This window comes from Phyllobates terribilis, unplaced genomic scaffold (genome assembly GCF_046119375.1).
Source record: "Phyllobates terribilis strain yellow unplaced genomic scaffold, ASM4611937v1 Scaffold_4__5_contigs__length_816908805, whole genome shotgun sequence".
Lineage (NCBI taxonomy): Eukaryota > Metazoa > Chordata > Amphibia > Anura > Dendrobatidae > Phyllobates > Phyllobates terribilis.
The window spans coordinates 11,127,549-11,188,496 of record NW_027362764.1 but is presented as its reverse complement, the minus strand read 5'-3'; the positions used below and the strand labels follow the sequence as shown (position 1 = coordinate 11,188,496).

The following is a 60,948-nucleotide window of genomic DNA, read 5'->3' as shown; positions in this document are numbered from 1 at the left end:
TCTTGACAGACACAATGACTTCACTCCATCTTCAGGGGTAAGTACACCCCCCCCCTTTCCCGTCCCCCCTCCTCTCTACTATGCGAAATCGTCACAGTGTACCCACAATACCCTCTTGAGCCACCTCCTATCAAACCTGATGCCACGTACCTGGTAATAACAGCAATGAGACCCTACCACCCAAACTATCTAAGCAGCCCCCGCATGGACACAGAGCAAACTGAAAAGAAGCCTACGTAGCAGCTGTCAGTACTGTATGTCTCCACCATGCCCGGCGTCCCTCATGCTGCCCATGCACCAACTTTCCGGCGAATTAGATCGACATCAGTCACCTTGGGTAGCCCTCAATCCGTTCTGTACTTCCAGCAGCTACACTGGCTCTAATGAAGCAGACCTCCCACGGTGCGTGCGCGCCGACCTACGAGCACCGTTTACAGTTGTTACCATGACTACCTGTCTCTACTATGTCTGGCTTCCCACTTACTGCCCATGCGCCAACCCCCCCCCCGGCGAGTCAGATGTACAGCTGTCACCATGACTACCTTTTAACCCTTACAGGGCGTTCTGCAGCTACACTGGCACTAACGTATCAGATCCCCCACACACTGCACAAGCGCCTACTGACCAGCTCCGATACCATGACTACTTACAAGCCGGCAGCTTCCCCTAACAGGGGCACACTAGCGCGGCGTCACGCCCCCTTCTGGTGACGCGCTTTCGGTTTGGCGCCTGCGCTCCCTGCAAAAAGCCCGCGCTCCATCTGCTATGCCACATCCCCCTCTAGTGAGGCGCGGGAGCGCCGCTACACCCTCCTCCAGTCAGGATACTGGCTCCAGTAGTGCGCACATACATGTAACACTGGATCCGCCGACTACCCAATCTACCTGCTGTCACATGTGCTCTCAAGCACTCCATTAGTAACCCTCCCTTAATATATTCCCTCCAGGCTTGTGGTCCTCAAGCACCTGGACCTTTACAAGGTGGCCTTAAGTAGTGCACTATTCCCCTTCCTCCAACTTTATGGATCTTTTCTAATGCATTATACCCCTACATTGCCTTTTAGGTCTCCAGCTCTGTGGTCCCATCACTCACTACAACTTAAACCCCAGGTTTTGCACAAACCAATACAAAGGATTTTTACGCTTATATCTCTATAGGAATATGGGATTGTATATACCAATACAATTGTGTATCCCCATGCTCTCATGTCCCTTCTCCGTACTCCCTTTTCCTCTTCACCCCTTTTCCCTCCACCTTTCCCTCTCTCCCCCCCTTTTCCGCTCTTCACCCTTTTCCCTCCACCTTTCCCTCTCCCCCCTTTCCTCTCTTCACCCCCTTTTCCCTCTCCCCCCTTTCCCTCCACCTTTCCCTCTCTCCCCCCCTTTTCCGCTCTTCACCCTTTTCCCTCCACCTTTCCCTCTCCCCCCTTTCCTCTCTTCACCCCCTTTTCCCTCCACCTTTCCCTCTCTCTCCCCTTCTCCGCTATTCACCCCCCTTTTCCCTCCACCTTTCCCTCCCCCGCTTTTCCTCTTTACCCCCCCTTTTCCCTCCACCTTTCCCTCTCCCCTTTCCTCTCTTCACCCCCCCTCTTCCCTCCACCTTTCCCTCTCTACCCCTTTTCCCTCCACCTTTCCTCTCTTCACCCCCCCTCTTCCCTCCACCTTTCCCTCTCTACCCCTTTTCTGCTCTTCACCCCCCCTTTCCCTCTCTTCACCCTCCCTTTTCCCTCCACCTTTCCCTCTCTACCCCTTTTCTGCTCTTCACCCCCCCTTTCCCTCTCTTCACCCTCCCTTTTCCCTCTCCCCCCTTTCCTCTTTTCACCCCCCCTTCCCTCCACCTTTCCCTCTCCCCCCCTTTTCTGCTCTTCACCCCCCTTTTCCCTCCACCTTTCCCTCTCCCCCCTTTTCCTCTCTTCACCCCCCTTTCCTCTCTTCAACCCCTTTTTCCTCTCCCCTCCTCCTCCCCCTTTCCCCACCCTCCCCTTTTCCTCTCTTCACCCCTTTTCCCTCCACCTTTCCCTCTCCCCTTTTCCTCTCTTCACCCCCCCTTCCCTCCACCTTTCCCTCTCCCCCCCCTTTTCCCTCCACCTTTCCCTCTCTCCCTTTTCCCTCCACCTCCCCCCCTTTTCCTCTCTTCACCCTTTTCCCTCCACCTTCCCCCCCCCCTTTTCCTCTCTTCACCCCCCTTTTCCCGCCACCTTTCCCTCTCCCCTCCTTTTCCTCTCTCCCCCCTCCCCTTTTCCCTCCACCTTTCCCTCTCTCCCCCCTCCCCTTTTCCTCTCCCCCTCCCCCTTTTCCTCTCTCCCCTCCTCCCCTTTCCCCCCCTTTTCCTCTCTTCACCCCCCTTTTCCCCCCTACTTCTACCACATGTTGTTTTTGCTACTCTGTTGTTTTACTATGATTGCAATCAATTGGATTTACCCTTATGATTTTATTTATTGTCTGAATTGACATAATGGGATTTACATACCTACTCTCCTCTTTTACAGTAGAGACAGAAATGAATAAGGCCACGTAAAAGGCCGAAACGTCTTCTCTTGAGTCGCCACTCACTATTGGTTTGATATTATTATTTTCTTTCTGGGTTTGTTGTACCAATAAATGAATTTTGCTTTTCTTCTCCTGAGAGGACGATGAATTAATTCACACTGTATCCCGGACTTCCCATGCCTATGGCATCTGCACCTTGCCTCTGACGGAGCGCACGCCGATTATCTCTACTGCTCACAGATGATTCAGCGGATGGAAGCGATCTGGTTGAAAACGTCTGGTTAACGGGATTGAGCTTACACTGACACGTATCTTCCTCAGCATTGAACACAGATCATAATGTGCCTTGATCTTTTATCAGCCCGAGTCCCACCCACACCCCTCCTTGATGACCTCACATGGGCCGAGTTGTGGACTGTTCTCCACCCTTCAGGATTTTATGAACTTCCCAACTTATGCGATAACTCCTCTCCGGATGATCGCAGAAGTTCGAGATCACAGTCATAATTTTTATCAGGATTTTACTGTTACCCACAGACCAAACATGACCTGGCTGCTGTCAGCGATTTGCACTTTATTGATTTGTGGCTTATAGGCAGGGGTTACAGTTAGGAAAAAATATGCATCTACTTCCCCTTTTAGCTCTGAAGCCGAAACGGTAAAGGATGATGGCCGTCTCCCCAGGACCGTGGCCGCCTCTCCGGGACTATAGCCGTCTCCCTGGGACCATAGCCGTCTCCACGGGACAGTGGCCGCCTCTCCGGGACTATAGCCATCTGCACGGGACCATAGCAGTCTTCCCGGGACCATAGCCGTCTCCACGGGACCATAGCCGTCTCCACGGGACCATAGCCGTCTCCACGGGACCGTGGCCGCCTCTCCGGGACTATAGCCATCTCCACGGGACTATAGCCGTCTCCCCGGGACCATAGCCGTCTCCACGGGACCATAGCCGTCTCCACGGGACCATAGCCGTCTCCACGGGACCATAGCCGTCTCCACGGGACCATAGCCGTCTCCAAGGGACCATAGCCGTCTCCAAGGGACCATAGCCGTCTCCACGGGACCATAGCCATCTCCACGGGACCATAGCCGCCTCCCCATGACCGTGACCGTCTCCACGGGACTATAGCCGTCTCCACGGGACTATAGCCGTCTCCACGGGACTATAGCCGTCTCCCCATGACCATGGCCGCCTCTCCGGGAGTATAGCCGTCTCCACAGGACTATATCCGTCTCCCCGGGACCATGGCTGCCTCTCCGGGACCATAGCCGTCTCCACGGGACTATAGCCGCCTCCACGGGACTATAGCCGCCTCCACGGGTCCATAGCCGTCTCCACGGGACTATAGCCGTCTCCACGGGTCCATAGCCGTCTCCACGGGACCATGGCCGTCTCCACGGGTCCATAGCCGTCTCCACGGGACCATGGCCGTCTCCACGGGACCATGGCCGTCTCCACGGGACCATAGCAGTCTCCTCAGGACTATAGCCGTCTCCCCATGACCGTGGCCGCCTCTCGGGGACTATAGCCATTTCCACGGGACCATGGCCGCCTCTCGGGGACTATAGCCATTTCCACGGGACTATAGCCGTCTCCACGGGACCATGGCCGCCTCTCGGGGACTATAGCCATTTCCACGGGACTATAGCCGTCTCCACGGGTCCATAGCCGTCTCCACGGGTCCATGGCCGTCTCCACGGGTCCATGGCCGTCTCCACGGGTCCATGGCCGTCTCCACGGGTCCATGGCCGTCTCCACGGGTCCATGGCCGTCTCCCCGGGACCATGGCCGTCTCCACGGGACCATGGCCGTCTCCACGGGACCATAGCCGTCTCCCCGGGACCATAGCCGTCTCCCCGGGACCATGGCCGTCTCCACGGGTCCATGGCCGTCTCCACGGGTCCATGGCCGTCTCCACGGGTCCATGGCCGTCTCCACGGGTCCATGGCCGTCTCCACGGGTCCATGGCCGTCTCCACGGGACCATGGCCGTCTCCACAGGACCATAGCCGTCTCCCCGGGACCATAGCCGTCTCCCCGGGACCATAGCCGTCTCCCCGGGACCATAGCCGTCTCCCCGGGACCATAGCCGTCTCCCCGGGGCCGTCAGACATGGGCTTCTTTCCTGGCGGACCTGCAGAGGCCTCTCTCACCTCGCTGGCCCCGGCATTGTAATCAGGATTCCTCACTCCACCATATGTCACCTGTGTGATGGTCACTGGCAGAGTGTCAGAGCCCGGGGAGGAGGGGGTTAATGCTACGATGTCACATGTTCTATCAGCGTTATCTCTCAGCCTCCCGGCCCAGCAGTAAGCGGCTCCGCTCCCTCCGGCGGCCGAGTGACCTCTGCTCCAGAGCAGGCCCCTGAGGAGGAGACGAGAGCACGGCCTCCGACCATCACGGCCTCCGCAACTCCCATCATGCCACTGACGGACGGCGCTTCTGACGTCACCACACGCACTGTGCCCACAGCTAACATGGCACCGGCTGACTTCCAGGTTAGGCCCCGCCTCTTCCGGTCATATGGCGGTGACGTCACGCCGCCGCTGGACCGCTCCAGTGCAGCATCAGTCAACGATATTATGGGAGACGATCCCGGAGCCCGGAGGGACAGCGATGGTGAGAGCGGCGCCCAGTGCACTGCGAGCATTCCGGGGAGCTGTGCCACCTATACTGGGGGGAGGGGAGGGAGAGCTGTGCCACCTATACGGGGAGGGGAGGGAGAGCTGTGCCACCTATAGGGGGGAGGGGAGGGAGAGCTGTGCCACCTATACTGGGGGGAGGGAGAGCAGAGCTGTGCCACCTATACTGGGGGGAGGGGAGGGAGAGCTGTGCCACCTATACTGGGGGGAGGGGAGGGAGAGCTGTGCCACCTATACTGGGGGGAGGGAGAGCAGAGCTGTGCCACCTATACTGGGGGGAGGGGAGGGAGAGCTGTGCCACCTATACGGGGAGGGGAGGGAGAGCTGTGCCACCTATACTGGGGGGAGGGAGAGCAGAGCTGTGCCACCTATACTGGGGGGAGGGGAGGGAGAGCTGTGCCACCTATACGGGGAGGGAAGGGAGAGCTGTGCCACCTATACTGGAGGGAGGGAGAGCAGAGCTGTGCCACCTATACTGGGGGGAGGGGAGGGAGAGCTGTGCCACCTATAGGGGGGAGGGGAGGGAGAGCTGTGCCACCTATAGGGGGGAGGGGAGGGAGAGCTGTGCCACCTATACTGGGGGGAGGGGAGGGAGAGCTGTGCCACCTATACTGGGGGGAGGGGAGGGAGAGCTGTGCCACCTATACTGGGGGGAGGGAGAGCAGAGCTGTGCCACCTATACTGGGGGGAGGGGAGGGAGAGCTGTGCCACCTATACGGGGAGGGGAGGGAGAGCTGTGCCACCTATAGGGGGGAGGGGAGGGAGAGCTGTGCCACCTATACTGGGGGGGAGGGAGAGCTGTGCCACCTATACTGGGGGGAGGGGAGGGAGAGCTGTGCCACCTATAGGGGGGAGGGGAGGGAGAGCTGTGCCACCTATACGGGGAGCGGGAGGGAGAGCTGTGCCACCTATACTGGGGGGAGGGGAGGGAGAGCTGTGCCACCTATATGGGGGAGGGCAGGGAGAGCTGTGCCATCTATAGGGGGGGAGCTGTGCCACCTATAGGGGGGAGGGAGAGCTGTGCCAGCTATAGGGGGAGGGGAGGGAGAGCTGTGCCACCTATAGGGGGGGGGAGAGTGTAGGGAGAGCTGTGTCACCTATATGGAGGGGAGGGAGAGCAGAGCTGTGCCACCTATACTGGGGGGGAGGGGAGTGAGAGCTGTGCCACCTATACTGAGGGGAGGGAGAGCTGTGCCATCTATACTGGGGGGAGAGAGGGAGAGCTGTGCCACCTATCCGGGGGGGAGGGGAGGGAGAGCTGTGCCACCTATCCGGGGGGGAGGGGAGGGAGAGCTGTGCCACCTATACGGGGGAGGGGGACTGTGCTCTGTACCTGGTGAGTGTGCAGTGCACTCAGTGCTGCGCTCCGCTCTCTGCAGATCTCGGTCCGGTTTGATGACGTGGCGGTTTTCTTCACTGAGGACGAGTGGCGCAGTCTGGAGGAATGGCAGAAGGAGCTGTACAAGGACGTCATGAAGGAGAATTACCAGACCCTGGTGTTTGTGGGTAAGTGCCACACGTGGGGCCCCTCCAAACCGTGGCCCCACGAGCCTCGCCCCGCCGTCCACCCACTCACCTGCTCGCCCTACCGCCTCTTGCCCCCTTCCCGCTCTCCTGCTCTTCCCGCTCCCTCGCTCGCCCCCCCTTGCTCGCCGCCCGCTGGCCCCTGCTGGTCGCTACTGGCCCCTTGCTCACCCCCTTCCCGCTCCCCTGCTGGCCTCCCGCTCCCCTCCTTGCTCCCCTCCTTGCTCACCCCCTCGCTCCCCTGCTCGCCCCGCTACCTTCCTCCCTCTCGCCCCATGTGACGTTTTCTGTTTCTTTCAGATCAGCCGGAGATCATGTCCAGGCTTGAGAGGGGAGAAGACCCCTGTATCAGGGCACAGGAGCAATGCTCAGAAAACCCCGCCCCCACAGGTGATGGGAGGAGCCACATGACATCATTGATTTAGTCTTTCTATATGGTGGGAGGAGTTTTAAGGTTTGGATTATGGGAGGGGTCAGTAAATAGTGGGTGGAGTCTTTGATTTCTGCATATTATTATGTTTTCTTGGTGAATAACATTCATCATCTACAGAAAGAAGCGAACGAGCGGAGGAGGAGCTGGACATGGAGCTGCAGATCGACTGCCCAGGTGCACACCGGAGTACACCCCCTCATCACCCCGCGTACACCCCCCCCCATAACCCCGAGTGCACCCTCCCCTCCCCGCGTACACCTTACCCCCCCTATCACCCCGAGTACACCCCCCCCTCATCACCCCGAGTGCACCCTCCCCTCCCCCATCACCCCAAGTGCACCCTCCCATCACCCCGCGTACACCCTCCCCCCCTCATCACCCCAAGTACACGCTCCCCTCCCCCCCATCACCCCGAGTACACCCTCCCATAACCCCATGCACACCCTCCCCCCCTCATCACCCCAAATACACCCTCCCCCCTCATCACCCCGAGTACACCCGCCCCCCCTCCCCTCATCACCCCGGGCTCGTCTACTGCCCCGCCCCACGAGCTCATCTGCCCGGCGTTGCAGGGGGTCTGTGTGTCTTGGCGACATGGGGGGGTCTGCCTGCTCTATCGGGGGGAGGCCGCTCGGCGTCATGGAGGGGTCTGCCTGCTCCGTATCAGGGGGCAGCCGCTCGCCGTCATGGAGGGGTCTGCCTGCTCCGTATCGGGGGAAGGCCGCGGCCGCTCGGCGTCATGGAGGGGTCTGCCTGCTCTGTATCGGGGGAAGGCCGCTCGGCATCATGGAGGGGTCTGCCTGCTCTGTATCGGGGGGCGGCCGCTCGGCGTCATGGAGGGGTCTGACTGCTCTGTATCGGGGGGCGGCCGCTCGGCGTCATGGAGGGGTCTGCCTGCTTTGTATCGGGGGGCGGCCGCTCGGCGTCATGGAGGGGTCTGCCTGCTCTGTATCGAGGGGCGGCCGCTCGGCGTCATGGAGGGGTCTGCCTGCTCCGTATCGGGGGGCGGCCGCTCGGCGTCATGGAGGGGTCTGCCTGCTTTGTATCGGGGGGCGGCCGCTCGGCGTCATGGAGGGGTCTGCCTGCTTTGTATCGGGGGGCGGCCGCTCGGCGTCATGGAGGGGTCTGCCTGCTCTGTATCGGGGGACGGCCGCTCGGCGTCATGGAGTGGTCTGCCTGCTCCGTATCCGGGGGCGGCCGCTCGGCGTCATGGAGGGGTCTGCCTGCTCCGTATCCGGGGGCGGCCGCTCGGCGTCATGGAGGGGTCTGCCTGCTCTGTATCGGGGGCGGCCGCTCGGCGTCATGGAGGGGTCTGCCTGCTCTGTATCGGGGGTGGCCGCTCGACGTCATGGAGGGGTCTGCCTGCTCTGTATTGGTGGGCGGCCGCTCGGTGTCATGGAGGGGTCTGCCTGCTCTGTATCGGGGGGAGGCCGCTCGGCGTCATGGAGGGGTCTGCCTGCTCCGTATCGGGGGGCGGCCGCTCGGCATCATGGAGGGGTCTTCCTGCTCTGCATCGGGGGGTGGCCGCTCGGTTTCATGCAGGGGTCTGCCTGCTCTCTCGCTGGTGAGTGGCGCTTTTCGGGCGGGTGCTGCCTCCGGGGTGACGGTCTTGTCTTTGTCTTGCAGAGGAGCTGCTGGAGGAGGAGGCGGAGGAGCAGCCGCAGTGGGATATGCTGGACATACTGATATTTCTGGACGAGCTCTTTGACCTGTAGGCGGCGCTGTCTGCGCAGTTTTTCTCTTTGCTTTTATTAAATGGTTTATTTTGTAGGTTGTCTCGTCTCTCTATGCCGTGGGGAAGGGGCCGCATCGCTCGCATGTCCTCTGCTGCTGTGGTTCCTTCCGTTCTCCTCTGAGGGGTTCAGAGGATTGGATCTCGGTCACCGGAGGAGCAGTGTCTGTCCTGTCATAAGACCCTGGTGTCCGCTGCTTGGATGGGACGCTGCTGACCGCGCTCCATGGAGCTCTGCCTCTGGGGTCCATTACAGGAGAGCTGGCGGAGACTGAGGAATTAATGGAGAACAGCAGGACCTTATGGTTGTGGAACTTTCCCTTTAAGAAGGTTCATGACGTTGTCTCCACTCCCTGTCAGCCCAGCCCTGTAGCCGGGGCTATACCTGCGCTGTCAAGAAGCAGCCCTCCGCTGCCTCCAATCGCCAGGACAGTACGCAATTTACCAATGATGATTGATGGACGCTATATTATTTATTATTATAGCGCCATTTATTCCGTGGCACTTTACATGTGAAAACGAGTCACTGTCTGGTCCAGGAGGAGCGAGGACCCTGCCCGTGAGGGCTCACAGTCTACAAGGGATGGGTGAGGATACAGTAGGTGAGGGTAGAGCTGATCGTGCAGCGGTATGGTGGAGCGAGGACCCTGCCCGCGAGGGCTCACAGTTTACAAGGGATGGGTGAGGATACAGTAGGTGAGGGTAGAGCTGGTCGTGCAGTGGTATGGTGAAGCGAGGACCCTGCCCGCGAGGGCTCACAGTCTACAGGGGATGGGTGAGGATACAGTAGGTGAGGGTAGAGCTGGTCGTGCAGCGGTATGGTGGAGCGAGGACCCTGCCCGCGAGGGCTCACAATCTACAAGGGATGGGTGAGGATACAGTAGGTGGTAGAGCTGGTCGTGCAGCGGTATGGTGAAGCGAGGACCCTGCCCGTGAGGGCTCACAATCTGCAAGGGATGGGTGAGGATACAGTAGGTGAGGGTAGAGCTGGTCGTGCAGCGGTATGGTGGGGCGAGGACCCTGCCCGCGAGGGCTCACAGTCTACAAGGGATGGGTGAGGATACAGTAGGTGAGGGTAGAGCTGGTCGTGCAGCGGTATGGTGGGGCGAGGACCCTGCCCGCGAGGGCTCACAGTCTACAGGGGATGGGTGAGGGTAGAGCTGGTCGTGCAGCGGTATGGTGGAGCGAGGACCCTGCCCGCGAGGGCTCACAGTCTAAAAGGGATGGGTGAGGATACAGTAGGTGAGGGTAGAGCTGGTCGTGCAGCGGTATGGTGGAGCGAGGACCCTGCCCACGAGGGCTCACAGTCTACAAGGGATGGGTGAGGATACAGTAGGTGAGGGTAGAGCTGGTCGTGCAGCGGTATGGTGGAGCGAGGACCCTGCCCGCGAGGGCTCACAATCTACAAGGGATGGGTGAGGATACAGAAGGTGAGGGTAGAGCTGGTCGTGCAGCGGTATGGTGGAGCGAGGACCCTGCCCACGAGGGCTCACAGTCTACAGGGGATGGGTGAGGATACAGTAGGTGAGGGTAGAGCTGATCGTGCAGCGGTATGGTGGAGTGAGGACCCTGCCCACGAGGACTCACAGTCTACAAGGGATGGGTGAGGATACATTAGGTGAGGGTAGAGCTGGTCATGCGGCGGTGGTTACTGCAGGTAGTAGGCTTGTCGAAACAGGTAGGTCTTCAGGTTCCTTTTGAAGGTTTCCACGGTCGATGACAGTCTGATGTGTTGGGGTAGAGAGTTCCAGAGTAGAGGGGAAGCACGGGAGAAATCTTGTATACGATTGTGGGAGGAGGAGATGAGAGGGGAGTAGAGAAGGAGATCTTGTGAGGATCGGAGGTTGCGTGTAGGTATGTATCGGAAGACTAGGTCACAGATGTATGGAGGAGACAGGTTGTGGATGGCTTTGTATGCCATGGTTAGGGTCTTGAACTGGAGTCTCTGAGCAATGGGGAGCCAGTGCAGGGATTGACAGAGAGGAGAGGCCGGGGAATAGCGGGGAGACAGGTGGATTAGTCGGGCAGCAGAGTTTAGGATAGATTGGAGGGGTGTGAGAGTGTTAGAAGGGAGGCCACAGAGCAGGAGGTTGCAGTAGTCGAGGTGGGAGATGATGAGGGCATGCACTGGTCTTTTTGCGGATTCATGGTTGAGGAATGTGCGGATCCGGGAGATATTTTTGAGTTGGAGTCGGCAGGAAGTGGAAAGGGCTTGGATATGAGGTGTGAAGGAGAGTTCAGAGTCCAGGGTTACCCCGAGGCAGCGAGCTTGAGGGACTGGGGAGAGTGGGCAGCCATTGACGTTGATAGATAGGTCAGGTGGGGGGGAGGTGAATGAGATGGCGGAAAGATGATGAATTCTGTTTTATCCATATTAAGTTTTAGAAATCTAGCAGAGAAGAAGGATGAGATACCGGACAGACATTGTAGGATTCTGGTTAGTAAGGAGGTGATATTGGGTCCAGAGAGGTAGATCTGTGTGTCATCGGCATAGAGGTGATAATGAAACCCATGAGACTCTATGAGCTGTCCCAGGCCGAAGGTGTAGATGGAGAAGAGCAGGGGTCCTAGAACTGAACCTTGCGGGACACTGACAGATAGGGGGCGAGATGAAGAGGTGGTGTGTGAGTGGGAGACACTGAATGTCCGTTCTGTTAGGTATGAGCTATGTATCTAATGTATGTTTTTCTCAATATCTGACATGAGATCAGAATAAACCTTTCCCGTTTTAGGACAATTAGGATTTTACCATAATGTTTAATATTTGCCAAATGCCAGAATAATGAGAGAGAGAAGGTTTTAAGGAATTTTTATTACTTAATTGAAAGTCAGAAGTTTCCATGCATCTCATTAGTATTTGGTGCCATTGCCCTTACACTGAATGACTTGGGTCAGACGTCTGGGATCTCCTTCCACAGCTTCTCACAATAGTTGGTTGGAATTTGGGCCGATTCCTCCTGACAGAACTGGTGTAACTGATCCAGGTTTGGAGGTTGCCTTGCTCTGGTGTACCTGATCCAGGTTTGGAGGTTGCCTTGCTCTGGTGTACCTGATCCAGGTCTGTAGGTCGCCTTGCTCTGGTGTACCTGATCCAGGTTTGGAGGTCGTCTTGCTCTGGTGTACCTGATCCAGGTTTGGAGGTTGCCTTGCTCTGGTGTACCTGATCCAGGTTTGGAGGTCGCCTTGCTCTGGTGTACCTGATCCAGGTTTGGAGGTCGCCTTGCTCTGGTGTACCTGATCCAGGTGTGTAGGTCGTCTTGCTCTGGTGTACCTGATCCAGGTCTGTAGGTCGTCTTGCTCTGCTGTACCTGATCCAGGTCTGTAGGTCGCCTTGCTCTGGTGTACCTGATCCAGGTCTGTAGGTCGTCTTGCTCTGGTGTACCTGATCCAGGTCTGTAGGTCATCTTGCTCTGGTGTACCTGATCCAGGTCTGTAGGTCGTCTTGCTCTGCTGTACCTGATCCAGGTTTGGAGGTCGTCTTGCTCTGGTGTACCTGATCCAGGTCTGTAGGTCGTCTTGCTCTGGTGTACCTGATCCAGGTCTGTAGGTCATCTTGCTCTGGTGTACCTGATCCAGGTCTGTAGGTCGTCTTGCTCTGCTGTACCTGATCCAGGTTTGGAGGTCGTCTTGCTCTGGTGTACCTGATCCAGGTCTGTAGGTCGTCTTGCTCTGCTGTACCTGATCCAGGTTTGGAGGTCGTCTTGCTCTGGTGTACCTGATCCAGGTTTGGAGGTCGTCTTGCTCGGCGCTCGCAGCCTTTTCAGCTTTGCCCATAAATTTTCAATAAGATTGAGATCAGGGCTGTATGATGGCCGCTCCAGAACATTGACTTTGTTATCCTTAAGCCACTTTGTTACCATTTTGGCAGTATGCTTCGGGTCATTGTCCATTTGGAAGACCCATATCTGCCCAAGCTTTAACTTTGTGACTGATGTCTTTAGATGTTGCCATCATCTTCACAAGGTCTTTTGCTTTTGTCCTTGGGTTGATGTGCACATGTCGGACCAAAGCACAGTCATCACTAGGACATAGAACCCATCTCCTTCCTGAGCGGTATGATGGCTGGACATTCCCATCTTGTTTGTACTTGCGTATAATTGTTTGTACAGATGAATGAGGCACCTTCAGCGATCTTCAAATTGTACCCAAGGATGAGCCAGACTTGTAGAAGACCACAATTCTCTTCCTGATATCTTGGCTGATTTCTTTAGACTTTCCCATGATGCTACACAAATAAGCAGTGTGTTTCAGGTGTGCATTAAAACACATCCACAGGTGTGTCTCTAATTAATTAACTCAGATGTTGCCAAAAAACATACCAGAATCCTCCAAACACATGACATCATCATATGGGCCGTCCAGAATTGTTTAAAGGCACAGTAATCTTAGTGTATGGAAACTTTTGACTTTGCAGTAAGTAATAAAAATGCCTTAAAACATTCTCTCATTATTCTGGCATTTGGCAAATATTAAAAATGATGGTAATTCCCTTATTTTTCGCCCCTTATTTTTAAGAAGATCCTTACGTTCTAGGCTAGATACTATTTTGTAGGCTTTTTTTTAAGATTCCCGTCAGGATAACCTCTCTTTGCCAGTCTGTCACAAACTTCACTGGCCTCCATATCAAACGCAGTATTATCCGTACAGTTTTGTTTCGTCCTAATTAATTCCCCATATGGAATATTGCGCTTGATACGCGGCGGTTGGCAAGAATTGGCCTGCAGAATACTATTACTAGCCGTCTCTTTTCTATAGGGTTATTTTTACTGTATTGAGAGATTTGTCACCGTTTAATTTAAAATCAAAAAAATTTATTTCTCTAGAATCAAAACAACGTGTAAATCTCAAATTGAAATCATTGTTGTTGAGATTTTCTACAAATTTCAACGCTTCCTCCTGTTTGCCTCCCTATACCAGGAGAAGGTCGTCGATAGATCGACCGTACCATGTGATTGTGGGGCTGTAAATATTGTTCTCATTGTAGATGTGTTGCTCCTCCCATTTGGCATTACTATGTTAACGTATGGCTTCAGGGGTGCAGTTTACAGAGTAAGATGAACAGAGCTATTCAATTTTATATATTTAATCCAGGAAGATAGGCAGTGTTTATAAAAAGATGATACAAAATGGGGACTAAACCATACAGCCTATACAGTTACATAAAATAAAAAGGATTAACAAAGAAACTTACTAAACCTGGGTTACGGAAATGGCTCAGATTTATGGAGGGAAGACCTTCAGTGAACGTGGATCAGTCCTTGCACAGCAATGTCTCTTCCTGGCATTGAACGAGGATCATAATTGGCATTGGCTTCTTAATCGCTCAAGTAACACCCACACACCTTCCTGCTGGGGACTGATAACAGGTAGGGACTTCAGAGGACTATAGGATGTGTATTAGGCTTTCCCACTATCAGTATTCGGTCAGTATCTTCACTCAAGTGGAAGCCAAAACCAGGTGAGGAACAATCAGAGAAAAGGTCTAATAGAAACAAGTCACCAATTCTGCATTTATCGCCCACTCCTGAGAACAAATACTGACCGAATACTGATAGTGGGGCCGTGGCCTTAGTCTTAGAAAATTATGAGATTCCCATCTTTTACAATATATTTGCCCCTGAAGGTCCCCAGCAGGAGATATTCCCTTCATCTTTCTTATCTATACATGGATAGCAGACATGGCATAGACATTGTCATCTATCTAGCTGATATCCATTTGGTGGACTCCGACCATCACCAACCATGCTTTGTGTTCGTCATTTCATCAGGTTTCCGAAAACATGACTTTCCTATCTATTATATCAACGCAGTTCATAAAACCTCACTTCATAATTTCTATAAAGTAGACAAAGGGTTTATGTTTTCTTTTTTAGCTGGGACTCTTATCTCTACCGGTCGTAAATCTGCCCTTCTCCACATTCTTGTGCATTTAAGCTAAGATTGGCCTCACATCTGCTAGCCATTAGGATTTTCCGTAATTACCTGTTTCCAAAGGAGGGTCAGCTGCAAAAGTGGTTGTGTAAAGGTAACTTGTTAAGATTGGAAGCTCTTGGTAAGTTGTGAGACTTCTTATAGATTAGCAATCATATCTATAACACTCTGCTTTTGGCAGGCACCTACAGAGAGGAGGCAACGACAAGCTTAGGAAGCTTACAGTCCATTGAGGCATGTGGCCAGGTGACCGATTGGTCCCAACCTAGCGACTCCGAACGTCTCCATGGAGCCACGTGACGGGAGGGTCACAGCCTGACTTCTCCAAACGTATCCATGGGGGTAAGGTTACCGGAGGGTCTCAACCTGGTTTCCCCAAACGTTTCCATGGAGCCATGTGACCGGATGGTCCCAACCTGGCTTCTCCGAACGTCTCCATTGGGCCATGTGACCGGTGAGTCCAAATTCAGGCTTCTCTAAATGTATCCATGGGGCCAGGTGACCGGAGGGTCCCAACCTGGCTTCTCCAAACGTCTCCATGGGGCCAGGTGACTGGATGCTCCCAACCTGGCTTCTCTGAACATCTCCCTGGAGGCCAGGTGACCGGATGATCCCAATCTGGCTTCTCCAAATGTATCCATGGATTTTGGAGCAAATCTGTATTATTCCAGCCAGGGTTGTGGTTCATGAAGCTGGCATCCTGTAGAATCCAAATCTGTGTCACTATGGGAGCGATGGTGCCCTGGCTGTGGTTTTGTCAAGTCACTCTTGATACACAGGTATAGCCACCTCATATAGTTCACAGCTGTCCGTCAAGCCATCATCCACAGGTCAAGGGGAAGGTGTGATCAGATTAACTCACATTGTTTGAGTATTGTCATAGAAAAGGCTGAAGATCGCTCTCTTCCCTCCCTTATATTGTTTGTCACAGTGAGTAGAGCTCACACTCTAACCAATTGCTTCTATGCAAATGGCAGTGCACACAAGAGGTGGCAAACTTAAATATCCAGGCCAATTGCCATACGAAATAGACGCCTTTGAACATGGGGGCTGGAGACTGAAGGAGTAATGTATCTGATTAAGTGGTAAGAAGTATGCCACCTGAGAGCGGTAGGAAACTCCTCATTAAAGCTTCAAAGGGAATCTACCATACTCCTCGCAATAGCCGGGTCATTCTCATTTGCACGTGTCGAATCTGCAGACTCGTAGGCACCAAAATAAAATATGGAATATCGGGAGTTCACAGCTACAGTGATGTGGTGGATGGGCTCAGGACCAACTTTGAGCAGTGGGTCCAAGGACTGTCAGTCACCACCTTCGAGGACCTGAAGGATCTGATGGTGAAGGACCAGTTTCTTCATCTTTGCCCCTTAGAAGTGCGACTGTTTGTACTGGACCAGGAGCTGAAGGAAGCCGCCAAAGCAGCCCAGATTGCAGATGCCTATGAGGCCAACCACATACCGGAGGTGCGGAAGTCCGCCGTCACCGGCTGGAAAAGGGGTAAGCAGACAACCACCCCTGATATTCCAGCCAGCCGACCCTCAGGAGGTCCTGCTCCATCTTACAGCACCCGGCCTGCATTTGACTTGTGACCAAACGGGTCACATCAGCCTTGTCTGTCCGGAGAGGCTGAAAATGAACCCCACACCTGAGACCACAGGGCCTACTGTAGCCATCTTTTTGTGGGTGGGGAGGTTGGCCGAGCCCGTGAGAACTTACAACCGGTTACTGTGGGCAACACCCTTACAGTTGGCCTTAAGGACACTGGCGCAGAACGCACCCTCATCCACCCTGAGTTTGTGTTACCAGAAGAACTCATTCCTGGGAAGACCCTGACTGTCACCGGGTTTGGGGGTGTTTGCTGTCCCATACTGATGGCCCGAGTTTTCCTGGACTGGGGTATGGGGAGGGGGTTAAGGGAAGTGGGGGTGTCGGAGAATCTCTCCACTAATGTGCTATTGGGAACTGATCTGGGACGGTTGGTTGCCCGATACATTCCTGACAACCCTCCCAGATCTGATATGTCATGTGATGCAATTGTCAATAATGTCAATGTGATACATAATAAAAATGTGTGTTGTGGTAAAGGGGAACTCAGCCACATCACGCCGCGGGGTGATGCTGCTGAGGATCCCCTAAAAGGAGCCAGTATCAGTGCTATGGGCAATGGGAGCAGGCACGGACACCAGGAAGCAGATCGTCCCGTGCAGGTGACCAGTGTCACGCGAGATGGTGACATGGTCGGTGGTAGCTGCCCCATGACTAGCACAGCTCCAGAGGTAACGGGAAAGGATGGGGAGAAACACGGGGAGCATAAGGAAAGTGGTCCCGTGCCGCCGACCAGTGTCACGACGGACTGTGACATGGCCGGTCGTAGCTGCCTCATAGTTAGCCCGGCTCCCCAGGTAACAATGAGGGATGGGAAGGTAGGTCCCACAACCGGGCAGGGTGAGGGAAATGTGTGCCCACTGTCTGTCAGGATTATGGGAGGAAGGTACCCATAGCCTGTCAGAGGGGTGGGAAAAATGTACCTTGAAGCGGTCAGGGTGATCGGAAAGCTGGATCCCCAGTCGGTCAGGGTGGTGGGCGAGTTGGGTCCACAGCTTGTCGGAATAGCAGAAAAGGGTGGTTATTCCCCAGAGAAGCCCATCTCTGAACCCCTGAAAGAGAGCGTATTATGGAATCCAGGAAGGGTGGGATGACAGGTAGGCTTAAGGGGCGATCTGAAAATCAGCCCCTACACTACCTCAGAAAGGGGGAGACGTCATAGAAAATGCTGAAGATCGCTCACTCCCTCCAAACCCCTCTTCCCCCCTCCCCTATATTATTTGTCACAGTGAGAAGAGCTTACTCTAACCAGTTGCTTCTATGCAAATGACAGTACACACAAGAGGTGGCAAACTCATTTATCCAGGCCAATTACCATACGAAATAGACGCCTTTGAACATATGGGCTGGAGACTGAAGGAGTAGGGTATCTGATTAAGTGGTAAGGAGTATGCCACCTGAGAGCGGTAGGAAACTCCTCATTAAAGCATCAAAGGGAATCTACCACACTCCTCACAATAGCCGGGTCATTCTCATTTGCACATGTGTCGAATCTGCAGACTCTTAGGCACCGAAATAAAATATGGAATATCGGGAGTTCTATAACTCCAACTGCGATGGGACACATATTTCAGCGGCAGTGTTAGCTAAGGAACAATACGCATATTTTTCTGTATCTGTGAGCCCTCCTGGTGAGCTATAACGCAAAAGTACAAGAATAATGGACGTCAGCCAGGTCATGTGTGGTCTCTAAAGAAAGGTAAATTAGCAATAAAAAAATATGGTATCACTTGCTAACTTCTGCGATCAACCAGCGAGAAGTTATCGCAGAAGTTAGAGTTTTAATAAAACTATGAAAGGCGGAGACCAGCCCACGTGAGGTCATCACAGGGGAGTGTGTGGGCAGGGTTCCCCTTTGACATAAAAGATCCAGTTGAATATGGATCTATACTCATGCCGGGAGATACATATTTGTGTAAGCAGGGGTCAAGTTCGATAATGGTCCATTGGTGTGCTTCCCTCCAACTAAACTGAATCGTTTCTAAGATCGGTCTAGTAAGTTCTTCTATTAATCCCTTTTTATTTTGTGTAACTGTATATGCTGAATTGTCTTGTCCCCCTTCGTAAAATCTTTGTATATTTTTTCATAAACACTGCCTCCCTTTTGGATTAAATATAAAATTTAATAGTTCTGTTTCTTCTGTTCTGTAATCGCTCCTCCCCCGAAGCCATATACGCTATCAGAACGCAGGCGTCCAATCAGGCAGGTAGTTGATTTTATATCTTTTAAACTGATTGGTGGTGGCAGCGAATAATCTTAATTGGGTTATCGTGAAGCTGGCAGTGATCATACAGGGGTATGTACACGTATTTGACGTGTTGGAATTCGGAGGTGTGTACGCCATACGCTCACTGCTCGCTTGCAGATGCGCAGAATCCCTGACAAGTATTAAATCAATCTTACTAGTTTCTCCTCCTTTGCTCTGCAGGTCAACAAGTCACACGGACCCACACAATGGTCAATCAACATATTAACAAGCATTAAAATTACACGAAGCTAAATTAACATAAACCCTGCTGTAAATAAATAAAAAGCAAGTGCATTTAAATAAAAGAGCGTTCTTAGTAACACAGTTTTTGATCAAAAATAGTATAAAAGCTTTCCCACCGTGACACTGCGGTGAACCCGCTCGGGAAAGTCCTACACTTTTATTTATAAGCAGGGTTTATGTTCATTTTGCTTCTTGTAGGTTTTTCGGATTCATGGCCGTTGTGAAACATGCACTTATGTGCTGCATGTATACCAACTTAAACCAAGCTCAAATTTTGTGTTTTTTCTTTGTATTTTTTGCATCCTGTGCAAACTAAGGTGTGGCCTCCCTTCCCAGAGCTGGATAATACATTTAAAAAGCTTTCCTTGGCTGGTGTCCACAGTTTTGGAACCCAGTCCTTTGTCTGCCCTTATTCACACAGAGGTCAACTTTGACACATGGTAAGGTTTTTAATATTAGACAGTGTAGGACTTTCCCGAACGAGTTCACCTTGTCGCGGTGGGAAAGTTTTTATACTAAGAGGAGGAGACCTAGGACTGAGGAATCCCAACAGTAAGAGGAGAGGACCTAGGACTGAACCCTGAGGAATTCCGACAGTAAGATGAGGGGGCCGAGAACTAAAACCTGAGGAACCCCGACAGTAAGAGGGGGCAGAAAACTGATCCTTGAGGAATCCCGTCAGTATGGGGAAGGGACCTAGGATTTAGGAATCCCAACAGTAAGAGGAGCGGGGCCTAGGACTGAGCACTAAGGAACCCGACAGTAAGTGGAGCGGGAAGTAGCTTAGCTCGAGTCGACTTCAGAGAGATTGCACACAGATCCTCTTAGCAAGGGGTCATGTGAATATCACCGGCGCCTCCCTATTGCAAAGTGAAGGTATTTATACACCCAGGCCAGGGTGTTAATTAGCAAGAGGAAGGTAACCACTGAGTCCTAGAGTGAGACATATCTAAGAAGGTGTCTGTAATGCCAAACAAAGAGATCTCCTGCAACCAACTGCAGGGCGATTGTCACATCTGACACACCCGTGACAGGGGCAGAGGACTGATCATTGAGGAACCCCAACAGTAAGAAGAGGAGACCTAGGACTGAGGAATCCCAACAGTAAGGGGAGGGGGCATAGGACTGAACCCTGAGGAATTCCGACAGTAAGATGAGGGGGCCGAGGACTGAAACCTGAGGAACCCCAACAGAAAGTGGAGGGGGCCTAGGAATGAGCCCTGAGGAACCCTGACAGTAAGAGGGGGCAGAAGACTGATCCTTGAGGAACCCTGTCAGTAAGGGGAGGAGACCTAGGATTTAGGAATCCCAACATTAAGAGGAGGGGGTCTAGTACTGAACCCTGAGGAATCCTGACAGTAATGGGAGAGGACCTAGGACTGAACCCTAACAGTAAGAAGGAGGGGACCTAGGACTGAGCCCTGAGGAACCCTGGCAGTAAGGGGAGGCAGTGAGGTTGCGGATGGTCTCCTGTGGGATCTCCTCCCAGACCAGGACTAAAGCATCCGCCAACTCCTGGACAGTCTGTGGTGCAACGTGACGTTGGTGGATGGAGCGAGACATGATGTCCCGGATGTGCTCAATCGGATTCAGGTCTGGGGAACGGGCGGGCCAGTCCATAGCTTCAATACCTTCATCTTGCAGGAACTGCTGACACACTCCAGCCACATGAGGTCTGGCATTGTCCTGCATTAGGAAGAACCCAGGGCCAACCGCACCAGCATATGGTCTCACAAGGGGTCTGAGGATCTCATCTCGGTACCTAATGGCAGTCAGGCTACCTCTGGGGAGCACATGGAGGGTTGTGCGGCCCTCCAAAGAAATGCCACCCCACACCATTACTGACCCACTGCCAAACCGGTCATGCTGAAGGATGTTGCAGGCAGCAGATCGCTCTCCACGGCGTCTCCAGACTCTTGTCACATGTGCTAAGTGTGAACCTGCTTTCATCTGTGAAGAGCACAGGGCGCCAGTGGTGACTTTGCCAATCCTGGTGTTCTGTGGCAAATGCAAAGCGTCCTGCACGGTGTTGGGCTGTGAGCACAACCCCCATCTGTGGACGTCGGGCCCTCATACCACCCTCATGGAGTCGGTTTCTAACCGTTTGTGCAGACACATGCACATTTATGGCCTGCTGGAGGTCATTTTGCAGGGCTCTGGCAGTGCTCCTCCTGTTCCTCCTTGCACAAAGGCGGAGGTAGCGGTTCTGCTGCTGGGTTGTTGCCCTCCTACGGCCCCCTCCACATCTCCTGGTGTACTGGCCTGTCTCCTGGTAGCGCCTCCAGCCTCTGGACACTACGCTGACAGACACAGCTACTCTTCTTGCCACAGCTCGCACTGATGTGCCATCCTGGATGAGCTGCACTACCTGAGCAACTTCTGTGGGTTGTACTGTAGACACCACCTCATGCTACTGTACCTCTAGGGGTGAGAGCAATGGCAAAATGAAAAAGTGACCAAAACAATAGCCAAAAAGGATGAGAACAGAGAAATGGTCTGTGGTCACCACCTGCAGAACTGCTCTTTTATAGGGGAGTATCTGGCTAATTGCCGATCATTTCTACCAGTTGTCTATTCCATTTGCACAACAGCAGGAGACATTGATTCACAATCAGTGTCGCTTCATAACTGGACAGGTGGATTTCACAGAAGTGTTATTGACTTGGAGTTACATTGTGTTGTTTAAGTATTCCCTTTATTTTTTTGAGCAGTGTATATCTCTTAAAAAGGGACGTGTCCCTCTCATATTGGGGGGGTTGACGCATGGCCTAATTATAACCTGGGAAGGGAAGAAGAGCTTGCACTTCATTCCACCTATTCAGCTATGACTTCCTGCTGTGAACAGGTAATTAAAATTGATTATCTGCTGAAGAGCAGGCAAGAAGTCTGTGCTCAATGTATACAAGAGGTTGGGATGTCTAACTTTTGTTGTCTAGGGAAATAAGTTCCCTCTCTTAAAAAGCCACATTTGGCCAAGAACATCATAGGGTACCGAAGTCCAGTTATGAATATTGGGGTTTTTGTGAACAGCGTAGGTCCTTTAGTTCTGGGAGACATATTGTGATGAGGTGACAAACATAACGCATTTACTTACATCACTGGGCAGCCTGTGCATCCAGTCCAATTTAATATCGGACAGATGGATATTGATATATATGCCATGTTTCCTAGATATAGAAAGCTAAAATCATGATTGGAAATATGGCATTGAGATCTCCCGCCTGGGACCTCCAGGTGAGGGGATATACTAAAAATCTGGGATCCCATAATTTTTTGGGACCTAGCCGCATCCCATTGACCATCCCCTATCTAAGGTCACCCCGGATAGGTATGTGGGCGTGACTTTTATCTAATAAAATCTAATTTTTTAATTATTGTCATTGCCAGTCCTGGAAGACACCGGTCGCTGTGGTTCTGTACCAATTCCCTAAAAGGAGCGCTTCCCTCCACTACTATCTGCACCATTTCTGTGACATCAGGTTTAGTACATTTCTTTTAATCTTATGTGACTGTATATACTGTATTGCCTTGTCCATTTTGTATCATCTTTGTATAAACACTGCCTATCTTTCTGGATAAATATATAAAATGTCATAGTTCAATTCCTCTTGCTCTGTAAACCGCTCCCCTATAAATTGGTGGTGGCGGCTAGTAGTTTTTCTTGGGTTATTGTGGAGCTGGCAGAGACCATACCGGGGGTATACATATACAGTGGGCGAATAAGTATTTGATCATCGACCAACCAGCAAGAATTCAGGCTCTCACAGACCTGTTCGTTTTTCTTTAAGAAGCCCTCCTACTCCGCACTCATTACCTGTATTAATTGCACCTGTTTGAACTTGTTGCCTGTTAAAAAGACACCTGTACACACAATCACACTCCAACCTCTCCACCATGGCCAAGACCAAAGAAATGTCTAAGGACACCAGGGACAAAATTGTAGACAGCTTGGTGAGACGGCAACAACTGTTGGCACAATTATTAGAGAATGGAAGATAACCGTCAATCTTCCTCGGTCTGGAGCTCCATGCAAGATCTCGCCTCGTGGGGGCAAGAAAGATTCTGAGAAAGGTCAGGAATCAGCCCAAAACTACACGGAAGTACCTGGTCAATGACCTGAAGAGAGCTGGGACCATAGTCTCAAACATTACCGTTAGTAACACGCTATGCTGTCATGGATTAAAATCCTGCAGGGCACGCAAGGTCCCCATGCTCACACCAGCACATGTCCAGGCCCGTTTGAAGTTCGCCAATGACCATCTGGATGATCCAGAGGAGGCATGGGAGGTCATAGGAGACTAAAATAGAACACCATCCCAACAGTGAAGCATGGTTGGGGAAACTTCATACTTTGGGGGTGCTTTTCTGCAAAGGGGACAGGAAGACTGCACTGTATTGAAGGGAGGATGGATGGGGTCAACAACCTCCTTCCCCCAGTAAGAACACTGAAGATGGGTTGTGGCTGGGTCTTCCAGAATGACAATGACCAGAAACACACAGCCAGGGTAACTAAGGAGTGGCTCTGTAAGAAGCATTTTAGGGTCCTGGAGCGGCCTAGCCAGTGTCCAGACCTGAACCCAATAGAAAATCTTTGGTGGTAGCTGAAACTCAATGTTGCCCAGCGGCAGTCCCGAAACCTGGAGATCTGTATGGAGGAGGGGGCCAAAATCCCTGCTGCAGTGTGTGCAAACCTGGTGAAGATCTGTATGGAGGAGGGGGCCAAAATCCCCGCTGCAGTGTGTGCAAACCTGGTCAAAAACTACAGGAAACGTCCGACCTCTGTAATTGTAAGAAAGGTTTCTGCACCAATATTAAGTTCAGTTTTTCTATTGTATCGAATACTTATTTCATGCAATAAAATGCAATTTAATTATGTACAAATCATACAATGTGATTTTCTCGCTTTTATTTTTAGATTCTGTCTCACAGGTGAAGTGCCCTACGATAAAAATTACCAACCTCTTCATTTTTTTGCAGGTGGGAAAACTTGCAAAATCGACAGTGGATCAAATACTCATTTTCCCCACTGTATATTCCATGTGTTGGAATCGGAGGTGTATATACCATTCACTCACTGTGAGTTCCTCAATAATCGGCCTAGTAGCGGAAGCAGCCGCGGCCTCTTCCATCACTCCTCAGTCAATTGTGTAATTGTCCTGACGATTGGATGCAGCAGAGGGTTGTTCGTGACAAATTGGTAACATCGGGTTTTATCATCAGAGTTTGGTCGGAGTTTCATCACTTTTTCTTGGATGATTTTGTGCAGAGAACGCGGTTCTCAAAACTACAGAGACATGTGAACAACCCCATAGACTGTCAAAGGTACGAAAACCACGGATAGATTTCTTAGGGCAGGGACACACTGCCGTATGACTAGTGCGATGATCCCATGGCACTGAATGGACTGGCCCAACACCTCTCCTGACCTGAGCATGACAGCATGATGGACTATTATGGTTGAGTCAACTTTCTATTTTTTTTCAACTGTTTCCTACTTTTGTACGAGAAGATGAAACCCATCTGTTTGTGTCGCGGCATTTTTCTTGCTCCTTGGGCAGAGGTGTGGGCTTCAGTTTTCACTGCTGCCATTTTGGGGTCCACCACACAACTTTTGAGCATTTTTATTACATATTCAAGATACGAATAAATAAAGAAGCAAACGTTGTGTCTTTGTTTTATTTCGAGGGCAGTCACAGCGCAGTAAAGTTCAGACACTTTTTATGCTTTGTTACACAATATTGATTTTTGCAATCTCCGTGGAGCGTGCATTCTCTCCGTGTTTGCGGGGGGTTTTCATTCGGGTTCTCCCGTTTCCTCCCACGCTCCAACGTAAAGAGGTTAAGTGACTTTCTACAAGTGACTGAAACAGGGAAGACTGCGCTTTCCTCTGTGGACAAAGACTAATGTGAATGGTGACAATGGCTGCGGAATATGGTGGCGCCACGGACGTAGCGGGAAATACAGAAATGATGCGACTTCTATCTACAGCACTGCGGAGGGCGCGGTGGTCTTCTGGAGCAAATGTAGTTCTCATTTGCAGCATTATTTTTTGATACAGTCTTCACCATGAGGGATAAATAATCTGATCGTTTTGTCGTACAGGTCAGTACGGACTCGGTGACGACAAATATTGGTTTGATTCCCCCTTACTATAAGCCCCCCTCGCTCTATAAAACACTGTAGATGCTGTGGTGACTACTGACTGTGGACACTAAGCAAGTAAAACTCCCGGGTCGGAGCTAGCTCTCATCCTGGGCATTGCAGTGTGAACATGGCTATATATTACAGAGCTAGATCTATAGGTTGTGGAAAGTTGCTTCAGACCTCGATGTGCAGTCATGTTAAGGGGACGCAAAGATGGTTTTATTGTCAGATATGTGATTTATGACTTTGCTACATTGGGGAAAAGGCGATTTCAGCAGATAAAGAGGAAAGGGTTCTTTACAGTTAGAGCCGTCAGACTGTAGATTGCCCGACCACAAGCGCAGACACCAGAGTGGCATTTGTAGAAGAGCCGGGGGGCTATTTTAATAAGCGATGCATTGCAGGTAATATATAATCTAGCGCTAGGTATATATGTATAAATCGGTGGAGAAAGGTTGAACTTGATGGACTGGTCTAACTCTGTAAACATGTCGCGACAGAAGTACGGGGAGTGTTAATAACTCCAGGGTTGTTGTAAGACCAAGTCCTGGGATCTCCAGTTCCAGATTTCACAATTATCCTATATATAAGTACAAAAATAGAGATTTCCATAAAATGCGGAGAAGCTCGGTGGTTCTATGTTACAACACAAGCTACAAGCAACGACGTTACTAGACGGGCGGACAGCGGGGGCCATGGTGGTGACCTAAAGTCCTGATGACGGGGGTTGGTTCTTGGGTCCTCACACTTTCCTTCGCGTATGGATAAGCTCATGCTTCCTCAGCTTTGTACGGTCGATAAACCTCTTCTCGCACATGCTGCACCCAAAGGGCCGCTCCCCCGTGTGCGTCTTCTCATGGCGCTTCACGTGCGCCTTCTGGGTGAATTTCTTTCCACAAAAGGAACACGCGAAGGGCTTCTCCCCGGTGTGAATCAGCTGGTGGTGACGGAAAGTGGAGCGATCGCTGAACCTCTTCAAGCATTCACCACACTTGAAGGGCTTCTCATCTGTGTGTATCCTCTGGTGCCTGATCAGCGCAGAGTTCTGACCAAAGCATTTACCACACTCAGAACAAGCGTAAGGTTTCTCCTTAGTGTGCAGCCTCATGTGAACTTTCAGGTATCCACCATCTCGGAAGGATTTACCACATTCTTTGCAGGAGTGGGGGCGCTCGCCGGTGTGTACGGAGCGGTGCTGGAGCAAGGTGAAGTGGCGGGTGAAGGTTTTCCTGCACTCTTTACACTGGAATGGCTCTATCTCTTCTAGCAGACTCTTGCGCTTCTTCAAACGTAAAACACATTTCTTCTCAGCGCCCTCTGCAGGATCCTCGGGACTCGACGTCCCGTGCTGCGCCAGACGCTTGCCGCATTTGGTGCAGTCTTTTACCGACGTGTGATTCTCAGCGGCCAAGCTACGTTTGGGGTCACTGATGTTCATATAGGTGGGATGCATGGTGATAGCAGCTTTAGGACAGCCCGGTGTCTTCTGGACAACGCCGAGGCTGCTTTTGGCTGGTTTCTCCTCCTGATCGGAGCTCAATGGATGGTTCCTTTGCTTTGGTATAAACCATTCACCACACTTTCTGCAGACCTTGTGCTCTTTGCTGTCCACATTCTTTCCCAGCTGCTCGGAAGAAGATTTGGAGGCCACTTTATTATCCTTTGAGCCGATTCTGCTCCAGGTAAGATCCAGAGCCGAAGTATCAGGAGAGGATGGGTGGTTGGCTGATGATCCGGTAAAAGGCTTTAGTTTAAGATCCAGTTTGAGTCTAGCACATTTGCTGCATACGTCCGTGTGGTGTTGAGCTGTGTCTGGAGGCTTCTTGAAGTGATCACCAGCAGTGATGAGACTTCCCAGATCTTCTGTGGTCTTCTCAGTTGTCTCATCTTTGTGTCGCCTTTCCTTCTTTTCAGTTGATGAGATTTCAGTATTTGGTTGTGCAAAAGAACACACCGAGATCTTCTGACTGAGATTCACTGTTGAAGACGACTCACCAGAGCCAGGAACAGTTGTGAGGGACAGCGGACAGAAGGCCTGGGCAGGAGCAGTTGTGAGGGACAACAGAGGGATGATGGGGGCAGGAGCGATTTTGAGGGACAACGGAGGGATGATGCGGGCAGGAGCGATTTTGAGGGACAGAGGAGGGATGGTCTGGGAAGGAGCGGATGTGGAGAGAGGAGGAATGGTCTGGGCAGGAGCAGTTGTGAGGGACAATGGAGGTATGATGTGGGCAGGAGCAGTTGTGCGGGACAACGGAGGGATGATGTGGGCAGGAGCAGTTGTGAGGGACAATGGAGGAATGGTCTGGGCAGGAGCAGTTGTGAGGGACAACGGAGGGATGATGTGGGCAGGAGCAGTTGTGAGGGACAACGGAGGGATGATGTGGGCAGGAGCAGTTGTGAGGGACAATGGAGGAATGGTCTGGGCAGGAGCAGTTGTGAGGGACAACGGAGGGATGATGTGGGCAGGAGCGATTTTGAGGGACAGAGGAGGGATGGTCTGGGAAGGAGTGGATGTGGAGAGAGGAGGAATGGTCTGGGCAGTAGCGGTTGTGAGGGACAGCGGATGGATGGCCTGGGCAGAAGGCGTGGCAGAGCTGCGGCTTGTGTGATGACCACACGTTCTGCATATGTGCGCGACAGACCTCTCTATGTTTTCCTTCTGATGGACGGTGAGCTTTGACCAGTGTGTGATTTTACCACACTTGGAACAGGAATAAGATTTAACGAACCTTGGCTCATGGCCGCTTGGGAGAGATTTTGGTTGTGCTGATGTCGAGCATGTGTCCATCTTGATGTCTTTGATCTTTGTGTTGAGGAGGCGTACGTTCACAACCTCATTTATCTCCATGCTGTGCACCTCATGTTTCTGCTTTATGGTTGAAGACAATGCTTTCAGCTCTGGAGCACGCTGAGATGTTCCTGATCCTTCCACAATCCCCTCTTTTTTGCGTTTCGCTGTGTCGGGATGGGAGCCCTTTGAAACTTGCTTCGTTTCTTCCGCAGTTTTGAGGAGGGCACGGTCACTTGCTATTTCATCTTCTCTGAAAACTGCAGAGCTGCATTTCTTCTTGTCCTTCTCATTCACAGAGTAGCATATGGGAAGAGGTGTGCGCCGGAGCTTCACTTCACCGCCCTGACTTTCCGCAGAGTGCTCTTCATGATGGTGGTCAATGAGAATCATGGTGACCACCTCACTGAACTTCACATGTCTGTCTTTCTTACGGTGGGACACTTTCTTCTTTGAGGGGGGAGACCCTTTTTCTTTCTTCACAGGTTCCTTTTTTGGGGTTGCCCTCTTGCTGGGGCTCTCGTTGTTGGCTTTCCATGGAACATCCGAGGTCTCAGATATAGTAAGGTCTTTGTAATCAGCAGCATCATTACCGAGTGCCGGATTTAAGTCATCTTCTTCATGGGAGCAACCCATGGTGGGTGGTCCATAAACTTCTGTAGCAGCTTTCACCATAGGAAGAGGAGATTGTGCTACAGCCCCATCTTCAGAACTGAGATCTTTGCCAGCAGCCTCATCAGGAGGGTCTCCTGCAGGGTCTGGAGGGTCTCCTGCAGGGTCTGGTGAGGAGCAGGTGGAGAGCTCATAGGTTGTTTTATCTGGGGAAGTTTGGACTTGATATTCTCTACTTTCCGTCATGTCCTCAGATCTCCTGGATATCTGGCGAAGGGAGCGACTAAGACGCCTCTTCTTTTTCTTGTCTTTCTTGATCCATCTGATGGGGTTCACTCGGGGATAACGTCTCTGCCTCCTCACCTCACCCCCACTGCTTGTGGTGTCACCACAGCCCTCCGGGAAACAAGATCCATCGTTCACATTCTTCTCTGGCCGGGAACCTTCAGAAAATGGAAGACAGAAGAGAATAAACGGAATGTGGACAACAGTCCTACCTACCATATATATCCACCAGCAGAATAGTGAGTGCAGCTCTGGAGTATATTGAGGCAGATAATTCGGCAGTGATAAGCAGGGGTACTTCTTGCCCCTGACTCTGGTACCTGTGCAGTCGCGCTCGCTCTTGCTCTGGACGTACGGCTCAAATCCTAGTTGAATGTTCAGGATGATGTCAGGACGATCTGCGAGGAATAAACATCGATCAGTGATGATCTGTTGCCCCCCTACACCAGCTCCGGCTCTGTTATCTGTGGGGGGCACTCACTCAGGGAGAGGATCATCTGGTAGTTGTCGTTCATCACCTCCTTGTAGAGCGTCTTCTGCTCCTCGTCCAGCGACTCCCATTCTCTCCTCGTGAAATAGATGGCGACGTCCTCAAATGTCACCGGATCCTGAAAGAAAAATCACGTCACCGGGGGCTGCAGACCCCGACTGCTGCGTCTACCCCAAAGACTACAACACATGCTACAGGGTATCACTGATGTGGGAGGTGTGAAGAGGAGGAGCAAGGACGGGGAGGGGGGGCGGTGTGAAGAGGAGCCAGGATGGGGAGGGGGGCAGTGTGAAGAGGAGGAGCCAGCACGGGGAGGGGGGCAGTGTGAAGAGGAGGGGCCAGCACGGGGAGGGGGGGCAGTGTGAAGAGGAGGAGCCAGCACGGGGAGGGGGGGGCAGTGTGAAGAGGAGGAGCCAGGACGGGGAGGGGGGCAGTGTGAAGAGGAGGAGCCAGGACGGGGAGGGGGGGCAGTGTGAAGAGGAGGGGCCAGCACGGGGAGGGGGGGCAGTGTGAAGAGGAGGAGCCAGCACGGGGAGGGGGGCAGAGTGAAGAGGAGGAGCCAGCATGGGGAGGGGGGGAGCAGTGTGAAGAGGAGGAGCCAGCATGGGGAGGGGGGGAGCAGTGTGAAGAGGAGGAGCCAGCACGGGGAGGGGGGCAGTGTGAAGAGGAGGAGCCAGCACGGGGAGGGGGGCAGTGTGAAGAGGAGGAGCCAGCACGGGAGGGCCAGAGTGAAGAGGAGGAGCCAGCACGGGGAGGGGGGGGGCAGTGTGAAGAGGAGGGGCCAGCATGGGGAGGGGGGGAGCAGTGTGAAGAGGAGCCAGCACGGGGAGGGGGGCAGTGTGAAGAGGAGGAGCCAGCACGGGGAGGGGGGCAGTGTGAAGAGGAGGAGCCAGCACGGGGAGGGGGGCAGTGTGAAGAGGAGGAGCCAGCACGGGAGGGCCAGAGTGAAGAGGAGGAGCCAGCACGGGGAGGGGGGGGCAGTGTGAAGAGGAGGAGCCAGCACGGGGTGGGGGGGCAGTGTGAAGAGGAGGAGCCAGCACGGGGAGGGGGGGCAGTGTGAAAAGGAGGAGCCAGCACGGGGAGGGGGCAGTGTGAAGAGGAGGAGCCAGCACGGGGAGGGGGGGCAGTGTGAAGAGGAGGGGCCAGCACGGGGAGGGGGGGGGCAGTGTGATGAGGAGGAGCCAGCACGGGGAGGGGGGGCAGTGTGAAGAGGAGGTGCCAGCACGGGGAGGGGGGGGCAGTGTTAAGAGGAGGTGCCAGCACGGGGAGGGGGGGGGGGCAGTGTGAAGAGGAGCCAGCACGGGGAGGGGGGGGGCAGTGTGAAGAGGAGGAGCCAGCACGAGGAGGGGGGGGCAGTGTGAAGAGGAGGGGCCAGCACGGGGAGGGGGGGGCAGTGTGAAGAGGAGGAGCCAGCACGGGGAGGGGGGGGGGGCAGTGTGAAGAGGAGGGGCCAGCACGGGGAGGGGGGGCAGTGTGAAGAGGAGCCAGCACGGGGAGGGGGGGGGGCAGTGTGAAGAGGAGCCAGCATGGGGAGGGGGGGCAGTGTGAAGAGGAGGGGCCAGCATGGGGAGGGGGGGAGCAGTGTGAAGAGGAGGAGCCAGCACGGGGAGGGGGGGGGGCAGTGTGAAGAGGAGGGGCCAGCACGGGGAGGGGGGGCAGTGTGAAGAGGAGCCAGCACGGGGAGGGGGGGGGGCAGTGTGAAGAGGAGGAGCCAGCATGGGGAGGGGGGGCAGTGTGAAGAGGAGGGGCCAGCATGGGGAGGGGGGGAGCAGTGTGAAGAGGAGGAGCCAGTACGGGGAGGGGGGGAGCAGTGTGAAGAGGAGGAGCCAGCACAGGGAGGGGGGGAGCAGTGTGAAGAGGAGGGGCCAGCACGGGGAGGGGGGGAGCAGTGTGAAGAGGAGGAGCCAGCACAGGGAGGGGGGGGCAGTGTGAAGAGGAGGAGCCAGCACGGGGAGGGGGGGGCAGTGTGAAGAGGAGGAGCCAGCACGGGGAGGGGGGGGCAGTGTGAAGAGGAGGAGCCAGCACGGGGGGGGCAGTGTGACGAGGAGGAGCCAGCATGGGGAGTGGGGGGCAGTGTGAAGAGGAGGAGCCACCATGGGGATGGGGGGTAGTGTGAAGAGGAGGAGCCAGCATGGGGATGGGGGGCAGTGTGAAGAGGAGGAGCCAGCATAGGGGGGGGCCAGTGTGAAGAGGAGGAGCCAGGATGGGGAGGGGGGGCAGTGTGAAGAGGAGGAGCCAGGATGGGGAGGGGGGGGCAGTGTGAAGAGGAGGAGCCAGGATGGGGAGGGGGGGGCAGTGTGAAGAGGAGGAGCCAGCATGGGGGGGGGCAGTGTGAAGAGGAGGAGCCAGCATGGGGAGGGGGGGGCAGTGTGAAGAGGAGGAGCCAGCATGGGGAGGGGGGGGCAGTGTGAAGAGGAGGAGCCAGCATGGGGAGGGGGGGGCAGTGTGAAGAGGAGGAGCCAGCACGGGGAGGGGGGGCAGTGTGAAGAGGAGGAGCCAGCACGGGGAGGGGGGGCAGTGTGAAGAGGAGGAGCCAGCACAGGGAGGGGGGCAGTGTGAAGAGGAGGAGCCAGCACGGGGAGGGGGGGCAGTGTGAAGAGGAGGAGCCAGCATAGGGGGGCCAGTGTGAAGAGGAGGGGCTAGCACGGAGAAGGGGGGCAGTGTGAAGAGGAGGAGCCAGCATAGGGGGGCCAGTGTGAAGAGGAGGGGCTAGCACGGGGAAGGGGGGCAGTGTGAAGAGGAGGGGCCAGCATGGGGGGGTTAGTGTGAAGAGGAGGAGCCAGAATGAGGGGCCAGTGTGAAGAGGAGGGGCCAGAATGGGGGGGTTAGTGTGAAGAGGAGGAGCCAGCATGGGGGGGTTAGTGTGAAGAGGAGTGGCCAGGATGGGGGTCAGTGTGAAGAGGAGGAGGCAGCATGAGGGGCCAGTGTGAAGAGGAGGGGCCAGGATGGGGGGGCAGTGTGAAGAGAAGGGGCTTATTTTATAGGAGAGACAGCGTGGAGGCCATGTACCATAAGACAGACAGTGCGTGGTCACTTTTTGTGCAGCACAGTGAGGGGCCATTATTTTTTCAGGGGCACAGGGTAGGGCTTATTTAAGGCACAGTATGGGGGTTACTTTTACTAAGGATCATTAAAATGACACGTATTATTATCCTGTGCTGGGATGTGCTGCAGTAGAAAGGAGAGGAGAGCAGTCTGCAGAGGAGCTGTGGCTGTGAAAAGTCACCCTGGACCAGATGAAGGAGAAAAGGATGATAAGGTCTCCAATCAGTGCAGAGGCCACCTCTGAGGTCCCTGGGTGTAAGGGAGCATTCACACGGGACAATCACAGCCTTTAAACCACCGCCATTATGTGAATCTGATCAGCAGTCGTTATACAGCCTGATGAGACCGGCCAACCGCATCGTCACATGCACAGAATGATCGCTGATATGATCGTCCTGTGCACACAGAACAGCACTGTTCTCGGCAGCACACTTACACAGGACGATCAAAATGTTTTGCTGGAACTTCAGGTGATTGACAGCCTGCTGCTCCTCGGTTCTCGATTATCGGCCGGTGAAAATGCACTTTAAAAGCGCAGCTGTCAGCAGGATTGTGCTCAGTAACCACATACACTGTCAGGAGGGCGCCGTTACACTGAGTAAAATGATACCTTTGTTGATGAAATCCGTCCTGTGTAATCTTTATTTTCAGTTCTGCCATAATGAGATGCTCGTGCTCTGGGGCGGGACTTTAGGGAGGGGCAGTAACTGGTGCTCTCATTATGTATTCGTATCTCTGGCCTCTGACAGGTCACTGTGCTTTCAGTCACCTGCCTACTATCTTAAATACTGCCTGTGTCATTTCTCTGCCAATGTGAAATTTACATCCCCCAAAATGGCCCCGCCGCCCGCACATGCAGTAGTGTTCCTGGCTATGTGCCCACGATGCAGAAATGCTCCGGATTTTTCGGCATCTCCCTGGCAGAAAAAACGCATGCGGATTGTACGTGCGGATTGTGAATGCGGATTGTACGTGCGGACTGTGCGTGAGGATTCTACGTGCGGATTCTACGTGCGGACTGTGCGTGCGGATTGTGCGTGCGGACTGTGCGTGCGGACTGTGCGTGCGGACTGTGCGTGCGGATTGTGCATGCGGATTGTACATGCGTTTTTCCTGCCAGGGACATGCGGATGTGAATCGTTCTTCACTTGCATTTCTGCATGCGGGTTATCAAGCGATTTTAGCATCACTTGGAAAGTGCTTGACAACTTGTTCAGACTATATAAATCCATGCAACCGGCAGCCGTCATATATAGTGTGACCAAGTTAGTTAAAAAATAAAGAATAAGAATGGTAAAAAATAAAAAATAAAGATTATACTCACCTTCCGATGTCTTCCCGGTGTTTTCTCTGCTCCTTCCGGTGTCTTGGGCGGCTCGCGGTGTTGTGAAGGACCTGCGGTGACGTCATTGAGTCATGTGTCAGGTCACATGACTCAATGACGTCATGGCAGGTCCTTCACAACACCGCGACCCATACAGAGGGGAGAAAACACCGGGAGGACATCGGAAGGTGAGTATAATGTATATTTTTTATTTTATTCTTTTTTTACAGGTTCTCTGGTACCCGGGTCTGGATGAGAGTCTCCTGTCCTCCACACCCGGGTACCATCCGCACATTGAATCACTTACTATCCGCATGTACATATACAGTGATGCGGATGTCACGCGGTCCAGTGCAAGTCAATGGCGGCGATTATGCTGCGTGTCTGCAAAATTAATGGACAGGCTGCGTATTTTTCCGCAGCGAAAATTTCCGCAGCATGTGCACAGAATGCGGATTATCATTGGGGACCATGGGGCGCGTATTACCAAGAGTTTTTTAAGTGTTTTCGCTGCGGAAATTCCACAGCAAAAACGCTTGAAAAACGCATAGTGGGCACACAGCCTCTTGGTTGCTGAGAGATGCTACTGCGCATGCGCGGCGCCATATGGCGGCACCCAAATTATTTTTTCGAAAGCAAAAGGGCGCCCACGAGGGTGCCATTTTGGGGGATGTAAATTTCACATTGGCAGAGAAATGACACAGGTAGTATTTAAAATATTTGGCAGGTGACTGAAAGCACAGTGACCTGTCAGAGGCCAGAGATACAAATACATAATGAGAGCACCAGATAGAGCGCCCCCCACAGGCCGCCCCAGAGAACGAGCACATCATTATGGCAGAACTGAAAATAAAGATTATAAAAGAACCACAGGACGGATTTCATCAACCAAGGTATCGTATTAATCAGTGTAACGGCGCCCTCCTGACAGTGTGTGTGGTTACTGAGCACAATCCTGCCGACGGCTGCTCTTGAAAAGGAACCTGTCAGTGATAGTCTCTCCTGAGTCGTCTACATGGCGCAGGTCATAGGAAGCTGAATAACATGACACCTGCTTGTTATCTGAGATCTGATGTCTTATTCCACAGAAATCCATGTGCTTCTCATATGTAGATGAGCTGTGGGCGGGGCATAGATCTACCTGAGACTCCGCCTCCAGAGCGTATTGTAAATAACAGAGTGCGTTACCAGTGTGAGACATGTAATAACACAGAGCAGCAGAACTGAACGTTGTCTCCTAACAAACACGTCAGCAGCTGCAGCTCTCACAGCTCTGCTGTACTGGACGGGCTCCTGTGAGACGGAAGCGGCAGGTGTGTTAGTGATAATCACACACAGTTCTGCAGTGAGATCAGGAGAGAGAGCAGCCATCACACAGGTAACTCATCCTATCATTTACAATAAGCTCTGGAGGCGGAGTCTCAGGGTGATCTACGCCCCGCCCATAGTCCTGAACAGCTCATTTACATATAAGAAATACATGAATTTCTCAAGAATAAGACATCGGATCGCAGATATCAAGGTGTCACTTTACTCGGCTTCCTATGACCTGCGCCCATGTAGACGGCTCAGGAGGGACGATCACTGACAGATTCCTTTTAAAGAGTAACCACTTTTTTTTTTAATATGTTTTAGGACCTTTAATTCTGAGCAGATTGGTGGGATCTCAAGACCCAGTGTCCCCCCAATCTGCTCAGAAATAAAGGGCCTAGAGATTAAAAGAGCTCTCCCAAATGTTAAGTTACTCTTTAAAGGTTTAATAGTGCTCCTCAGTCTCATCAGTCCTGTGGTTCCGGTATGGTCCAAGCTGATGATGGCTGACAGTAACATACCGGGAGCTGCAGTTTGAGGCGGTTCACCGGTCTACCGGCTGATCTGACATTACAACTGATCTCAGTACTAAGCTCAATGATGAAATACAATTGTATCCAGCTCACTCAAGATTAGGTAGTTATCCCAAAGCGACGCACGGGCCGAAAGCTGGTGCCGGCCACAAGAAGTGACGCAAATGGTGGAGAAAAAAAGTCCAGCATCCAATATGGGGAAAAAAATATATATTTTTTTTGTAGAAACAACCTTTAATGAAAAATCATTTGTAAAAAACATGAGAGGTTAAAAACTGGTCGCAGATGCAACCGCATGCATGCGTGAGACGACGCGTTTCAAACTGAAACTAGTTCTTCATCATAGTCTAAGCATGAGCACATGGCACCTCATGTAGCTTAAATAGAGAAAGGAAACAATGGGAGGCGCAAAGAACACAGAAATAGGGTTAATGCTGAACCTTTACATGATAATGTATGCAAAATAATACAGACTCAGTGCACATACATTAGATCAGAGCGAATGTTCATTAAATTGGGGACTTTGCTATTGAGTTTTAAGATCTATGCAGCTTCCTTACATTTTAACAAGCGTGTTCTGTCCCCACCTCTTTTTGGGGGAAGACCCCTCTCTATACCAGTTACTGACAAGCTGCTGACGTCGCCTTGATGCATATATAAGGAATGTTTAGACGCTCCTGACAAGCTGCTGACGTCGCCTTGATGCATATATAAGGAATGTTTAGACGCTCCTGACAAGCTGCTGACGTCGCCTTGATGCATATATAAGGAATGTTTAGACGCTCCTGACAAGCTGCTGACGTCGCCTTGATGCATATATAAGGAATGTTTAGACGCTCCTGACAAGCTGCTGACGTCGCCTTGATGCATACATAAGGAATGTTTAGACGCTCCTGACAAGCTGCTGACGTCGTCTTGATGCATATATAAGAAATGTTTAGACGCTCCTGACAAGCTGCTGATGTCGCCTTGCTGCATATATAACAAATGTTTAGACGCTCCTGACGTCGCCTTGCTGCATATATAACAAATGTTTAGACGCTCCTGACAAGCTGCTGACGTCGCCTTGATGCATATATAAGTAATGTTTAGACGCTCCTGACAAGCTGCTGACGTCGCCTTGATGCATATATAATAAATGTTTAGACGCTCCTGACAAGCTGCTGACGTCGCCTTGATGCATATATAAGTAATGTTTAGACGCTCCTGACAAGCTGCTGACGTCGCCTTGATGCATATATAAGAAATGTTTAGACGCTCCTGACAAGCTGCTGACGTCGCCTTGATGCATATAAGAAATGTTTAGACGCATGTCACTTGAGCACCCGCGATACTCAGTGCATACCCGAGCACCCGATGCAAACTCAAGTAGCGAGCGCTCAACACTAGTTGCCGTATCGTCATACTTTTGAAAAAAATCCAAATACTAACCCTAGAGTTTATTTTTTACGCCGTTCCTCGTGCGGTATAAGTGATCAGACGACTTTATTCTTCGGGTCGGTGCGATTACAGCGATACCAGAATCATATCGGGTTTTTATGATTGACAGCTGTCACACACTAAAAGACGTATTTTTTTGTAAAATCTAGTTTTTGCATCGCCATATTTTGAGAGCTATAATTTTTCCAGATTTTGGCCGACAGAGTCATGTGACGGCTTGTTGTTTGCGGGATGACTTGACGTTTTTATTGGTGCCATTTTCAGGCACGTGACATTTTTTGATCGCTTTCTATTCCGATTTTTGGGAGGCAGAGTAAACAAAAAACAATTCAGGAATTGTTTTTATGTTTTTTTTTTATTCTGTTCCGCGTGTGGTAAAATTGATAAGGCAGCTTTATTCTTTGGGTCAGTACGTTTACAGCGGTACCACATTATATCGCTTTTTTACGTTTTGGCGCATTTACACAATAAAAGCTATTTTATAGGAAAAAAAAATTTTTTGCATCGCTTTATTCTGAGAGCTATAACTTTTTATTTTTCGGCTGATGGAGCTGAATGGCGGCTTGTTTTTTGCGGGACAAGATGGCGTTTTCAGCGGTACCATTTTTATTTATATTCGTCTTTTCGATCGCGTTTTATTCCATTTTTTCCATCATTTTATTTTTTATTTTTTACCGTGTTCACTGAAGGGGTTAACTAGTGGGACAGTTTTACAGGTCAGGTCATTCCGGACGCGGCGATACCAAATATGTGTACTTTTATTTATTTATTTTTTTCATAATAATACTTATTGATGGGTACATTATATTTTGATTTTTGGTGGATTTTTTTTTTTTTTTATATTTTTTTTTTTTTTTTCATTTTTAAACACTTTTTTACTTTTATACTTTGTCCCACTCTGGGACTTTCACTTTTTTTACTCTGATCGCCTGTATAGCTCAGGAATGGAGCACCATCCCTGTGCTATACAGGCTGTCAGCGCTGCAGATGCAGAAGATACTTTGGTCATGCACTGCGCATGACCAAAATATCTTCCTGTAGTCTGGTGACCCGGATGTTGTCATGACGACATTGGGTCGTCATGGCAACATCCGGGAAGCGGCGGCAGACAGCGCTGGAGGCCGGGAGAGGAGGTGAGTATTGCGATCACCTCCCCTTGCCCCGCAATGCTGAAATCGACTTTGATCATTTGACATTGTTAATGTGCCGGGAGCGGTGTGGGACCGCTCCCTGCACATATCACCGGGTGTCAACTGACACCGGGCGGCGATCGCCCCGCACTGCTTGTGTGCGGGCGTGATCGCCATATGACCTAATAGTACGTCATTGGTCCAATCGGCCCATGGGACGAAGACGTACTATTAGGTCAAACGTTAGAAAAGGGTTAAAAAGATTTTTCATTAAAGGTTGCTTTTACAAAAAAAAAAGTTTCCCCATGTTGGATGCTGGACTTTTTTTCTCTACCATTTGCGAAGTTTAATTATGCATATATGTACCGATGGTGGGTCTGGTTATGTATTCATGTACTGATTGAGGTTCTGGTGCTGTATTCATGCACAGATGGTGGTTCTGCTGCTGTCTTCATGTACAGATGTTGATTCTGGTGTTGAGTTCATGTACTTATGATGGTTCTGGTGCTGTATTCATGCAAGGATGGTGGTTCTGGTGATTTATTCATGTAATAATCATGGTTCTGGTGTTGTATTCGTACAATGATGGTGGAACTTATGCTGTATGCATGCACAGATAATAGTGGTTCTGGTGCTGTATTCATGTACTGATGGTGGTTCTGGTGATGTATTCATGTACTGATGGTGGTTCTGGTAATACATTCATATATTGATGGTGGTTCTGGTAATGCATTCATGTACTGATGGTGGTTCTAGTGCTCTATTCCTGTATGGATGGTACTTCTGGTGCTGCACATATGTACTGATGGTGGTTCAGGTCCTATATTCATGTACTGATGGTGGTTCTGGTCCTATATTCATGTACTGATGGTGGTTCTGGTGCTGTATTCATGCTATGAAAGTGGATCTGGTGCTGTATTCATGCTCTGATGATGGATCTTTGGCCATTCGTTCCAACATATTTTGGTTGTCGGCTTTTATTTAAATTGTATTGAATAAACAAGTGAGCGGCTTCCAAGCCGAAGAAAGGACCGGTCAGTACCCGCACCCTGGAGCGGCTACAAGACGGCGGCTCGTATTTACATTGCAGGGAAAATGCCCATTTTTTAGCACTTATTTTGCACTTTTTCAGATGGGTACAGAGAGGACAAACCTGAAAAACACATTGTGGGCACAAACCCTCGTCTGATTTAAGAAGGGTTTTGAGAAGGCGGCGAAACCACCTTGTGGTGCCCGTCACAATGTCACCGGAGCGTCGTCTCTCGTCATAATGTCACCAGAGCATTGTCACCGGAGCGTCGTCCCCTCGTCACAATGTCACCGGAGCGTCGTCCCCTCGTCATAATGTCACCGGAGCATAGTCACCGGAACGTCGTCCCCTCGTCACGATGTCACCGGAGAGTCGTCTCTCGTCATAATGTCACCAGAGCATTGTCACCGGAGCGTCGTCCCCTCGTCACGATATCAACGGAGCGTCGTCCCCTCGTCATAATGTCACCGGAGCATTGTCACCGGAGCGTCGTCCCCTCGTCAAGATGTCACCGGAGCGTTGTCTCTCGTCATAATGTCACCGGAGCATTGTCACCGGAGCGTCGTCCCCTCGTCACGATGTCAACGGAGCGTCGTCCCCTCGTCATAATCTCACCGGAGCATTGTCACCGGAGCGTCGTCCCCTCGTCAAGATGTCACCGGAGCGTCGTCCCCTGGTCACGATGTCACCGGAGCGTCGTCCCCTCGTCATAATGTCACAGGAGCGTCGTCCCCTCGTCATAATGTCACCGGAGCATTGTCACCGGAGCGTCGTCCCCTCATCCCGATGTCACCGGAGCGTCGTCCCCTCGTCATAATGTCAACGGAGCGTCGTCTCTCGTCATGTCACCAGAGCATTGTCACCGGAGAGTCGTCCCCTTGTCACGTTGTCACCGGAGCGCCGTCTCTCGTCATAATGTCACCGGAACATAGTCACCGGAGCGTCGTCCCCTCATCCCGATGTCACCGGAGCGTCGTCCCCTCGTCATAATGTCACCGGAGCGTCGTCTCTCGTCATGTCACCAGAGCATTGTCACCGGAGCGTCGTCCCCTTGTCACGATGTCACCGGAGCGTCGTCTCTCGTCATAATGTCACCGGAGCGTCGTCCCCTCGTCATAATGTCAGCGGAGCGTCGTCTCTCGTCATGTCACCAGAGCATTGTCACCGGAGCGTCGTCCCCTTGTCACGATTTCACCGGAGCGTCGTCTCTCGTCATAATGTCACCGGAGCGTCGTCCCCTCGTCATAATGTCAGCGGAGCGTCGTCTCTCGTCATGTCACCAGAGCATTGTCACCGGAGCGTCGTCCCCTTGTCACGATTTCACCGGAGCGTCGCCCCCTCGTCACCGGAGCGTCGTCTCTCGTCATAATGTCACCGGAGCATTGTCACCGTAGCGTCATCCTCTTGTCACGATGTCACTGGAGCGTCGTCTCTAGTCATAATGTCACCGGAGCGTCACCCCCCTCGTCACGATGTCCCCTGAGCGTCGTCCCCTCGTCACAATGACAGCCGAGCGTCGTCCCCTCGTCATAATGTCACCGGAGCATTGTCACCGGAGCGTCGTCCCCTCATCACGATGTCAACGGAGCGTCGTCCCCTCGTCATAATGTCACCGGAGCGTCGTCCCCTCGTCAAGATGTCACCGGAGCGTCGTCTCTCGTCATAATGTCACCGGAGCATTGTCACCGGAGCGTCGTCGCCTCGTCACGATGTCAACGGAGCGTCGTCCCCTCGTCATAATGTCACCGGAGCGTCGTCCCCTCGTCAAGATGTCACCGGAGCGTCGTCCCCTGGTCACGATGTCACCGGAGCGTCGTCCCCTCGTCATAATGTCACCGGAGCGTCGTCCCCTCGTCATAATGTCACAGGAGCGTCGTCCCCTCGTCATAATGTCACAGGAGCGTCGTCCCCTCGTCATAATGTCACAGGAGCGTCGTCCCCTCGTCATAATGTCACCGGAGCATTGTCACCGGAGCGTCGTCCCCTCATCCCGATGTCACCGGAGCGTCGTCCCCTCGTCATAATGTCACCGGAGCGTCGTCTCTCGTCATGTCACCAGAGCATTGTCACCGGAGCGTCGTCCCCTTGTCACGATGTCACCGGAGCGTCGTCTCTCGTCATAATGTCACCGGAGCGTCGTCCCCTCGTCATAATGTCACCGGAGCGTCATCTCTCGTCATGTCACCAGAGCATTGTCACCGGAGCGTCGTCCCCTTGTCACGATGTCACCGGAGCGTCGTCTCTCGTCATAATGTCACCGGAGCGTCGTCCCCTCGTCATAATGTCACCGGAGCGTCGTCTCTCGTCATGTCACCAGAGCATTGTCACCGGAGCGTCGTCCCCTTGTCACGATTTCACCGGAGCGTCGTCTCTCGTCATAATGTCACCGGAGCGTCGCCCCCTCGTCACGATGTCACCGGAGCGTCGTCTCTCGTCATAATGTCACCGGAGCATTGTCACCATAGCGTCATCCTCTTGTCACGATGTCACTGGAGCGTCGTCTCTAGTCATAATGTCACCGGAGCGTCACCCCCCTCGTCACGATGTCCCCTGAGCGTCGTCCCCTCGTCACAATGACAGCCGAGCGTCGTCCCCTCGTCATAATGTCACCGGAGCATTGTCACCGGAGCGTCGTCCCCTCATCACGATGTCAACGGAGCGTCGTCCCCTCGTCATAATGTCACCGGAGCGTCGTCCCCTCGTCAAGATGTCACCGGAGCGTCGTCTCTCGTCATAATGTCACCGGAGCATTGTCACCGGAGCGTCGTCGCCTCGTCACGATGTCAACGGAGCGTCGTCCCCTCGTCATAATGTCACCGGAGCATTGTCACCGGAGCGTCGTCCCCTCGTCAAGATGTCACCGGAGCGTCGTCCCCTGGTCACGATGTCACCGGAGCGTCGTCCCCTCGTCATAATGTCACAGGAGCGTCGTCCCCTCGTCATAATGTCACCGGAGCATTGTCACCGGAGCGTCGTCCCCTCATCCCGATGTCACCGGAGCGTCGTCCCCTCGTCATAATGTCACCGGAGCGTCGTCTCTCGTCATGTCACCAGAGCATTGTCACCGGAGCGTCGTCCCCTTGTCACGATGTCACCGGAGCGTCGTCTCTCGTCATAATGTCACCGGAGCGTCGTCCCCTCGTCATAATGTCACCGGAGCGTCGTCTCTCGTCATGTCACCAGAGCATTGTCACCGGAGCGTCGTCCCCTTGTCACGATTTCACCGGAGCGTCGTCTCTCGTCATAATGTCACCGGAGCGTCGCCCCCTCGTCACGATGTCACCGGAGCGTCGTCTCTCGTCATAATGTCACCGGAGCATTGTCACCGTAGCGTCATCCTCTTGTCACGATGTCACTGGAGCGTCGTCTCTAGTCATAATGTCACCGGAGCGTCACCCCCCTCGTCACGATGTCCCCTGAGCGTCGTCCCCTCGTCACAATGACAGCCGAGCGTCGTCCCCTCGTCACGATGTCACCGGAGCGTCGTCTCTCGTCATAATGTCACCGGAGCATTGTCACCGTAGCGTCATCCTCTTGTCACGATGTCACTGGAGCGTCGTCTCTAGTCATAATGTCACCGGAGCGTCACCCCCCTCGTCACGATGTCCCCTGAGCGTCGTCCCCTCGTCACAATGACAGCCGAGCGTCGTCCCCTCGTCACGATGTCACCGAAGTGTTGTCCCCTTGTCATAACTTCACCGGAGCGTCGTCCCCTCGTAATAATGTCACTGGAGCATTGTCACTGGAGCGTCGTCCCCTCGTCATAATGTCACCGGAGCGTCGTCCCCTCGTCATAACGTCACTGGAGCATTGTCACCGGAGCGTCGTCCCCTCGTCATAAAATCACCGGAGCATTGTCACCGCAGCGTCGTCCCCTCGTCATAATGTTACTGGAGCATTGTCACCGGAGCGTCTTCCCCTCGTCATAATGTCACTGGAGAATTGTCACCGGAGCGTCGTCCTCTCGTCATAATGTCACTGGAGCATTGTCACCGGAGCATTGTCCCCTTGTCATAACGTCACCGGAGCATTGTCACCGGAGCGTCGTCCCCTCGTCATAATGTCACTGGAGCATTGTCACTGGAGCGTCGCCCCCCTCGTCCCGATGTCACCGGAGGGTCGTCTCTCGTCATGTCACCGGAGCGTCGCCCCCTTGTCACCGGAGCGTTGCCTACCTCGTCACGATGTCACCGAAGCGTCGTCCCCTTGTAACGATGTCACCGGAGCATCGCCCCCTCATCACGATGTCACCGGAGCGTCGTCCCCTCGTCACGATGTCACCGGAGCATCGCCCTCTCATCACGATGTCACCGGAGCGTCGTCCCCTCGTAACGATGTCACCGGAGCGTCGTCCCCTCGTCACGATGTCACCGGAGCGTCGTCCCCTCGTCACGATGTCACCGGAGCGTCGTTCCCTCGTCACGATGTCACCGGAGCGTCGTTCCCTCGTCACGATGTCACCGGAGCGTCGTCTCTCGTCATAATGTCACCGGAGCGTCGTCTCTCGTCATAATGTCACCGGAGCGTCGTCCCCTTGTCACCGGAGCGTTGCCTACCTCGTCACGATGTCACCGAAGCGTCGTCCCCTCGTAACGATGTCACCGGAGCATCGCCCCCTCATCACGATGTCACCGGAGCGTCGTCCCCTCATCACGATGTCACCGGAGCGTCGTCCCCTCGTCACGATGTCACCGGAGCGTCGTCCCCTCGTCACGATGTCACCGGAGCGTCGTCCCCTCGTCACGATGTCACCGGAGCGTCGTCCCCCCGTCACGATGTCACCGGAGCGTCGTCCCCCCGTCACGATGTCACCGGAGCGTCGTCCCCTCGTCACGATGTCACCGGAGCGTCGTCCCCCCGTCACGATGTCACTGGAGCGTCGTCCCCTCGTCACCGGAGCGTCGTCCCCTCGTCACGATGTCCCCGGAGCTTCGTCCCCTCGTCACGATGTCACCGGAGCGTTGTTCCCCCGTCACCATGTCACTGGAGCGTCGTCCCCCCGTCACGATGTCACCGGAGCGTCGCCCCCTCGTCACGATGTCACCGGAGCGTCGTCTCTCGTCATAATGTCACCGGAGCATTGTCACCGTAGCGTCATCCTCTTGTCACGATGTCACTGGAGCGTCGTCTCTAGTCATAATGTCACCGGAGCGTCACCCCCCTCGTCACGATGTCCCCTGAGCGTCGTCCCCTCGTCACAATGACAGCCGAGCGTCGTCCCCTCGTCACGATGTCACCGGAGCGTCGTCTCTCGTCATAATGTCACCGGAGCATTGTCACCGTAGCGTCATCCTCTTGTCACGATGTCACTGGAGCGTCGTCTCTAGTCATAATATCACCGGAGCGTCACCCCCCTCGTCACGATGTCCCCTGAGCGTCGTCCCCTCGTCACAATGACAGCAGAGCGTCGTCCCCTCGTCACGATGTCACCGAAGTGTTGTCCCCTTGTCATAACTTCACCGGAGCGTCGTCCCCTCGTAATAATGTCACTGGAGCATTGTCACTGGAGCGTCGTCCCCTCGTCATAATGTCACCGGAGCGTCGTCCCCTCGTCATAACGTCACTGGAGCATTGTCACCGGAGCGTCGTCCCCTCGTCATAAAATCACCGGAGCATTGTCACCGCAGCGTCGTCCCCTCGTCATAATGTTACTGGAGCATTGTCACCGGAGCGTCTTCCCCTCGTCATAATGTCACTGGAGAATTGTCACCGGAGCGTCGTCCTCTCGTCATAATGTCACTGGAGCATTGTCACCGGAGCATTGTCCCCTTGTCATAACGTCACCGGAGCATTGTCACCGGAGCGTCGTCCCCTCGTCATAATGTCACTGGAGCATTGTCACTGGAGCGTCGCCCCCCTCGTCCCGATGTCACCGGAGGGTCGTCTCTCGTCATGTCACCGGAGCGTCGCCCCCTTGTCACCGGAGCGTTGCCTACCTCGTCACGATGTCACCGAAGCGTCGTCCCCTTGTAACGATGTCACCGGAGCATCGCCCCCTCATCACGATGTCACCGGAGCGTCGTCCCCTCGTCACGATGTCACCGGAGCGTCGTCCCCTCGTCACGATGCCACCGGAGCATCGCCCTCTCATCACGATGTCACCGGAGCGTCGTCCCCTCGTAACGATGTCACCGGAGCGTCGTCCCCTCGTCACGATGTCACCGGAGCGTCGTCCCCTCGTCACGATGTCACCGGAGCGTCGTTCCCTCGTCACGATGTCACCGGAGCGTCGTTCCCTCGTCACGATGTCACCGGAGCGTCGTCTCTCGTCATAATGTCACCGGAGCGTTGCCTACCTCGTCACGATGTCACCGAAGCGTCGTCCCCTCGTAACGATGTCACCGGAGCATCGCCCCCTCATCACGATGTCACCGGAGCGTCGTCCCCTCATCACGATGTCACCGGAGCGTCGTCCCCTCGTCACGATGTCACCGGAGCGTCGTCCCCTCGTCACGATGTCACCGGAGCGTCGTCCCCCCGTCACGATGTCACCGGAGCGTCGTCCCCTCGTCACGATGTCACCGGAGCGTCGTCCCCCCGTCACGATGTCACTGGAGCGTCGTCCCCCGTCACGATGTCACCGGAGCGTCGTCCCCTCGTCACGATGTCACCGGAGCGTTGTTCCCCCGTCACCATGTCACCGGAGCGTCGTCCCCCCGTCACGATGTCACCGGAGCGTCGTCCCCTCGTCACGATGTCACCGGAGCGTCGTCCCCTCGTCACGATGTCACCGGAGCGTCGTCCCCTCGTCACGATGTCACCGGAGCGTCGTTCCCCCGTCACGATGTCACCGGAGCGTCGTCCCCCCGTCACGATGTCACCGGAGCGTCGCCCCCTCGTCACGATGTCACCGGAGCGTCGTCCCCTCGTCACGATGTCACCGGAGCGTCGCCCCCTCGTCACGATGTCACCGGAGCGTCGTCCCCTCGTCACGATGTCACCGGAGCGTCGTCCCCTCGTCACGATGTCACCGGAGCGTCGTCCCCCCGTCACGATGTCACCGGAGCGTCGTCCCCTCGTCACGATGTCACCGGAGCGTCGTCCCCCCGTCACGATGTCACCGGAGCGTCGTCCCCTCGTCACCGGAGCGTCGTCCCCTCGTCACGATGTCACCGGAGCGTCGTCCCCTCGTCACCGGAGCGTCGTCCCCTCGTCACGATGTCACCCCCTTGTCATGACGTCACCGGAGAGTCCCCCCCCCCGTCACGATGCCACCGTAGCGTCGTTCCCTCGTCATGACGTCACCGGAGCATCAGGTTCAGGATGACGTCATTTGGCCGTTGAGGTTCCAGTCACATGATCGCACTGTCCGCTCCCGGACTCAGGGTCACATGATCGCCCGTCTCGCTCCGCTCCTCACCTGCTCCATTGCGGCGCTCCGCTCCAGACAGCCTCGGCAGTATTCACTTCCTGTGGAGACGGAGCCGCTCCCCGGGGCATGCTGGGACATGGAGTCTTACGATCCGTCATGGAAAATGGGGCTGGAACTGACGGAACTACATCTCCCAGACAACCCCGCGACCGCAACCAGAAAGAGACAGACGGGGCTACAGTGCGGCTGCGCATCACGTCACGTGACACGTGTGACCTTCGCAGGGAGTGGCGTGAAGTGACGTCAGAGACGCTCAGTGCGTGCAGAATGTCCCCCTCACCATAGAGAAGAGACTGAACTGATTATAAAGGGATACTGGCCCCCCATATACTTACTCAGCCCCTATACTGACCTCCATATACTGACCCTTATATACTACCCCCTATACTGACCTCCATATACTGACCCACTCCGTATACTGACCCCCATATACTCACCTCCCCTATACTGACCCCCCTATACTGACCCACTCCGTATACTGACCCCCATATACTGACCTCCCATATACTGCCCCCCCTATACTGACGCTCCCCCTATACTGACCTCCATATACTGACCCACTCCGTATACTGACCCCCATATACTGACCTCCCCTATACTGACCCCCCTATACTGACCCACTCCGTATACTGACCCCCATATACTGACCTCCCATATACTGCCCCCCCTATACTGACGCTCCCCGTATACTGACCTCCCATATACTGACCCACCCCGCATACTGACCTCCCATATACTGACCCACCCCGTATACTGACCTCCATATACTGCCCCCCATATACTACCCCCCTATACTGACCTCCATATACTGACCCCCCTATACTGACCCACCCCGTATACTGACCTCCATATACTGCCCCCCATATACTACCCCCCCTATACTGACCTCCATATACTGACCCACCCCGTATACTGACCTCCCATATACTGACCCACCCCGTATACTGACCTCCCATATACTGACCCACCCCGTATACTGACCTCCATATACTGCCCCCCATATACTACCCCCCCTATACTGACCTCCATATACTGACCCCCCTATACTGACCCACCCCGTATACTGACCTCCCATATACTGACCCACCCCGTATACTGACCTCCCATATACTGACCCACCCCGTATACTGACCTCCCATATACTGACCCACCCCGTATACTGACCTCCATATACTGCCCCCCATATACTACCCCCCCTATACTGACCTCCATATACTGACCCACTCCGTATACTGACCCCCATATACTGACCTCCCCTATACTGACCCCCCTATACTGACCCACTCCGTATACTGACCCCCATATACTGACCTCCCATATACTGCCCCCCCTATACTGACGCTCCCCGTATACTGACCTCCATATACTGACCCGCTCCGTATACTGACCCCCATATACTGACCTCCATATACTGCCCCCCCTATACTGACCCACCCTGTATACTACCCCCACCTACTGTATCCTCACCCATCCCTTGTAGACTGTGAGCCCTCGCGGGCAGGGTCCTCGCTCCACCATACTGCTACACGACCAGCTCTACCCTCACCTACTGTATCCTCACCCATCCCTTGTAGACTGTGAGCCCTCGCGGGAAGGGTCTTCGCTCCACCACACCGCTGCACGACCAGCTCTACCCCCACCTACTGTATCCTCATCCATCCCTCGTAGATTGTGAGCCCTCGCGGGCAGGGTCCTCGCTCCTCCATACCGCTGCACGACCAGCTCTACCCTCACCTACTGTATCCTCACCCATCCCTTGTAGACTGTGAGCCCTCGCGGGCAGGGTCCTCGCTCCACCATACCGCTGCACGACCAGCTCTACCCTCACCTACTGTATCCTCACCCATCCCTTGTAGATTGTGAGCCCTCGCGGGCAGGGTCCTCGCTCCATCATACCGCTGCACGACCAGCTCTACCCTGACCTACTGTATCCTCACCCATCCCTTGTAGACTGTGAGCCCTCGCGGGAAGGGTCTTCGCCCCACCATACCGCTGCACGACCAGCTCTACCCTCACCTACTGTATCCTCACCCATCCCTTGTAGATTGTGAGCCCTCGCGGGCAGGGTCCTCGCTCCACCATACCGCTGCACGACCAGCTCTACCCTCACCTACTGTATCCTCACCCATCCCTTGTAGACTGTGAGCCCTCGCGGGAAGGGTCTTCGCCCCACCATACCGCTGCACGACCAGCTCTACCCTGACCTACTGTATCCTCACCCACCCCTTGTAGACTGTGAGCCCTCGCGGGAAGGGTCTTCGCTCCACCACACCGCTGCACGACCAGCTCTACCCTCACCTACTGTATCCTCACCCATCCCCTGTAGACTGTGAGCCCCCGCGGGCAGGGTCCTTGCTCCACCATACCGCTGCACGACCAGCTCTACCCCCACCTACTGTATCCTCACCCATCCCTTGTAGACTGTGAGCCCTCGCGGGCAGGGTCCTCGCTCCACCATACCGCTGCACGACCATCTCTACCCTCACCTACTGTATCCTCACCCATCCCTTGTAGACTGTGAGCCCTCGCGGGCAGGGTCCTCGCTCCACCATACCGCTGCACGACCAGCTCTACCCTCACCTACTGTATCCTCACCCATCCCTAATAGATTGTGAGACCTCGCGGGCAGGGTCCTCGCTCCACCATACCGCTGCACGACCATCTCTACCCTCACCTACTGTATCCTCACCCATCCCTTGTAGACTGTGAGCCCTCGCGGGCAGGGTCCTCGCTCCACCATACCGCTGCACGACCAGCTCTACCCTCACCTACTGTATCCTCACCCATCCCTTGTAGATTGTGAGCCCTCGCGGGCAGGGTCCTCACTCCACCATACCGCTGCACGACCAGCTCTACCCTCACCTACTGTATCCTCACCCATCCCCTGTAGATTGTGAGCCCTCGCGGGCAGGGTCCTCACTCCACCATACCACTGCACGACCAGCTCTACCCTCACCTACAGTATCCTCACCCATCCCTTGTAGACTGTGAGCCCTCACGGGCAGGGTCCTCGCTCCACTATACCGCTGCACGACCCGCTCTACCCTCACCTACTGTATCCTCACCCATCCCCTGTAGACTGTGAGCCCTCGCGGGCAGGGTCCTCGCTCCACCATACCGCTGCACGACCAGCTCTTCCCTCACCTACTGTATCCTCACCCATCCCCTGTAGATTGTGAGCCCTCGCGGGCAGGGTCCTCGCTCCACCATACCGCTGCACGACCAGCTCTACCCTCACCTACTGTATCCTCACCCATCCCCTGTAGATTGTGAGCCCTTGCAGGCAGGGTCCTCGCTCCACCATACCGCTGCACGACCAGCTCTACCCTCACCTACTGTATCCTCACCCATCCCTTGTAGACTGTGAGCCCTCGCGGGCAGGGTCCTCGCTCCACCATACCGCTGCACGACCAGCTCTACCCTCACCTACTGTATCCTCACCCATCCCCTGTAGATTGTGAGCCCTCGCGGACAGGGTCTTCGCCCCACCATATCACTGCACGACCAGCTCTACCCTCACCTACTGTATCCTCACCCATCCCTTGTAGATTGTGAGCCCTCGCGGGCTGGGTCCTCGCTCCACCATACCGCTGCACGACCAGCTCTACCCTCACCTACTGTATCCTCACCCATCCCTTGTAGATTGTGAGCCCTCGCGGGCAGGGTCCTCGCTCCACCATACCGCTGCATGACCAGCTCTATCCCCACCTACTGTATCCTCGCCCATCCCTTGTAGACTGTGAGCCCTCGCGGGCAGGGTCCTCGCTCCACCATACCGCTGCACGACCAGCTCTACCCTCACCTACTGTATCCTCACCCATCCCTTGTAGACTGTGAGCCCTCGCGGGCAGGGTCCTCGCTCCACCATACCGCTGCACGACCAGCTCTACCCTCACCTACTGTATCCTCACCCATCCCTTGTAGACTGTGAGCCCTTGCGGGCAGGGTCCTCGCTCCACCATACCGCTGCACGACCAGCTCTACCCTCACCTACTGTATCCTCACCCATCCCCTGTAGACTGTGAGCCCTCGCGGGCAGGGTCCTCGCTCCTCCTGGACCAGTAGCTGACTCGTTTTGTTAAGATTATGTGAATGTTTTTGCTATGTATATCCCTATCACATGTAAAGCGTCATGGAATAAATGGCGCTATAATAATAAATAATAATAATACTGACCCATCCCGTATACTGACCTCCCATATACTGACACCCCCTATACTGACCTCCATATACTGTTAAAGAAAAAAAAGATATCTCATTAGACTGCCATTCACTGGTGTACACCACCATAATTATATCGGAGGTAAATTGGAAGAGGAAAAGATGTGAATGGAAACTAAATTATAACGTTTATTGAAAATTGCTATTAAAATAAATACATTTGTGCAAAACGTGCATTAATAAATGCATACAGGGTCATCTATCAAATAGTGACCCACAAAACCCGGTCCGTAGTAAAGTGGAAAGAAGTATTGGTGGAAATGCCTAACCCAGTCCCTTATTTATTGGGTTATGACTGTATATTATACACCTAAATTACCCAATGAGAATTCATTACCAGCTATTAGACAATGGACATAGATTGCTCATATAAATGTGAACCATGTTCTGCACCTGATATCAATCCGTATAGTCTGACACTGCCTGTTGTGATACTCTATTATGGATCATACTATACTGTATATATATATATATATGTGCTCATGATCATGTTTCAGGTGTTGAGCTCTGTAATTGCTGGTAAATGCTTTCACAGTTTACACCTTCAAGCCATAGATTTCTGTTAGCACAGATTAAAGAGACAGATTAGTAGTGTAAAGGGTGGTCTCGGGATGGTGGTCCCCAGCCACACCATTTATCTCCAGTCCTTCTCCTGAGTTTGCGATCGGTGCGCCCGGCCGCTCATGAATAGCCGAGCTGATAGCTGCACGTGCTGACTTATAAATCTCCGGGATGGCTCACACGAGATTGTGGGGTCAGCGTGCTGTACTATGCCAGGACCACACGACAGTCGATCACTGTACAATACTGCAATGTTTGTAGGTAAACTAAATAATGCAGTCTCTAAAGTGCCGCACACATAAGACTGCGGTCAGCATGCTAAACCACGCTAAGATCCCAGAGCACCTGATCACTGCACGTGTGCTGTATGGATCACAGGCTAGCCAGAGGACCTTAAATCAAAGTTGCTCAGAATGTTTTACTGTTATTCATTGGTATAATCAAATTTCCCTGTCCACCTATACTGTCAGGACACGGGACTCAGTCCCTGACGCGCGTTTCGCCGGTATACCGGCTTTTTCTAAGGGCAAGGTCGGCTCCTTGTCCCGGATATTTATACAATCCATCAGGATTGACAAGTGGATCAACCAATCAAATTATCACCATAAGAAAGATCCAATTTCTGATGAGTTTCAGCATTAGATCGGAGATGCTACATACCAGACATATATTACTAAATCTTATATATCCATAGATTAATTATATGCCAATATGCCGACATGTAAGAATACATACAGTATGATGTGGAGTGATTATGATGTGGCCATGATTGACATTATATATATTCAATTGATTATAGATTGTCACCATGTAATCAATTTATGGATAAATAACATTGGTGATAGATGCTTGATATGTAGTATCTTTGATCTGATGCTGAAACTAATCAGAAATGTGGTATATAATTGATTGTTGGTATTAATATTGGCATATAATTAATCTATGGATATACAGGGTGGTCCAAAAGTAGGTGGACAGAAAGTGTAATAAGGTTATGAAGGGGGAGATTTATTGTAACGGGTCTGGGCGGCGGAACCACTGAGCTACTATACAAGGGGGCGGTCCTTGTAAGGGAGCGGGTGGCGACCAGGGTAGACGGGCAGGCAGTCACAGCAGGTGACCGGGACAGTCTCTGAAAGAACGGACAGGAGGTCACGGCAAGTGACCGGGGCAGTCTCTGGATGAACGGGCAGGAGGTCACGGCAAGTGACCGGGGCAGTCTCTGGGTAAAGGATTGGTACGTCCTGTGGCGGCAGATGATAGACGTGAGCTCCCAGGTGAGCAGGCGAGAGTCTCTGGATAAACGGGTGGTCACAGCATGTGACGGCGGAGCCTCCAGGAAGACCAACAGACAGGTAGCAGAGGAGCGCTCCCAGGTGAGCGGGCAGGAGTCTCTGGAATAGCAGGTGGTCACAGCACGTGACAGCGGAGCCTCCTGGTAGGCTAGCAGACAGGCAGCAGATGAGCGCTCCCAGGTGAGCGGGCAAGCTGGTCCTTAGACAGACTGACAGGAGTAGGAAGGCAGACCGTCGGACCTCAGGCAAGCAGGCAGGTAGCAGGATATCAGGCAGGAACTAGACAGCAGACTGGCAGGAATCTGGCAGGTATCTGGCAGGTAACTGGCAACGGGACCTGAGGGCTGAAGCAGAGTAGTGAACAGTGCTACAACATTGCTCGGGCACCTCCATTTTGGAGGAGGTGCCTTTTATATGGGAGGACCTCCGGCAATTGGCCGGGGACTCCTTAGGACGGCGCGCGCGGTCCCTTTAAGAGAGGGGGAGCGCGCGCGCGCGCACCCTAAGCACACTACCGGGGAAGGAGCGCGTGCCGAAAGCAGCGGGGAGAGAAGCGCTGGGGGACGCCGCGCCAGGAGCGGGGTGGTGAGAGGGACGGCGTCTCTGCCTAGAACGGGGCAGAGACGCCGATGCTACAGTACCCCCCCCTTTAGGCCCCCTCTTTTTTTGGCCAGAAAGAAATTTCTCAAGGAGAAGCGGGGCGTTGATGTTCTCCCTGGGTTCCCAAGTTCTCTCCTCAGGACCAAACCCCTTCCAATCTACCAGAAAAAAGGTTTTTCCTCTTACCCTCTTGGAGGCCAGAATACTCTCTACCTCAAAGATGTCATCAGCGGAAACCGGAGCAGGAGGGGCACCTGGATTTTTGGAAAAAAAGTTAAAGACAACGGGTTTGAGGAGAGATACGTGGAAGGAGTTGGGGATCCGTAGGGTGGCCGGGAGTTTTAATTTGTAGGCCACAGGGTTAATTTGCCTGAGGACTTCGAAGGGGCCGATGAATCGAGGACCCAACTTGTAGGAGGGTACTTTGAGCCGCACATGTTTGGATGAGAGCCAAACCTTGTCTCCCGGACGGAATTGGGGCGGATCCAGACGTCTCTTATCAGCATATCTCTTCATCCGCTCAGAGGAGAGAAGAAGAGCGGACCTGGTGCTCTCCCAAACAGTAGAAAATTCGCTGACAAGAGACTCCGCAGCAGGGTTGTCCACAGAAACGGAGACAGGAAGTGGAATCCGGGGATGTTGGCCACCGACTATAAAGAACGGGGATTTGGAAGAGGACTCGCTCTCATGGTTGTTATAAGAGAACTCGGCCCATGGTAGGAGATCCACCCAGTCCGAGTGGTGAGCATCAACGAAGTGCCGGAGGTAGCTGGTCAAGATCTGATTGATCCGCTCCACTTGACCATTGGACTGAGGGTGGTAAGCGGAGGAGAAATCCAGGGTAATGTCCAGCAGCTTAAATGTGGCTCTCCAGAAGCGAGAGGTGAACTGAACCCCACGATCCGACACGATGTGAAGGGGCAGACCATGGAGACGGAAGATGTGGCGGATAAAGTCTTTAGCCAGCTCGGGTGCAGACGGAAGACCAGGCAGGGGAATGAAGTGGGCCATCTTAGAAAAACGGTCAGCGACAACCCAAATGACAGTACAACCGGCAGAAACTGGAAGGTCGGTGATAAAGTCCATAGCGATGTGTTGCCAAGGAGCAGCAGGTACGGGAAGGGGCAGGAGATGGCCGGCAGGTAGATGTCGGGGAACTTTGTTACGGGCACAGGATGAACAGGCCGCGACGAAGTCTACCACGTCCTTACGCAGGGTAGGCCACCAGTAATGCCGGGTAATAAGTTGGAAGGTCTTCTTTTGGCCAGCATGGCCAGCTAGTTTAGAAGAATGTCCCCAGCGAAGAACCCTCTCCCGATCTGGCACAGCTACGAACGTCTTACCGGGTGGAAGACGAGTCAGATCCAAGGGGGCCACATTCATCACCTTGGAGGAGTCGATGATGTGCGTAGGTTCCTCCTCTTGATCGGAGGACAGGAAGGACCGGGACAAGGCATCAGCTTTGACGTTCTTGTCCGCCGGACGGAAATGAAGAATGAAGTCGAAGCGAGCAAAAAACAACGACCACCGGGCCTGGCGAGGATTGAGTCTCTGGGCATTTTGGAGATATGCCAGGTTTTTGTGATCCGTGTAGATAATTACCGGGTAGAGAGCCCCTTCAAGCAGATAGCGCCACTCTCCCAGTGCCAATTTGATGGCTAGCAATTCACGGTCTCCTATGGAGTAGTTGCGCTCCGACGAGGAGAAGATTTTGGAGAAGAAGCCGCACGTTACCATTCTCCCGGTAGAAGACTTCTGGGTGAGCACCGCTCCGGCTCCGGAGGAGGAGGCATCAACCTCCAGGTAGAATTGTTTATTACAGTCCGGACGGTGCAGGACGGGAGCAGAGGCGAAGGCTTTCTTTAGGGAAAGGAAGGCCTCCTCGGCTTCAGGCGACCATGTCCTGGGGTTAGCCCCCTTACGGGTAAGTGCAGATATGGGAGCAGTCCGAGACGAGAAGTGTGGGATGAAAAGACGATAGTAATTAGCGAAGCCCAGGAATCGCTGTATCGCCTTCAAACCTTCAGGACGAGGCCATTTTAGAACGGAAGAGAGCTTCTCGGGATCCATTTGCAGACCTGTTTAGGAGATGACATAGCCCAAGAACGGAAGGGAGGTCTGATCGAAGAGGCACTTCTCGTATTTGGCATAAAGGTGGTTCTGCCGAAGCCTAAGCAGGACCTGACGAACATCCCTCCAGTGTGTGGGGAGATCCGGAGAGAAGACCAAGATATCGTCCAGGTATACCACTACGCAGGAGTACAGAAGGTCACGGAAGATGTCGCTGACTAGTTCCTGAAAGACCGCGGGAGCATTACAGAGACCGAAGGGCATCACAAGGTACTCGTAGTGACCGTCCTGGGTATTGAATGCCGTCTTCCACTCGTCTCCTTGACGGATACGGACCAGATTATACGCTCCTCGTAGATCCAGCTTGGAGCAGATCCTGGCGCCCTTGAGACGGTCAAACAATTCGGAGATGAGTGGCAGGGGATATTTGTTTTTTACCGTGATGAGGTTGAGTCCTCTGTAGTCAATACAGGGACGTAGCGAGCCGTCTTTCTTTTTGACAAAGAAGAATCCGGCTCCAGCCGGGGAGGTAGATTTTCGGATAAATCCCCTAGCCAGATTCTCTTCAATGTACTCAGACATGGCTCGGGTCTCGGCTGCAGACAACGGGTAGATACGCCCACGGGGAGGAGTGGTGCCAGGTACCAGGTCGATCGGGCAATCGTATGGCCTATGGGGTGGCAACGTCTCAGCTTCCTTCTTACCGAAGACATCCGCATAAGGCCAGTAGGGAGCCGGGAGACCAGGTAAATTAGCTGGAGTAGGCTGAGGGCGAAGTGGACGGACCGGGACCAGGCAGGTCCTATGGCAGTCAGGACCCCATCGGAGTACTTCACCGGACCGCCAGTTCAATACGGGTTCATGTGTCTGGAGCCAAGGTAGACCTAGCAACAGGGAGTGAGAAAGTCCGGACAGCACATGGAATGAGATCTCCTCAGAGTGCAGCATTCCCACCTGCAGGGTTATGGGTTCAGTGACGAGCAGGATGGTCTCCGAGAGAAGTCTTCCATCCACGGAGGCGACTGACAATGGTTCAGCCAGGGACTTGGTGGGAATATGGTATCTCTCTACCAGAGACTGGGAGATGAGGTTTCCAGCAGCTCCAGAATCCAGATGGGCGAGTTCAAAGAGACGGTTCTCTCCCCAAGCAATAGAGACCGGTAAGGTCAGAGACGGAGAGGGCTTACTTTTGTCTAGGATGACCTCTCCGAGTGGTCCTAGACACTGGCGTTTCCCGGCTTTTCCGGGCAGGAACGGATGAAGTGCTTCATACTGCCACAATAGAAACAGCTTCCCTCGGCTCGGCGAGATTCTTGGCGAGAACCGACCATCTTGGTCTGGTCGACCTGCATAGGCTCAGGAGAGTGTACCTGAGGAGAGACGGAGGGAGTGACGGGTTTCTGAAAAGTAGGAGCTAGACGTGGAAACCTCCTCTCACGGGTGACCTCTTTGGCACGCTCCTGGAACCGCAGGTCAATCTGGGTGGCAAGAGTTATTAGGTCATCGAGAGTGGTAGGAATGTCCCGACCGGCAAGTTCATCTTTATACGGCCGGACAGACCCTCCCAGAAGACGGAAACCAGAGCGTCATTATCCCAGGCCAGCTCCGAGGCAAGGGTACGGAACCGTATGGCATATTGGCCCACGGTGAGACTTCCCTGACGGAGGCGTAGCAGAGATGATGCGGATGAGGTCTTCCGTCCGGGTTCGTCGAAGACTTTCCGGAAAGCCGTGAGAAAGGCAGGCAAGTCGGACACCAGGGGGTGTCCTCTCTCCCATAGAGGATTTAGCCAGGCCAGGGCCTCCCCGGTGAGATGGGACATGATGAAGGCAATTTTGGCCCGGTCGGAGTTAAACTGGTGAGACAGGAGTTCAAAGTGCAGGGTGCACTGATTTATGAAGCCCCGAGCCTGGGCGGAGTTGCCTCCGAAACGAGGAGGTGCAGAAAGCCGAGGTCCGGGGTAGGATACCATGTTATTAGTGGGCAGTGGAGCTGCCTGATTGCGAGTCATGGCACTGGCGGTGGTTGCAGGCAGAGCAGTCAGAGTGTCCAGGCGAGAATTGACATTCCGCAGGTGACCCAGGATGGACTCCTGTTGGGACCTCTGACGGGACAGTTCATGACACAGGTCCGAGAGCGAGGGAGCTTGGGTGCCACCGGGTTCCATGGCCCGAGCAAACTGTAACGGGTCTGGGCGGCGGAACCACTGAGCTACTATACAAGGGGGCGGTCCCTGTAAGGGAGCGGGTGGCGACCAGGGTAGACGGGCAGGCAGTCACAGCAGGTGACCGGGACAGTCTCTGAATGAACGGACAGGGGGTCACGGCAAGTGACCGGGGCAGTCTCTGGATGAACGGGCAGGAGGTCACGGCAAGTGACCGGGGCAGTCTCTGGATGAACGGGCAGGAGGTCACGGCAAGTGACCGGGGCAGTCTCTGGGTAAAGGATTGGTACGTCCTGTGGCGGCAGATGATAGACGTGAGCTCCCAGGTGAGCAGGCGAGAGTCTCTGGATAAACGGGTGGTCACAGCATGTGACGGCGGAGCCTCCAGGAAGACCAACAGACAGGTAGCAGAGGAGCGCTCCCAGGTGAGCGGGCAGGAGTCTCTGGACAGGCGGGTGGTCACAGCACGTGACGGCGGAGCCTCCTGGTAGGCTAGCAGACAGGCAGCAGATGAGCGCTCCCAGGTGAGCGGGCAAGCTGGTCCTTAGACAGACTGACAGGAGTTGGAAGGCAGACCGTCGGACCTCAGGCAAGCAGGCAGGTAGCAGGATATCAGGCAGGAATTAGACAGCAGACTGGCAGGAATCTGGCAGGTATCTGGCAGGTAACTGGCAACGGGACCTGAGGGCTGAAGCAGAGTAGTGAACAGTGCTACAACATTGCTCGGGCACCTCTATTTTGGAGGAGGTGCCTTTTATATGGGAGGACCTCCGGCAATTGGCCGGGGACTCCTTAGGACGGCGCGCGCGGTCCCTTTAAGAGAGGGGGAGCACGCGCGCGCCCTAAGCACGCTGCCGGGGAAGGAGCGCGTGCCGGAAGCAGCGGGGAGAGAAGCGCTGGGGGACGCCGCGCCAGGAGCGGGGAGGTGAGAGGGATGGCGTCTCTGCCTAGAACAGGGCAGAGACGCCGATGCTACATTTATCAAACAAAATCCAGTAATTTTCGATAACATTATGTGGAGTGATGAAGCTTCTTTCCCATTCTCCGGCCATATTAACAGACATAATTGTATCTACTGGTATAATGAGAACATGCATTTAACATTAGAGCAACAACTAAATGAGCCGGGCGTCAATGTTTGGGGTATTTCAAGTTTTGGTGTTTTAGGAGCAATATTTTTTGATGGAACAGTCACAGGAGATAAGTATCTCGAAATTCTAATCAATCAAGTTGTTCCCCGTTACAGCAACAGCCGAATTCACACGACCTTTATTTCCAACAAGATGCGGCCCCTCCACATTATTCAAGAGTGGTCCGCGAGTATCTTGATGAAACATTTCCTAATAAATGGATTGGCCGAAGAGGCCCACGTGATTGGCCGGCACATTCACCAGACTTGACCCCAATAGATTTTTTCTTTTGGGGAGGACTCAAGGACAAAGTTTATAGTCGAAAACCAAATCAAAATATATGTCCACCTACTTTTGGACCATCCTGTATAAGACTTAGTAATATATGTCTGGTATGTAGCATCTCCGATCTAATGCTGAAACTCATCAGAAATTGGATCTTTCTTATGGTGATAATTTGATTGGTTGATCCACTTGTCAATCCTGATGGATTGTATAAATATCCGGGACAAGGGGCCGACCTTGCCCTTAGAAAAAGCCGGTATACCGGTGAAACGCGCGTCAGGGACTGAGTCTCGTGTTCTGACAGTATAGGTGGACAGGGAAATTTGATTATACCAATGAATAACAGTAAAACATTCTGAGCAACTTTGATTTAAGGTCCTCTGGCTAGCCTGTGATCCATACAGCACACGTGCAGTGATCAGGTGCTCTGGGATCTTAGCGTGGTTTAGCATGCTGACCGCAGTCTTATGTGTGCGGCACTTTAGAGACTGCATTATTTAGTTTACCTACAAACATTGCAGTATTGTACAGTGATCGATTGTCGTGTGGTCCTGGCATAGTACAGCACGCTGACCCCACAATCTCGTGTGAGCCATCCCGGAGATTTATAAGTCAGCACGTGCAGCTATCAGCTCGGCTATTCATGAGCGGCCGGGCGCACCGATCGCAAACTCAGGAGAAGGACTGGAGATAAATGGTGTGGCTGGGGACCACCATCCCGAGACCACCCTTTACACTACTAATCTGTCTCTTTAATCTGTGCTAACAGAAATCTATGGCTTGAGGCTATGTGCCCACGATGCAGAAATGAAGCAGAAAATTTCTGCAGCATTTCTGCATCTCCCTGGCAGATTGTGCATGCGTTTTTCCTGCAGAATACATGCGGATTCACATGCGTTTCTGCATGCGGATTGACAAGCGCTTTCCAGGCGATAGCATCACTTGGAAAGTGCGTGACAACTAGGTCACACTGTATAAATCCATGCAAACAGCAACCAGCATGGATTTATACAGTGTGAACCGTAAAAATTAAAACAAATAAAGCTATACTCACCCCCGAGGCCCCGGCGTGGCTGCAGCGCTCGTTCCTGTCTGGTTCCCGGCTGCCGGCATATCGTGAGACAGAGCGGTGAAGGGCCTGCGGTCACATGACTGTGACGTCACCGCAGGTCCTCAAGCGACGCCGGCATTCAGAGAGAAGCCGCCGGACAGGTGAATATAAACTTTATTTGTTATTTTATTCTTTTTTTACAGGTACAATGGTACCCAGGTCTGGATGAGAGTCTCCTCTCCTCTACACCCAGGTACCATCTGCACATAGAGACGCATAGAAGCCGCTTGTAAAAATGTACAGTCGCGGTTTCTATGCGTCTCAATGCAAGTCAATGGCGGGAGTTCCGCTGCGCTTCCGCAAAATTAAATGACATGCTGCGGATTTTTGTATGCAGCATAAACGCTTGAAAAACGCTATGTGGGCACCCAGCCTGAGGGTGTAAACTGTCAAAGCATTTACCGGCAATTACAGAGCTCAACACCTGAAACATGATCATGAGCACATATATATATATATACAGTACAGACCAAAAGTTTGGACACACCTCATTTAAAGATTTTTCTGTCTTTTCATGACTATGAAAATTGTACATTCACACTGAAGGCATCAAAACTATGAATTACCACATGTGGAATTATATACTTAACAAAAAAGTGTGAAACAACTGAAAATATGTCTTATATTCTAGGGTCTTCACAGTAGCCACCTTTTGCTTTGATGACTGCTTTGCACACTCTTGGCATTCTCTTGATGAGCTTCAAGAGGTAGTCACCGGAAATGGTTTTCACTTCACAGGTGTGCCCTGACAGGTTTAATAAGTGGGATTTCTTGCCTTATAAATGGGGTTGGGACCATCAGTTGCCTTGTGCAGAAGTCAGGTGTATACACAGCTGATAGTCCTACTGAATAGACTGTTAGAATTTGTATTATGGCAAGAAAAAAGCAGCTAAGTAAAGAAAAACGAGTGGCCATCATTACTTTAAGAAATGAAGGTCAGTCAGTGCGAAAAATTGGGAAAACTTTGAAAGTGTCCCCAAGTGCAGTTGCAAAAACCATCAAGCGCTACAAAGAAACTGGCTCACATGAGGACCGCCCCAGGAAAGGAAGACCAAGAGTCACCTCTGCTTCTGAGGATAAGTTTATCCGAGTCACCAGCCTCAGAAATCGCAGGTTAACAGCAGCTCAGATTAGAGACCAGGTCAATGCC

The 60,948-nt window shown here is 53.2% G+C and overlaps 2 protein-coding genes across 3 annotated transcripts; one reads left to right on the top strand and one right to left on the bottom strand.

Moving 5' to 3' along the window:
• The first annotated feature begins 4,972 nt into the window (after positions 1–4,972).
• Positions 4,973–24,214, top strand: LOC141264812 (zinc finger protein 181-like). 2 transcript variants are annotated; one of them, XM_073677152.1, is made up of 7 exons: positions 4,973–5,111; positions 6,514–6,640; positions 6,959–7,048; positions 7,209–7,265; positions 8,718–8,802; positions 22,242–22,333; positions 23,832–24,214. In XM_073677152.1, exons 1-7 carry the CDS (start codon positions 5,016–5,018, stop codon positions 24,053–24,055), a joined length of 771 nt encoding a protein of 256 aa, XP_073533253.1. In that variant the 5' UTR covers positions 4,973–5,015; the 3' UTR covers positions 24,056–24,214. The 2 variants fall into 2 exon arrangements, with proteins under 2 accessions (XP_073533253.1, XP_073533254.1); XM_073677153.1 differs by lacking the exon at positions 22,242–22,333 and having other exon boundaries at positions 23,832–24,033.
• Positions 24,215–24,516: 302 nt separating this feature from the next.
• Positions 24,517–46,520, bottom strand: LOC141264808 (uncharacterized). The gene is made up of 4 exons (XM_073677141.1): positions 46,350–46,520; positions 29,168–29,294; positions 29,007–29,084; positions 24,517–28,844 (listed from the first exon to the last, which is right to left on the bottom strand). Exons 1-4 carry the CDS (start codon positions 46,437–46,439, stop codon positions 25,741–25,743), a joined length of 3,399 nt encoding a protein of 1,132 aa, XP_073533242.1. The 5' UTR covers positions 46,440–46,520; the 3' UTR covers positions 24,517–25,740.
• Between the last annotated feature and the right edge of the window lie 14,428 nt (positions 46,521–60,948).

Bases quoted from the DNA above. Each gene is read 5' to 3' on its own strand.
- LOC141264808 (XM_073677141.1), bottom strand. From the start codon at position 46,439: ATGTCCCAGCATGCCCCGGGGAGCGGCTCCGTCTCCACAGGAAGTGAA. The intron at 29,085-29,167 runs GTGAGTGCCCCC...TATTCCTCGCAG, and splicing joins CCAGATGATCCTCTCCCTGA to ATCGTCCTGACATCATCCTG. The intron at 28,845-29,006 runs GTACCAGAGTCA...CATTTTCTGAAG, and splicing joins GAGCGAGCGCGACTGCACAG to GTTCCCGGCCAGAGAAGAAT.
- LOC141264812 (XM_073677152.1), top strand. From the start codon at position 5,016: ATGGCGGTGACGTCACGCCGCCGCTGGACCGCTCCAGTGCAGCATCAG. The intron at 7,266-8,717 runs GTGCACACCGGA...TTTGTCTTGCAG, and splicing joins GCTGCAGATCGACTGCCCAG to AGGAGCTGCTGGAGGAGGAG. The intron at 8,803-22,241 runs GTAGGCGGCGCT...TGTCATTGCCAG, and splicing joins CTGGACGAGCTCTTTGACCT to TCCTGGAAGACACCGGTCGC.